Raw genomic sequence first — 72,089 nt, 5'->3', positions numbered from 1 at the left:
AGGAATTCGTTAAAATACGTTAAGAAAAGGTAAAAGTAATAACCAGTATGACAAAAATAACATCATAAAGAAAAAAATGTAGGCTGATCAGTAACATTTTAATTGGCATGTAGGAATTTGGACTTATGGCATGTAATCAAATCCATTTTTGACCCTGCCCTTATTATGAACACTTTCCTTTTAATACCACTTTTCTATTGGCCTGCTGTCTTGGTAATCACTGAATTTATCATTATGTAACAGCTATCTACTCTGTTTCAGGCATATAGTTCCAGAATATAAATATGTCTCTTGGGATATCCTAATTAAAATGCTAATTTCATGAACAATGTGAAAGTACACAATTAGCTGTGAATTAAATCACACGAAGCTGCTTCAAATGAAAGGCAAGCATGAACTGGTTAATCCTTTTTACTCTGTCTAAAATGAATCCTGACCTCTTTAACTGCATTTCTGAGGATATTAAGGGAAGTAATGGTAAAACAATGAATATGTAAGAAAGTCATAATCCACAGAAAAAGACACCTTTTTAATCCCCTAGCCACTTAAATATGGTATGATAACCAGCCGAGGCAGTGACTTTTAAATCTGGGACTTAAAAGAGGAGGGGGAGAGGATCAAACAATGAACAGGAAGTGGAGATGAAAAGGGAGGCTGCATTAATTAGATGACGGCGATGGGCTACAGCAGTGAAGACAAGGCAGGGAGAAAAGGGATTGGAACTGTTTGTAGGGTCTGCCAAACAAATGGTGCAGGTCCCTGCGGGAAAGAGATTATTATAGGCTCTGTGTCTGTCAAACATGTGAACACAATACAAAAAAGGAAGGGAGGTGGTGAGGCAGAGGGGGGCCCGGGGCACTGCTGCAGCCTCTGAGGGCCCACGAGGACCCGGGCTCTCCGCAGCAACACTGGCCCTGCCAAAGAATGTCTGTAATCCGCAGGCTGACTGAGGTGATCCCGTGGCTCTCCCCGGCAATGCAGCAGGCTTCCCTATTGTCAGCCACGCTCAAAGAGCAGGGAGGAAGCCAGAGAGGGGAGAGGGGGAGGCGGAGAGGCACAGGGGAGGTGGTGTCCCTTTTTCAGCCCGGCCTTATGAGAGCTCCCTGCCATTGTCCGAAAATTACAATTGCACTTTTCTGATCTTTTGTGCACTCCTGTTGACAGTGGTTATTGACTAAGCGGTTGGACATGGAAAGGATATGACCCCCACCCTTACACTCCCTCCCTCCTTTTTTCGTCGTCTTTGGGGGGCCTCCATGAACAAGAGAGGAAGCAGGTCCATGGTTTACATGTAGCATTAGACTTAAAAAGGGTTTGAGGAGGCTTATGCGAAAAAGGAAGACAAAAAGGGGCGGAGGGTTCGGCTCTGACAAAGACGGCGGGAGACACAATGAGCGAGAGAGAAAGTTCGAAGAGGAAGAAAGAAGAAGAGACTTTTTCCTCGAGATTTTTCCCCCCTGTTTCTCCCTTCAAACAGATGCTAAGGCAGATGGCGGTGAATTAGCAGAAAATGGGCAAAGAAGAAATGAGACAGTATATTAGAGGTCGGGGAGGACGGACATGACGAAATAAAGATTAAAGTGCCACTGCAGAGGGGAGGAAATCTCACCCAGGGGTTGTGGGAGGTCTGAGGTGTCATCTTGGAAACATAATGTACAGCAGCTTTGGTGATGAGCGATGTGCTCTGGGCCTCGTGTAGCTAAAGACTCATCACACAGCAGCAGGGCCCCGAGTTTCTCAGTGTGGGACTCACAGGGTGAAAAACATCTTATTAATGTGATAATGGGGTTGAATTAGATTAGGTTAACAGTGGAGAGGCAAGTTTAACAAACAGATGTTTATGCTTAAGTGAGAAAATTACTTTATTTAGTTCTTTTACTTTACAGTGTTATAAACTTTTGTGGCTGTAAAATACGTTTGTTTTTTTAAACTGTCAAAAGAGCAGAACATGTTTTTTTGTTAATGGATGAGTGTACATGCGTTCAATATAGACACTTTAGTAGCAATAAACCCACATTATTCAAAATAAATCACAAGGTAAAATGTCATATTCATAGTCATTATGTCGTCTTACCCCTTTTTGGCCCTGTACTACATTCAATACATCTATAAATAGAAAGCAGTCCCCAGGCTATTACCACAGAGTATTCATTACTTTGAGAGATTGACAGAAATAAAAATAGTGAAAGTGCAGACTGGGTTAAGACTACCCAACATTACAACCAGTAATTCTGGATGCCTTTTAGATTTATCTGTTGCAGGTGGAGGTAAAGCATGCACTTTGTCTTCAGACATGAAAACAGCATCTCAAGTGTTACAATTCCAGAGGGGGTAAAGTGGAATTGCTGTTTTTACATTTCTGTATCATTTTTTTGCCCATAAGGAATATGGATAACAAATGAAATATTCAGCCCCATTGTCTGATTTATTTCTTTTATTATCTGCAAATATCACCCCGGCAATTTAAAGGATAGCTCGCTTCATTCTGGGCCTTTCCGCTGGGGGCTTGACAGCCTATCAACTTTATACCGCATAAACAGGTCAGGATTGTATGAACATTCCTATATGTTATACTTTAAGGTTTTTGAGCTCGCAGAATTTCTAAATAGAAATTGAAAAAAGGAAAAAAGAAAGGATCCTTGAGGGGATGCTACAGAGCCCCTTGCCCAAGAAATGATACATTTGCACTGCGTCAGTTTTTGAAACGGGGGAACAAAATGTTATTAATTTCAAACCAACTGGAGACCTCCGTATCACAATTTCTCAGACTGTAAGTAATATGGCTCTCATGGAGAGGATGATTGACTGACAGGCGCTCCTGCTCGGCTTTTTGTGCGGGCTGAGTGTTTTGGAGCATCCCTACGCTCCAGTTTGTCTTGAAGCAGCCAAACGATATAATAAGCCCCAGTTCTTGTCCTGTGCTGGCGCTCTAACTTTACTTAAACTATTAGTGTTTCCTAAATGACTGCAGATACACAATTAAGAGACTTCCTCCCAGGCTGGAGCAGTATAAGAAAGCAGGGATTCCATTTGGGCAAACCAGGCCATTTGTATTGGAATTGTATTTGATTGTGGCAGATAAACAGTTCTCATTCAAGAGGTAATACTAGGCTGGTTGCGTTCATGTATTCAATCTAGTTGGTATTGCATATTTCGGATATAAAATGTATAGAATAATAAGACCAAATTATTTATGATGAAAATGATTTGAAGATGTTTGTCAAAAATATATGTGAAAATGTATATTATCCTAAAAATATGATATTTAGGGATTGTAAACCTCATTGGCCTTTCCCATCTAAAATGCTGAAAGCACCATCAACAGAACATATATTATATTGTTTTATTACCTTGATGCGTCAGGACTTGTTCTACTATCGAGATAATTGGTTATAAACATATTTTGACCTGCTTTTTGGTAACCTCAGCCCATAAAACATATTTAAGATTTAATACATGTATAATTATTCTTTGTGTGATCATGTTCACGTCAACATGAAATGTGGACTCTCAGATTGTGGCAAAGGGAAGGGTTACCACCTAAATACTTTTTTAACATATTGTGTTTTAATAAGATGAATTAAGATGAAGAAAAATAATAGATATACGTATATTTAACAGGGTGGTAGATATTATGATGTATGTGTACTACATACAGTTGCAAGCATTATGTCAAGCAAACACAAGAGCTCATCCAGTGTTCTTCACTCAGAGAATATTTGATTTATAACAAAGTTGTGAAAATGAAATAAAACTTTGCCTCTAAAAAACAAATAAAAGCAGTTTCATTGTTGTTGACCAATAAATGAGACACATTTATTGGACTTTGCCCTGCCTCATATTAACCAGGGGGCATTCAGTAAAAACACTAGCCTATCATAAAGTTAGCTTAGAGGAAAAGGTTTGCCCTACGACCTTGAGAGACACACTGCTGCAGGTTCCTTCCAGGTACTCTCTCCTTCCTCTCGGCATTTCTAAACACGCCGCATGGCTAAAGATAGTTATTCCACCTTGAACCGATCTACATCACCTCCCCCGAGAGCACCAGTCCCTCCTGTGATACCTTACACAGGGTAGCATTTCTCACTTCCTAAAAGGGAAATCGAATGGCAGGGGGGAGAATATTCAGCAAGCCTCACTTTAAATCAAGATAAAAGACTGAAATGGAAAATAATAGAGGGAACAAACCCCTGGACGGCCCAGGGCCCCTGATGGAAACACATGGCTGAAGGCTGAGGTGTTGTCAGCAAGCAGCACTGTGACATTCCTTTTTGATAATCTGGCCTGCCATAAAATTAGAATAGCAAATACGTCCTGACAAAGATGCATGTTCCTCCTCTATTGTGCCATCATAAAAAAAGAGCAAAGAAAAAAAAAACTGCACCGGTGACTCTGAATGCCACAAACTTCAATTTAAATTTACAGCGCTGCGAAAAGAGAAGTGATATGCACTCAACATTTTTAATAACCTATTAAGTTACGACTTCAATTTCATTTTATGAATATTTTCCTTGGGGAGCACAGCCATCAGTAGAGAGAGATAGAAATTTAAAAAAGATAAATAGTGCCATTAATCTACAACATTTCTCTTCCATTATCCCTGAAAATGAGGAGTTATTTTTGCTCAGATCCTCACATAATTAGCTCCTTACACTTGATTCACTAGCCAGAAAATGACCATGTTCAGAGAATTAAAAATGTGCCATTAAGTGGAATTTAACATAATATCATTTATCTTTATATATTCCTCAGCTGACAAGCGGCAGCCTTGGATGTTGATCAGGCTTTTGTGTGAGAAGCAGTGGGCGAAGACTTAGCATTATGAGAGGAGCAGGACTCTTAATGTGTGCCGGGTTATCAGGTGAATATTGGTGGTATTAGCTGCTTTGACTCAGAATATTTATCCTACTAATGGTGCTGTCATTTCAAACAGGGACTTTCCATTTGTGTTGAAATGAGAATAGGACTGAAACACCATGTAATTTTATTGTACTCTATTATGAAGACGGATGTCCAGTCCATTTTGTTCTAAAGAGGCAAATTGTGCAATAAGGATGCTTAATATAGTATACTCAATTTATTCACACCTTCTTAAAGGTTATATTCTGAAAAATATCCAACGTCTTATTTTACAGCTTTGTTGGACACCCAATTCTGATTGATCAATTACAAGGTTCTACAATCTGTAATCTCTTTAGAGCAGTCTGTTGTTACGAATGGCCGAACATCCAGCAGACTATTTATTTTATCGGAAGAAATAAAAACATTGAAATCATTATTTTGTGTAACATTTCGTAAGTAATTAGCCGTGTACGTGCGATAAAGGACGGAGCTGGTTTTTATTGCAAAATGAACCCCTCCTCACAATGAAGGGTCTCATTGCTCAAATAGCTAGTTAGCCTAGCTTGCTAGTTTGTCCTTTTTAAATCAAGTAGAACATTTTCAAGGAAGATGTTCCCTCCAAAATGTAAAACATTATAAAGTAGCGGAAGTCTTAAACCCCTAACAGTACAAAAGCAGTTTACGTGGGCCAGTTTAAAAACTCAAAATGTGCAGACTGTACAGGATTAGGGAAGCAGGTAATAGTGCGCCTGCTAGCCAAACACTAGCCCTAAATATACCAAAAACAACTCCAAAGAGCAGCCCTGCACAAATATATTCAAAAACTTGTCTACCCCATTAGAAATGATAGTTATTCATTATTATAGTGTCCAAATTTCAGGTTGACTTCCAAGACAAGTCTCAGCAGACAGCGACACTAAGAGCCATAAAGGATTTAATGGTACATAAAACTTTCATTAAGGCTCAAGAAGTTAACATTCATTTTAAACACCAGAAGTGGAAATAAATGATCCCGAAATAACAAACAAATCCAATAACAAGAACATTTAAAACGATATAATCAATGACTGAAACATATAGAGACAGATTTGAATGGATGTTCAGTTCTGTGCTGCTGGCTGCTGTGTATGGCTTTCGTCATTTACTTAGTTCAATACAAAAACATGTTGGTCATCATCTCACAGCACAGCAGGCTATCCATTAAGATCTAATTGATCATCAGAAGAAATGGGAGAAAAGAAATGGGGTTGATAATGGTGAGAGAAACCATTTAGTCTCCCTCCCATTACAGAGTAACAACATTCTTGTTTAGTTATTATTCTCCTGTGACTATGAAACAAGAAGTGAGGAGCCACATGCTGCACTTTTCTATTGAAAAACTTTTATTTATTTTAATAGACCTGTGCAAACATTGTAAAACTCTAAATGCCTGTAGATAAAGAAAGGGAATTATGTGAAAACACTCGACATGACAGGAAACAATGCAAGATTCATTCCCTATTGCAACTCACACAACCATGTAGCACAGCTGAGTTGTTTTGCAATGTGCATGATGTCACGGTACTGAACCAAATTAGGGATACATGTAGTACAATGGAGCCTTCACGTCAAGTGGTTAATGCAGGCTCTCGTCACCCATGCCTGCTCCCCTAAAGCAAAAGCACATTACTGCTAGCTTTAAAACTAATAAACTCATTTCATAATAATATGTGCAGCTGGGCTGGTAATAAATCATTACGGGACTCCTTGTTCCCCTGATACAGTATCGAGGCAATGACCCCAATCAAGTGCTTGCAACAAATATTTGAAATTACAAGGTGGAGATGAATAATTTCACCAGATTGTGAGTTTATTTCAGGAGATAAACTATCATTTCGTCACAAGGAGAAAGTTTAGAATATGTTACCACAAGAAATAGTAAAGTCAATGTATAGTTATCAGAGAAAATATTTTCCTTTATCCGACTACATTTATCTGGAAGATCAAAATACTCATTGCTTTGCAAACTCAGATTCTGCATTCAACATACAGTAAGAGGAAATCATTAGATATTACAGTCTTTTAGTAGGTCTAAAATGTTGTATTTTTTAGACACAATGTAGAGTTTTAGGTCATTTTTGTGGATTATCTTTTGAAAGAATGTGCTCATGTTAACTTTAAGTTTTAAGTTAAAGTTTATTTGCGCAAAATACACCAACAAACAAAATAACAAATAATATACAGTGCAGGAAGAGGCAGAAACTGCACAGGGCTTATTTAAAGTCTTGACCTAAATAATATTACAATCCTGATAAAATATGAAATAAGCCTTAATCTTCCCACATTCACACATATAACTCAATTTGAACTCCAGGTCTAAACTTTCTGAAATGAATGCCTTCAATTCCTCTTAATTTGCAAGATTAAGCTGCAGGGTTGTTAAATGAACCTCTGATCATTTTATTAAAACTGTTTTATTGAATGCATGAGCAGATTGAGACGCATAAGGGCTTTACTTTATTCTTTTAAGGATCAGATTCAGTAGTTTTGCCGCCATAAATCTCTCATGAAAACTTCAACAGGTTTTGTTCCCTAGGAAATGTAAAAATGCGAACTCAATGGAGTTAAAAAGCCGGATATTAAAGATGACATCTTAAGTATGGAAGCAGGGAGTCTGGTTGACACACTTTGGGGAAGCGTGAACATGGTAGTCAATCACTTGTAATAGCAAAGGAACAAAAGTGCATCCTGAGGACACGCCAAACTCCACCACACATATCTTTCACCAGCCCCTCCCTCGGAAACAAAACCAAGCAACCTTACATGCAACTCACATCCATCCAGCTCCCTGGGGTTCAAACCAATCTCTCTTGTCTCCCGCCAGTCTCTCTGCTTCAACCTGCAACAGCCATCAAAGCCATTAATCCATACGCCGAAGATGACTATGACTGATTTGGCCGCCAAACAATCAATTTGTATCTTTCTCTCTCTCTCTCTCTCTAGATGTAGAAAATATCATGAAAAAGTGTCAGTGGTAATAGTTCCACCAGAGTGAAATAATAGAGTAATAAGGCAATCAGCGTTTGACCTTGGAGGACAGCTAATTCATCGGCCCATCTGTCTTAATTATTTCCTCTGAAATGGATACAAAAGACAAACTGAACATTTCATTTGTTCTCAGATGACAATTTCATTTTTTATCTGCTGGTAAATGCCTCAATTTTTGACATGATGCAGCATTTATCTGCAATCAATTTTGTACTGACGGGAGAATTCACGAAAGAATGGATTCAGGCGGCTGATAGCTCCATGAACTTTGGTTCACTTGCAACCCCAACCTTTCCCAGTCTGAAGGTGTGATTGATAAAAGATAACGTGTTAGTTATGTTTCCGTTAACTTTAAACAGATCTTAAAGGTCTGCAGCTGAAGAACACAGTGGACAGAGAGAAAAAGAAAAAAAAACTTTAGATTACAAGCTAGGGGGTACGGAAGAATTGTAAAAGATATCTTCAAAACGTATTTTTTCGCCCCTGAGTTATTTAGTGCAGCCACATTTCAAGGCCAAGATCTGTAGGAATACATAGAGAATGGGTTCTGAACAAACTTTTATAATTCCATATAAAGTCAAAGGGATACTACCTTGTAAAATTGAAAGGTAAGAAGCACAAACCAGCCCTTAAAGACAAAAAAGTGCATTCACTTTCTTGCTATATATGGCACAGGTTAGCATATACCAAATGAAATGCTAAACAGGACTTTTCCACAACTAGTTTAACCCTTACTGGATCTAATTACAATACATGTTGTATTATTATGAAACCACAGCATTTCTAACAGCATTTATCATAAAACAACTTAAAAATAACATTTTGCTGCAGGTTGTTTGAAATAAAACTACAAATCCGGACATTCTTGGCCAAAATCACCATTAATGAGAGACTAATATATAGTAAGGAGAAAATAAAAGGGCATGTTTGTTCTCATTTGGATTAATGTTTGAGTTTTTGAGAATGTATAAACATACCTTCTAGTGTATACATACAAATAATATGAAAGCAGAGCTACCACACAATATTATAAACAACAAATGGGAATAAACACATTCCATCTTTTCCATCAACCTGCTTTGTCTATTTGATCATTTTAATTCATGTAAAGACTTGAGAGACTGAGGTGTCCCGATTCTAACTCAAATAGAAAACTTTGATATCAACTGTGGCTCTGCCTGTCCTTCAACACTGAACCACTCCAGCTGAAATCTGTCTGCTGTCAGCTTCAAAGTGCTGTGAGCTGCAGTTGGAAGCACTTGTAGCTTGTCAGTCTCAGTCGGTCTCCATCAGCGGGAGTTTTGTGAGAGTCTGACAGATGATTCAACATGTAGGCTCAGAGAGACTGTCGGCCAGCTGAGGGCAGTCGGTGTTTGACAGCTCTAAATGATGCTGGACGGAGACAGAACAAAGCTTTTGTAGTCTATGACTGATTTGTCTTTATATGTTCCTTTCACATCCTTCTATTTATCTCTTGACATACAGGATTTTCTTATTAACTGCAGGGTTTTCCTCTATGTGCTGACATTTGAGTTGTCAGATTTTGGTTTTTCTCCAAACTGTGATCCAGTAACTTGTGATCTAGCCTTTTCACTACACTTTTTACAATGTTTTTTTTTATGAAGGACTGCATTTACTAAAATATGGTTCTTTTAAATTGCAAATTAGCCAGAATGCACCTAATTTATCAAACTGCGGATTAAAGCTCAATGGATGTTTTTTCAGTTTTTATTGTTATACAAAATTGACTAAAATTAAAATCTGACTAATGTGATAGTTCAGCTACATATTCATATCATAATTATCATAGGATACATTTAAATCCCATCAATATAACTTAAACCTGTGAAATCAACCTGATTGGGAACAGAGCTGATGTTTTTGTTTTTCAGAGATAAACCTTTTAACCTGAATTCATTTTTGTGAAATCAGCTGTCTTATTTGTGTTGTTGTTGAAGTGTGGTTTGCTTTTTTCTTCATCATTAAGATGTTCAGTTATTGAATAATTAATTTATGTTTCAATTAGAACCAGCACAGGAACACCAGCAAACACTTTAATGGGGACTCAAATATAGAACAAGAAACTCTCACAAAAAAGTCCCATACATCTATTGAATACAAACTGATTTGAATGATTTGAAAAGACTTCAAAAAACATCAAATGAACAATGCCTGATCCACTTGATCTGCAATGAGATAACACATTTTAAAACCCCTAAAAATCCCAGTTCACCAACATTTATATTTGTATAATCCTTACTTTAAACTTTCTAGTTGTTTGATTTATAATAGACCTTATTGCAAATGTAAAGGCAGATTCCATTGATCGGATGCATATTGGCTAAATAGAGAAAACACTACACAGCTTTTGCATAATACTCCCAGTTAAAAGGCAGGGAAACAGTTTAGCAGGCTGGAAAAAGAGCATCACAGTGAGTGTGATATAACCCTCTCTGATGCTGTGGAGTTAAAGCAGCTCACAGTGAGCCATGCGATAATGCAAAGCAGGCCATCTGATAGCACGGAGCAGAAGGTAGGAAGGAGGCATGTGTCTGGGAGAGGCAGCCGAGGAGCATTTGTCAGGAGACAGTGACAAAAGGGGGTTGAAGGGGCCTTGCTCGACGCTATTCAGAGACAATTTGTAAGCCCGGCTGTTGAAGCCAGGCCAAAGACTCGCGAACAGCTGGAGCCCTGCCGTGATTGATAAATGTGGGCCTCCAAGAACTTCATTTTGATATGAATGAAGACAAAAGCACGACAACATTCTGTGAGTGTTTAATATTACCGTCATTAAGTGGCGACAGTGGACAAACGCCCTGTCCTCAGCTGGGGATACACAGCGCCAAAAGGGAGGTCAGCACCCCCTGGTAATTAACATTTTTATGACAAAACACACTTTTTGTAGCAGATTTGTAATTAATTCAGGTTTCAAGCCGAGTGATTAAAAGAACATTTAATCAGGATTTGAAGGTTTTGAATTACACCAAGGGAATAATTACCAAAAACTCAATTTCATCTCTTTGAGGATAAGACATTATTATAGGCTGAGACAGTTAGCTTTCTTTTATGTACAAAAAGCAATACAATTAGTAAAGAAGTCATTCATTTGTCATATTTTATAATCCACCATAAAAATGTGTTTTCCTTCTACATATTCAGAAAGTGAAGCATTCTGGATGCGTTTAAAACCCTATAAAATAGAGAAAGGCCTCTCTTTTTCTCACATTGATATGCATATACACTAATCGAATTACACTGCAGGCAGTTTGTCATGCTAATCATGCAATAACCAAATTTCAACACGTATTGACAGCGCCATGAAAAGAGTTTCACCGCTTCTCTGTCACAGGCTTTTGCAGATGTTGTGACCCATGCTGACACGGGTCATTAGGAGCGAGGCTGACCAGCTATGATCCGTTCACTTACTGGGTTCACTGACTTTAAAACCTGCTGGAAACATCTTTATCAACAGCTGATTCTTATCTCACAACATTAAGACTTTTTATTTAAAGTTTTAAACCTGAAGAGACGAACCAGGCAGGTGAACTCAATGAGGTTATCCTTTTTCCTTATTGATTATGCTTTTTCAAATAAGCAGTTTTATCAACATAACCCAGGATTTCCCATCTGTTTTTTAGAATTGAGAGTAAACTATGCACATTCATCCCTGACCTATTTAATGGCTGGATTGTGCCAAGAACCTACACAGGGAAATTGAAAAGTTTTCCATCATTAAGTGATATATATGGCTGTGACCGGGGTCCATAAAAATTGGGAATTGTTCTATTCTAATTTAAAATTCCATTTTAGACACTCCTCACTGTGACAAAGGAGAACATCCATCCAGTAATACAGTCGAGAATTTGCTGCCAGGATTCACGATGAATGAGTGAATATTGATGAAGTTGAAAACTCCGCCGGGTCCCTTTTTCTACATCACTCCAGTGGAGGATGGGATGGGGGGGAAGGGCGGGCTTACACTGGGTTTCCATGGAGAGAGCCACCTTTCTCAATATTCAGAATCCCAGTGTTCTGTGCCGAGTCTCAAAAGGAGATCAATCTCACTTTGAAGCACTGGGGGCTTCATTTGTTTGTGAAGGATGTGAGGTGCTGCCTAAATGACTATGCCAATTCTTCAAAACCCACTTGCAGTTGACACTCGGTGCCTCTGCATTCATGGTTTTTTGGGGGCTCAAGTTCACACACACACGAGAGAAAAAGCCCCACTTTAGATAAGCTTGTTCAGGATAAAAGTCTGAGCATTTGAAAGTCACATGTGTTACTCGACCGAACCCTCATTGCATAGATCAGAAAAAAGGAAGTGAAGAAAGAATAGATGTGGAAAAGAATACTGCCGAAGACACCATCATTGTGACCTATGTGAGTCTTATTGGAGTGGAACAAAGAAGAAATAGGAATTAAAATGGACAATGTAACAAGTATATTGACTATATGGCATTTTAGACAGACAGGGACGACAGTATATTCCATACACTGATGGTTCGGCAACATCATCTGCAGTATTCTTTACTTAGATACAACATTATATAGTGCAATATACCCTCCTGCAATTTCACCTCAGTTTATTTACAATTGGCATACAGTGCCAGCTACCTCTTTAATTCAATATGGTCACTTCTTTTCTTGAAAACAAATATACTGCTCCTTTTTTACCATAGTCTATCTGCTATTTTGTTTTTTTGTTAATTGTGTTATTAATGACGTTTGCATTCTTTTCATTTTAATTTGTGTAATAGGTAAGTCTATTTTCCTCACTTTATGCACTATCTGCTGGTAAAACATGTACATTTCCCTGTTTCGGGAATAAATAAAGGATTTGTGATTCTGATATCTTATGAAGTCTATAGTGGAGCATCTGGATTGTATACAATTACCCCAAAAGAAAATAAGGGTTAAAAATACAATAATGAACGTGCTAAACAAAATGTGCAATAAACCCCAAACTTGAATGATTATCACCCGTTCACCAGTGGAAATAATGGCTGACTTGAGTTTAATTCTAAAGAATAGTTTAAATACCTTGGAAATGTTCGCAAAGAAGTGATATTAATTCCACCATGTACATGTTGCTCTCCAGTCACGTAGGAACATGTGATATATTGCCTCCTGTGTGCTTATACAGTTGTTTTGTCCAAATCTGCCTGCAAAAGAAAATCATATTTTGGAAATGAATGTAATGAATAAACAGTTCAAAGGAAACTTCAAGACAGTATGCAAAAGAGCCTAGAACAAAACATATTATAAAAGAATGATACTAAAAGATATCAGAAACTAAAGGTAAGTCTACTTTACGCAACATGTTGTGAGGAATAGACAAAGCACTTTTTTTTATCATTCTGAATGCAGAGTCTACTGCATTTAAAGAAAATCCTTGGATATGAATGAATAGAAGACATGGACCGTGACCTTCAAGTGACATTTATAAAAGGAAAATTATTTAATCATATCATTTTAAAGTCTAGTCTAAATCTATTTTTACTGAGAGAGCACATTTCCTGCAGCCCAGATCTGGGTGAAATGGTACAACAATGTGACAGTGCCAGAGCAGCCCCACTAGAACAAGTCCTGCCCCAGTCGCCGGTGCTTAAGTATCAGCACGTCAGGCCATTCTTCTCACAGTTTTAGCGGTGCAATGGCCCATGCGGCTCCCTCTCAGTGTGTTTAGAAGAGGACCCTCCTTGTCTGCTCAGTTGTGCCTGGTTTACCAACACTATTGATTGCAGGTGATGTTCTGGACAGAGTCCATCTGACCTCTGGAGGGGCTTAAATACATCATTGTCCAGAGAGGGACCTCCTGAGACTCTGCTTACACTGTGTGTGCAGCCCTGCGCCTCATTCCCAGACACACTGATAAAGTGGCAACAAAAAAAGTCAACAGGACACATGGATAAGCACTTCTTTACAGTACGCTGCAGAATCTAAAAATACAGCTGCAGGACAGAATGACTATGTTTGTCGGCGCAGTTAACATGTCTTACATTTGTCTTCTTTCAACCTTTGGACACTAGAGATGTGATGGAGCTGGTTTATGCATGCTGCGTTTTTTCAGTCACACTTCAGATAATCTTCCTCGCCCCTGTCATCCTCGCGCTCTTCTCTTCGCCTTGCCTTGAACTCTAATTGGCGTTATTAATCAGCACTCATGTTAACACTCTCCCTAATCTGTGTGGCAAGCTTTTGTTCCATACACACCTCAGAGCCATTGATGGAAATCCAATGAGACATAGGTTTACCTGCCATGAAAGTACCTGAGCAGCAGTCATCAACACATTGTGGGGAGTGAGGGGGGAAGTACACTTTAAATTAATTAACATCAGACCTCTTGTAGCACTTCATTTCTGTAAACAAACATTGTAATATGGGGTAATTAATTAGATATGCCAAGCTTCCTTTCTGTTCCTCTGCCCTTTCTTCCCTTAGTTGCTATATATTTGTCAAATTCTAGGGTTTTTCTCTTAATAGGAAACTGAACGTCAGTCCTCACAAAGGAGATGATCCTTGTTTTCATTTTTAGCTCAAATAATAAATGCTATTACCAGAGGAAAGCAGACCCCCCACAGATCTCAATGTTGCCAAGTTATATTATGAAGCACATTGTATTTCTCAATTATCTTAATATTATAGCTATATTAATGGGGAATATTAGAAAAATACAGGTGAACAGTAGAACATTAAGAAATGTAACATTATTATTCTGTATTAGTGAAATTAAATATATTCAATTAAATAGCTATTAAAGGCCTAATGTTGTTTCTTATTTCCTTTTATATCAGACAGATACTTTTAAGTTCAGTTCACACAGTCATTCAAAAGGTTTTCCAATTATTGAAATCTCAGTGTTTTTTGTTGGTGTGATCATAATTTGAATTAAATTGAAAAAAGCATTTAGGCCCTGCATTAGAATATTATTCTTATATTTCACATTGTGGTGGTTTTGGTGGGTCGACCACTTTCGTTAACTGTAATGTTAAAGACGTCATCACAGATTCAACTGTTTATTTAACAAAAAAATAACTAATTTGTGAGTTTATATATATATATAATATCATGTATATTATGTGGCACTGTTTCCAAAAAATGGGGGGCCCACTTTCTGTTTTCCATTTCATATCTGCAACACTCACGCGCCCTGCTCTGCATGAGAGCGGCTCATGGCTGATGATTTTTGAATCGATTTGCCATTCTCACAAACGAAGGGCACAAAAGGCTGAGCAATCAGTCCAAGGCTGGCTGCTTTTGGCCCAGAGAGAGGAGAGATACTCTGTGAGTGGAGGGCAAGCATGGCTGATCTGAATCATGAAGAATAATGTTTAGCCTGGCAGATGATTAGGGATGTTAATTTTTTCCGAGGGGGGTGGGGGCAAAAGGGGCTGGCACTTGGTGATGTCACTTTGGCTATCTGAACAATCTGGCATGGCCGATCCTGGCGAAACGCTGCTCAATTTGCTGGGGCTCCTGCTCCATTTGCCTGTTAATGAGCACTGTTGTTGGAGGTACCCATGTGTACCATGTCAGGAGGCTAGCAGGCAGCACCTTCACCTGACGCTCTGACCACACAGGAAAATGGCAGCCGTGGTGACAGATGTTTTCAAAATCCTGGGGAGGGAGCCATGAGAGACCTGTACAGTCAGAGGGCCCGGATATATCGGCGGGAACAACTGCTACAACATGTGTCTGCTCAGAGTAAAGCATGCAGTGAAACAAGGAGTCAGCTCTTTTCTCTAAAACAACATCAAAATGACACAAATGGCTCCCTAAGTGGAACCAACTGATGACAACAGTTTATAAAAACTTTAAAGCAGCTATAGAGGCTCCTACATACAAGAGTTAATTGGCAATGTTGGCAGAAATATTTAAATATAGTATACGTATCTGTTTAGATAGATCTTTTGAAGCTTCCTGGTGTGTGATTCAGTGGGTGGAGCCCTCAGTGTCACAGGATGGATGGCCGGGGTAAACCCTTTACGTCACAGCATGACAACAGCACTTAATTACTAATGAAAGGGTGAGCTCTCCACAGTCCACTCCTGCTGAATGAATCCTGGATTGAAGGAGCATACCAGTGATGTTGTTGGTTTTTTGTCATTTTACTTCAAATCTAAAATAGTTTGATTGTTTAGAAACCACACTGCAGCATTTTTGTTCTCTTTTCCGTTGGATTTGTTGGTGCTTTAACATATATTAAGAGCAGACAGTGGAGAAAGACAAGAAAACAAGATGACAGGCAACAACTGTCCTTGACTGAATGTTGCAATTAAACATCTTAAACAACATTAATTTCGAATAAAGAGGGCTAGAAAAAAATATATACAGTAAATCACTGGACTGATGTAAGTATTAATATTTCATAGAGCAGAAATATGTTTTTCTGCTTTTAATTCTAAGCCAATCTAGTGACCCCTCCTACTCATGTTGCGACCCCTTCCAGGGTCTTGACCCTCAGGTTGGAACTGCTCTTGACAGCCATTGGATTCCATTTATTTCCATATGGTATGAAAATCAATTTGAGACTCTTGAAACTAGCTTGAGTCGTGTAATTCATCACTGTGAATGCTGTCCAATCAAATATAACACAGTGAATGATCCAAAACGCCTTCCAAATGGATGATTTTATATAAATTGGAAATCAATGGAAATCAATGGCTTACTTAGAAATAGGACAACATTTTTAAAAAGACCCATTTCTCAAGTATAAAAAGTACTATATCCATGTTATGCTACTATGCAGATCTACTCCTTCACATGTATCTTTTTACACAAAAAACAATACATTGTGAAACTTTCAGATAATGTGAAGAACGTTAGTTGGATTTTGCTCATATTTTAATTCTAATAGCATGTTATTAAAAGATCTGTTATAATAAAAAAATGGTTTGTATCATTCTGCATAATAAGCACTTTTGTATCTTTATTTGAAGTTTTTACAAAATTGTATTGGACTTCTTTTACTCGAGTAGGCTTCATTTTCCACGTTTGACTTATAAATAAAAGATCAGAGTACTTCTTAGGTCGTAAATAAAGTGCACAATTTGTCAATGGGGAGCTAAAACTTGCAAACACACTGGTGTGATGAAGGCAAACAGACTCGACGAGGATTGTGGGATACAAGAAGCCTCTCGTTTAAGATGAACGTTGAAGGTTGCTGTGGTTATTTATTGACGCCGCTGAGTGAAATGTGCCAAAAGCTGGGCTATACATTGTAACACTATTACACAGTGCATCATTAAACAGATCCATAAAACAGACAGGCAACCAGACCACATTTTAATGACAAACGCGCTGATCTGAGATAAGTATAAATACTGTGTAATTCAGCAAGGTTTCATGCCTGGTTAAGCATGTACATCTTTTGGCGGCCCACTAACTGGTATTACTTCAGTGCAATATTTCAGAGCACATCAGCATCCCGGTGAAATTAACTCTGATGTGTGAGCAGACCCGGGTCCGGCACTCCAAACTGTCTGGTGGTTATATCGAGATAGATAGAGCAAGTCGTGCACAAAACTCCCCACAATCTACAAGCTGTCCTTGCACATTTAAATACGCCTCTGCACAAAAAGGGAGAATTATTCTCTAATGTTTGCAGAAAACAGGTCATAGATGCAGCTGTGAGAGTGTTGTTGGAGGCAGTTGGTTTTTCCTGTCTGATTACTAAATCCAGGGTTGATATACAGATGTAAATATGCTGCTTAGAAGCTCCCTCCTCCTCCTCCTCTTCTCCACAACCCATCCCTCCCTCTTCTCTTCCATCTGCCAGACAATAGTTTAAAATTCTTAATCCATGAGCAACCATTGAACATTAGTGAATTGCAAATTACAGATGTTTTACTGTCTCTCCCTCTTCTTTTTTTTCTGTTTTGATCTGTGCATCCCACTGTCACTCAGTGTCGCGTACGCATGCCTCGCTCCTCTGCATTCATTAGACACCCTGTGCCATCATGGCACCATATGACACTGTCATCATTTGGTAATTAAACCTTTGCTCGTTTAAATATGAAAAGCTGGCAAGGGTGTGATCATAAACAACGTTGCTCAAACCAGATTTTCCAGACTAAATGAGAATTTGAGCAACATCATGCCAGGGAAGGTTTTTTTTCCCTTCTCTATCTCCACTGAGCAAAACAGAAATGAAAAACAAACATTTGGGAGAAAAGTTGCTCTTGTGCCAAACATATCAGACCGTCACAAATTCATATGAACAAATACTTTATTTAAACCAAAAAACAATGCACTTTAGAAAACAAACTGCAGCTTTGCAACACCATATAAGTATATTTTTGTATGGCCATAGTCACAGATTACAGCTCTGTTCTTTGAGTCCAGAGGTAAACAATGATACTAAACCAGTAGCAACTTCCAACACCAATATGTGCACAATAGCATCATAAACGCAGAGGGAATTTTAAATTCTACACTTACACGAGGACATAACATGAATGTTGCACTCTTCTCTCCCCTAAACACACTTATGTGCTTGGTCATGTTGGACCAGCAGACAATAAAATCTCCTCAGTGCCTGAGGAAAAGCGTCAACATCCTCCAGATTCTCATCTAAATTCACACGGGCCTTCATCACTGGAGATTTAGCCAAATGGCTGTGGAGAGGAGGAATGCCCGCTCCATTACAAGCCAAACTACTGGCTTTTTATTACCACTAAACAATCTTCCTTGGAGCCGTCCTTTAGCATACCTCAGAGCTCGGAGTGGGTGAGAAAGTGCGTGGGAGGAGGCCATTCAGTCACATTATGGCTTTCCATAGATCAAGGTCACAATTTTCATGATCATTACACCACTGAAGGTGACAGGAAGCATTTACAGAAGTGATCAGGAGCTTATGTGGGAGCTGCTCATCCGTAGATTTCTGGGGAGAGGAATATATGTGTACACACACACACACACACACACACACACACACACACACACACACACACACACACACACCACACACACACACACACACACACACACACACACACACACCCACAAACTAATCAGCAAATGTGCAGCTGACATTCCTTAAATGATCATATCATCATTACAATGGACTAAGCAGGAGAAACAAAGAGGGAGAATTAAAGAAATCAACTTGTGTGTGATGGGTGAAAAAAAAACATTTGTGAGTTCAAAGCCTGCCACCAGGAGGGGACTGCTACATTATGCATTCACATGCCATAGGCTAACACATGTCAGCGGCCCACTGGACAGAAGCTCTGTTTCCCATATTGCTGACATGTGATTGGAAGCTGTTGGCTGTCTGGTTGGGACAGAGGCAGCTGGCGGGACACCTCCGAGCTGCCTCAGGCTGCGCGCACACACACACACACACACACACACACACACACCACACACACACACACAACACACACACACACACACACACACACACACACACACACACACACACACACACACACACACACACACACACACACACACACACACACACACACACACACACACACACACACACACACACCAACACACACACACACCACACACACCACACAGAGTGACTCACACACATCCAGACGTGGGATCAGCTTCTCCCACCCAGTGATGAACCCAGGGCTGCCTTCATCCCCAGGAAGAGAAGCTTATCTGCTGGTTTTATAGGTGGAGATGTATTTTAGTGTACAATGATAACATTGAAAAATTAAGGAAATGTCTTTGTTGCATGTCAGGGTGAACTTGTGTGTAAAAAGTAGGAATAAATCTCTGAAAGATATTCCTGACTTTAGTTTCTGACGCCCTTAACATTTTTGACTAACGCCTCCCCGGCCTTTGATGAGTTCCAACCAGAGGGGCACACATTTAACTATTCATGTGGAAACTTAGATCGGGAAGGGAAGGGATTTAGTCCTTGTTCCCAGTACGATAAAAATGCAACATGGAGAATTCTTTTGAAAATGACAAGATACAGTCCTATTTTTAATCCAGCACTGCAGGGCAAATGTAACAATTACTTCCAAATCTGCATAATGAATGAGGAACGAGTATGTATTTTAAGCCTTTATTCCCCGACTAAGTGTGTCAATGCATGGGAGATGGAAAGAAAACATGTGGGAAATATTCAGAATATTTGAGGTAATTTTGATTTTTTTTGTAGATGGAAAAAGGCAAATAAACTGCTGATTTTAGATTTTGTAAATTCAAAATCTTGTAATAATAATAATATTAATAATAATATGTAATGTTATTTCTTTGTAATTTGGCCCTTCTTCCATGTTTAAATGCAAATGAGATGTTAATTTTTCTTAATGATTTGCTGTACCTGAGGCATGGAAAAGCTCAGAAACTCAACTGTCTGACTGCGTTTGTGCTCAGGGTATGAAAAGTAATTTAACAAAGTGTTTTCTAATCAAAGTAATGTAACCTGATCTCCCTTGCATTTGGATCTTTAATACAATACAGCATCACTGGAACCACTCCAGTACACGTGTCTGTGTGTGGTGTGCGTGTGTGTGTGTGTGTGTGTGTGTGTGTGTGTGTGTGTGTGTGTGTGTGTGTGTGTGTGTGTGTGTGTGTGTGTGTGTGTGTGTGTGTGTGTGTGTGTGTGTGTGTGTGTGTGTGTGTGTGTGTGTGACTAATGACGGGACAGACCATCAGCTGAACAGTCGACCTGCCAACATGAAGATATTATAAGAGTTTTAAGAGAAAATGCAGCTCAAAGTCTTTCCTGTGTAATTTATCTTCTGAAATACGAGCCTGACTGCTGTAAACTTCCGCATTGACTTTTACGTCTATTCTTCATTTTTGAGGATTCCCCATCAGAGACAGTAAACGGTTAAATTGGCTGCATTAAACTGACACATTTATTACCAGGGTAAATAAAGGTGGCAGTAAATTGGAAATCGAACAATAGAAACATAAATGCGACTTTTTTTTGTATTATAGTGTGAAATTTCAACCTTTGAAATTGATTACAGATTTCTAAACGTATAGAAACAATAACAACCTTTAAAATGAATGGGTTTACTCACCAGCACATCCCTGAACTCAAGGAAGACGACTGAAATTAAATAAATCATGTATTACTGATGTGTGAGACACTGGTCAATCTCAAGTCACGTGACGTGAACCAAGTTGAAGTTGAAAACGTAAATGTTGACTTACGTGTCTGAGAAGTGTGTTATTCTATTTATCAGAATATTTATTTTTTTAAATGTCAAATATGTAGGTAGAGAGATTGAGACTAATTAACGAATTATTACAAAACTGGTTATTAATTATAATCCAATTATAAAATCTGAATTTGTAGGCTACCAAGGCTAAAACAGGACAATTACAGGGACATTATATCACATACAGCTATCCAAAAATACAGAAAACAATAAGAATCTCGTTCTCTTAAGAAATTCGTTAATAGATGCTGAAGAGGACCAGTGTGTGTGTGTTTGAATCAATAGCCCACTTTCAAAGGTTATATACTAAGTGTATAACTCGTTATAAAATATACATGTTGGTTAAAATCTATTGCAAACGCAAGTAACACTAACATAACTGATTATTTTAAAATGTACAATAAGTGTTTTTATTTTTTATTTTAGCATGTTCCTACACAGGACACATACACAAATAAAATAAATAGAAAATAAACATAGATCACATTGTAATTTCACATTTAAACGAGGGGATCCATGGAAAACAGTTGTAATGATCCAATTAATTATGGGCAAAATTAAAAGCAAGTGCAAAATCAATCTTTCACGGTGTCGAGGATGGAATCAAATTGATGCTCCATCTGTTCACGCCAGCAGAGATTTGTAGCCCGGGAGTGTTTGTGGCTGCTCGCTGCTGGAGCACAGGGACACAGTGAACAAATCCAATATACAGTAACAGTGTCAGGAGATATGTGTGTTAGTGTTACAGGATTATGGGCTGCAGCTTCGGAAATCTCCTCCTGTATCATCAAATATAAAAACCTAAACAAATATCACAATTATCACTCATTTGCATGCATTAAAAGAGCAAATTGCTGCCATTTAAATAGCATGAAAAATACTATTTTATGATTTATTTAAGCATGCAAAACTCATACATGTTTTACATTATTTTTAAGATTTTATAAATAGTCCAAAATCAGCATAAATGTCGCCACAGATTCCTCCGAAGCCTCTCTTCTTCAATCGAAAAGGATTAATATTCAACTTACAACCAGAGGTGTCAGCTCCCCTTTGCAGGGATCGATTGGTGACGTGTTGGAATAACGCGAGACAACCAGCAGTCTACACGGGAGGTGGAGAGGAGAGAAAGAAAAAAACAATAAATGACACCTCTCCCAAAAGTTCTTTACCACGGAGCCTCCATCATCCTCCCCACAGTTTCCTAAAGAGTGTGAGCTGATGTTCGGCGGGTGGAGCTGCATGCTGGACCCTCGGTGGTGCTATCCTCCCCCCCCCCCCCCCCCTGCATGCCACCTCTCCTCTCTCCTCTCTGCACAGGCCATTAGGAAGCGGGGCAAAAGATAAATTGCTCTCTGTCAATACATTACACCTCTCCTAATGGGAGCACCCGGGCTCCAAAAACATTTTCCAAACTCTTGACATGCAGTGGCACCGTCTTAAATACTGCAGTTGTGCGTCAGGGCGGAAATGAGTGCGTACTTGTATGCAAATTGTTTTAAATTTGTCTGAAAATTCAATAAATGCATGCTGTTTTCTGTCTCCAGTGGTCGGGTGTTTTGAAGTATTTATATATAAATTAAAAAGGTGCTTTTCTGCAACAACAAAAAAGTGATAATTGATTCAGCCTTTGTATTGTTTAAATGGCTTTTTGGGAGCTCTTTGACCCGGTGTTGTAGCAGCTGAATGGATGGGCCCCCTTCCTAAAAAGACAGGGGTTAGGGCCCGTCTGACCACATAGTCAAATAAGCCACACCACACGTGCTGTTCAAACAAAAACTAAACAAAGTAATCATGTCAACACGTCGTTTGATATGTGTTTTAAAAAAACAATATCAGCATTTTCTTTTACAACCTCCTCCCCCTTCCTTACTTCTGCTTAATTTTTGCATTGGGGAGATCAAATTGTGGGGAGCAGGAGGGTAAACTGAGGGAGGGGATGATGGTGGTGGTGGTGGGGGTCTTATATGGGGGGGAGAGGAAAAAAGAATGTAGCTTTAAGGGAAATGTGCAGCCGGGTGTGAAATTACAGCCTATAGTGCTACATATTGTACCAGAAGCTCACTCCAAAAACTGTAACAAAAAGAGAAATCATCCCCTAACCTGACCAGGAGGCAGAGCTGTGGCCGTCTGCCCCTAAGATATGCCCCCCCCCCCCCAATCCTAAAAAATATGGTCAAAATGTGGCAAGTGCGCGTGCAAGAAACAATAAAAGGGGCATTTAGACAGTCAAATCATGTATTTTATTTGGAGAAATATGATTATATATATGATGATGTGATTTTATTTTATTTGTGATATTGTCACTTCAGAATAACGAACACATTTATTGAATATTTGTTATATTATTTAATTTGTTAATAGTACAAAATATATATATTATTTTATTCGAGTTTCGTTTACTGCTGCCTTATTTGTTTCCCCCTGTGAAAAAACTTTAAGTGCTTCGAAAATGAAGTTAGTGATATAGGCTATGTATCTGTTGTATACTTGATCTAAAGGATCAGATAATAATATGATAAATACAAAAATAAAAATTGATATATTTTGGATTCATTATGTAGTAAATTATTATATTAATTTAATCCATAACGAAGCATCCTGACTCCACCATGACTCCATAAGGCATTGCTTAGTTAACCTGTATACTGCAGGTTCAGACATCTATCGTTTTCAACACATTCCATGGATCTATAGTTCATTGATAAATGTTCCAGGAGAACATTTGTGACCTGTCAGTTTGATCACAAGCACTCAGGTGCAGCCCAAGTTTGACTTTTTTGGACTACTTTGATATCGCCTTTACATTTTGAGAAACCATACAGCGCCATCTACAGAAGCTCAGCGGCACTGCGGCAGGTTCACCTCCAACCTCCACCTCTGCTCCCATGGACCACTGCAGTCATCACACCATCAGCGACACGGAAACAGGTTTATAGTCTACATTTAAAGACATTAACCAATGGCTTAAAAACAAATATATCAAATTTAAGCAGTAAATAATTATATAAACAAATTATTTAGGCCTACTTGAGTTCCAGAGCAGACATAAAGACTGAGGAGGAAAAACAAAACGAAATAAAAGTAAAAAATTCAAAACAGGATCAAGCTAAATCCGGGTTGTGGGGACACTTACAGAGATAATGTATATTCCCATGCAGAGACAGGCTGTTAGTCCGTGTAATAAAAAGAAAAAAAGAAACACAAATGTAAAAAATAATCTCTATTTCATTGATTCAAAACTTCCAGTAAGCGAGCATATATTTCACAGCTGTTATGATGTCTAATAAAGTCTGATATTTCTAACTCACAATCCATTCCTTATTTATCTCCCTCCCCTTCCTGCCGGTGTGTCAGACCCATAGACCTCCTCATTTGGACCCCAGCTTTTTTTCTCTTTTTTTTTTTTTTTTAACGTTGGCGAATCACAAAGTGTTGGCATCTATTGCCTTTGTCTGACAAGTCATCCATATAAGCAAAAGGGGGGTCTGCAGAGGGGAGGAGAGGGGGAAGAGGAGGGGAGGGTTGCAGCTTTTAGAACCACAGACACAGAGAGAGGCTTCATTCCCAGCCCAAAGATCCAGCCCTACGCATCCTGCGCTCAACACAAACCCGGTGTGTGTCAGTGTGTGTGTGTGCGCGTTTTCTCCGCCGTTTTCACGCGTGAATCAAGGCCACGAGGATTGAGGACATACCGGGCCCTGGACATCACCGTTTCATTTAAAAACAAACTGTGAGAATTACCTCTACTGCTCACTGAAGGCTTCTGAAGAAGAACAAATAGCGATAAACTAAAACACAGTCCTTCGGTCATGCTGCGCACCTGCCAGACCTCCGCGGCCGGACCGGACTGTTGAAGAAACACCGGGCAACTTTTGGGGGAAGAAGTTGCCGTCAGATCGGTTGTTGAAGCGAGGGGGTGGAGGGGGCAAACTAAGTCCCTCCATCGAGTAGAAGCACCTTTTTTTCTTCACATATTCATCCTTGATAGGAAGGCGAAACGGCGACTTCAGTTGATTATCTGTCTTTCCTTGGCTATCCAATGGATATTCACTGCAAAGCAGATCCCTTCACCGCGATGCACTGTAAGTAGCACAACCCGAGTTTCTCCGCAGCTTCATAATAATAGGAATATAATATTTCCGCATATTACAAAGGCCTGCAGCAAAGAGCATGTGCAGTGTTGTGTGCCAACAGCATTTTGGCGCATTAAAACTGGCTAATAAACTGACATGTAGTAGGCAAACATGAGGATGACAAGAGGAGAAAATAGTCCCTCTAATATCTTCTGTGTGCACATTTCAGAGAATATTCTGCTAAAAAAAATAATAACATGTTAAAATAATATAGATGGCATTACTTCCGGACACAAAGCAGAGGTGTGCAGAAATTAAAACTTGTCATAGTAAACAAAGAACATGCGCTGGCAGGTACTCTGTAATTTACACGTGTATCTGCCTGCAGCTTCCCGCGCTGTGTGTGTGTGTGTGTGTGTGTGTGTGTGTGTGTGTGTGTGTGTGTTCAGGCCTAATAAGTGAGACAGTTACACATCTATTATTCAAATTATTCAAATAACAGCAAGGTGTTCGAGTCCAACCTAAGCTCGCATGCTTGTAATTTGGTGAATGTGTGTAAATAATGGATGAGCTCTTCGTTTACTAAATAATATGTAATATGAGTTATCAAAGCTCGTTCAATTATTTAAAATTGCCGTGAAGGGAAAATGAGAGAGCATGTAACTTAATAGGCATAACATGAGCCGTGGAGCTGCGAGGAAAATATGAGGTCCTTGTTTTGAATGGGAGAAACTTTACTGCACACTCGAATTTGTATTTATTAATTATTATCGGGAATTTAAATAGCAGTTTTAACACTGACCCACTTACTTATGGGTCATTGCAGGTTGGACGTATTGTAGGAATTGTACAAGCTGCACACCAACAGTGTGACAGATGGAAAATAATGTGCAGCATGGGTTAGTGTCCAGCACTTGAATTTACACAATTGTTTATTTCAAAAAACATTAATGAAAATACATGATTGTAGGATAATTCGTCTTGATTCAAAAAGTTAAAGATACATAGTTTTGATCATAAGTGGAGGGAAAAATACACATCAATATGCAAGGACAAAAACAATAAATATTGTCTGCTGCAGTGTCCATTTTTTTTTTTTTTTAAATAAATACAAACATATATAGCATGTACATTCATTATAGACACTTGCAGTGTGGTCATCATGTATTTTTTTATTTCTAAATCATTGAAATCCTGTTGTACCCAATATTTATTTCGAATTACTGACGAAATAGTATTATTTGTTCTGCATGAAAGGTTTAAGAAAGAAAGAAAACCACTTTCTGATTCCAAAATATTTCAAAATACATGTATTTTTTGTATAAACGCATCATTTTCAAACAGGAATATGTATGTGCAGTATTTCATGCACCCTTAAGGCTTCTCCATAAATAGCCTGCATGTAAAATCTCCTGCTCCATAGAAACACATGAGGTAAACTGACCTTAAAAAAATGTTGGACGCTATTTCCCGTAATTTTTGTCTTGACTAATATTACAAAAAAACCTCACCTGTGCCATCCTCTCCATTACAACTTTATGTAATGTCATGGTTGTGTCTTTGCGGCTGTTGTATCCCACGTAGGGCACGGGGGTGTGAACCAGCTCGGCGGGGTGTTTGTGAACGGCAGACCCCTCCCGGACGTGGTGCGGCAGCGGATCGTGGAGCTGGCCCACCAGGGGGTTCGGCCCTGCGACATCTCCAGACAGCTGCGGGTCAGCCACGGCTGCGTCAGCAAGATCCTGGGCAGGTGGGTGAACACTCTCCGGACAAGCCCTGCAGCCAGGTACACTCTGCGGGGTGCGAGGTGGTGGATGATATGTGCACGATGTTCAGTGGTGGAGGTGGAGGAGAGCTCAACCTGCACAACTCAGAAGCGTTTCTAATTCTGAAATAGGGTTAATTAGATATAACTGGCCCTAAATTATTATATTAACGCTATTTGTGAAGGTCAGTAGAGTTCAGGTGGGCTTCTCCTCCATTTTATTATAAGTGTTTGTTGGAATTATTCAATTTGTATTTACAGAATGACATCCTTGCCGTGTATTTGTGCATGCGCTTATGAGTTATGTTTTGCATTTTTAAGAAAAAAATGTGTTTTATTTGAGACATCATGGGGAAACGAAAACGCATTTTCAAGTTTGATGTTTTGCTGGAGAAAGTTTGAAAATAAGTAGTTCTCAGTAAAACTCAACAGCATGTGCGTGTCATTGTGTTTAAAGTGGTTTAAAACGCCTATCTCATCGGTATGATTACATCAGAAAAATTGCAAGCTATCTCAATGGAACATATTTGTTATGACTGCAGGTATTACGAGACTGGCAGCATCAAACCCGGTGTGATTGGTGGGTCTAAACCTAAAGTGGCCACTCCAAAAGTGGTGGACAAAATCGCAGACTACAAGAGACAAAACCCCACCATGTTTGCTTGGGAGATCAGAGACAGACTGCTGGCGGAGGGCGTCTGCGACAACGACACAGTGCCCAGCGTCTCATCCATTAACAGGTAGGACAACAAATCTAATATAAAGAAACAAATGCAGAAAAGAGAAAAATCAGATTTTTAAAAATGTTATTATGTTTGGGTTAAATTCCGAGGTGCAGTGTGCAAACCTTTAATAAACAGGTTATTTATCAGATATGCTGAGCGCACCACCCACAGCAGAATATTGTTGGACCAACTTTGTGCTGGCCGCTGCGCCGAGGCTCTGCGGTCTCAGAGGTGCAATTCAATCTTTCAGTCCAAACTCCCTCAACAATCAGCAGTACATCCAGAACTGAGTGAATCTGTCGAGATGAAAACCGATCAATATTCGGTGACCAGATCCCGTGGCGCTATAAAGCAGGCCAATTTTCTTTAGCACATCTAATGTGCTGCTGCACACAGAAAGGCAGAGCAACATGGCTCTTCTGCTGCAGGGTTTTATGTTGAAGAATTAAAAGGGTAAACATTATAGGCTGCAATTTGTAAAAATCATGCATCGCGAGAAAATACGTAAATATGTTGTAGGCTTGTAGCAATAATAGAAAAAACATTTAAATCATTTATAAATTAGTCTCCTGATTTAAATCCTTGCATTACAATTCCAGGTTGCTGTAATTAATATTGATGTTACATTATGAGGATGCTTAAAATCGAGCATCAATTGTGTCTGGGCTGTAAAACGCTTAAATGATAAATGACTAATAACGATATTTAAGTCATTATTTATGCTACAAATCTACAATGTTCTTAAAGAAATTCCTAAAGCAGCACTCTAGTTATAGAGTGGCAGACATATGAGGACCCAGGACACCCCCACCCCCCCTCACCCCCCCAGCAGAGATCCCTGGTGATGAACTTTGGTTAAGAGGCACTGTTCCATAGAGCCAGCATCAGCATTACATTTTAATGAGCTGATGGGAGAGCATGGACAGCTCCACACAAGACATCTTTTAAATAGAGAAAAGGCTGAAGAAAATTCATTTCATGCTTCGTGGCTGCTTAAAAAGCCCCATTTAAGAGGGCTCAGACACATGTGATCAATTCAAAATGTACATTAATATCATTAAAAGAGCCCTATAAAGTTATTTTTTTCAATTCCAATTAAAGCTTTCTATTTTGGATGTGTGGGGTGGGGGTGGGGGGGCTTATGTGTCTTTGTTTATGTGGGAAATTAAATTGTGAATACAAAGAACTGTAATTCTATCAGCCAAATATGAGAGCTACTTTGAATTTCTATTACGGCTTAATGCTGAATATTTTCTCTTTTTTTCTGAAGATTTCAATGTGTTGCTCTGTGCCTCACACACACAATGGAACACACACACACACACACACACACACACACACACACACACACACACACACACACACACACACACACACACACACACACACACACACACACACACACACACACACACACACACACACACACACACACACACACACACACACACACACACACAGTCTGCAAAAAATATGATCAATGAAAACATCCTTTCTATCACTATAGCAGACTACTCAAGATCATTTTTAATGCTACTACATGTTAAAAAAAATAAAAAATAAAAAAGATAAGTGGCTTAAAATATATAACATGATCGTTTTTCATACAGGAGTTTCCCTTGTTTTTGGAGTGTTTTCCAGTTGGATGACTATGGGCCAGTGGTGTGTTTGTGTCACAGATAGTCTGACCTCAGGACTGTTGACAAAAGAGGATGCTCTATTTAAACACCTTTCGCCTGCATGCATTATTAAATGCGACAGAGATAGTGTTGTACTACGAGTCAAGGCCACCACAACCAACAAGTAACGCTACCCTGTTGGTAGCAATAAAATAAAAAAAAGTCCTCAATGGCGCTCGATAGTATTGATTCAGAAGGAAAGCAATTTTAATATTTCTTCAGGGGATTTTCAGCAACAACCGGGTCATTAATTCATTCTCCCAAATTGCTTATTCAATATCAAGAACATGGATACCAAATAAAGTCTTTGAATTTATGTAGCACACACAGAAGTCAAGGGGTCGAATAACTGTTATGGGCAGAAGTGAAAAAAATTAAAACGTCAATATGCGCTCTCTGGAATTGCTTGTTGTTAGGTAGCTTTGCCTCCAAGGGGATTTTCTTTCTTTTCTTATTTGTGACAGTGCTGGATGTATTCCTCTGAAGCCTTCTGGCACCTACAATAACATCAATATCCAAATCATCTGATACATTTTTGTATGTGGAGAAAATACAACAGTTATATGGCATTTTTAAATGTTAGCATTGGAGCGGATGATTATTTTCCTTCTGAAATAAAAACATGCAAAGGAACCACATGTGAATTGTGCAAAGAAATCAAGTACAAAAGGCTCCACAGGCCTCACCCAACCTCTTTGTGCTCTAAAATAGCTCTCGTGGCATACATGATGAATAGTTTTAAAGTTTACAAATTATTGTGACAGCTCCCTTTCTCCCCAAGTGCCATTCAGATTAAAGGAATCTAATGCTGGCGTAAGCTTGTGCGAGGCAATAAGGAACTATTGCTTTCCTGTCACATGTAATTTATAGCTTTCTATTTGCATCTGTTTGCCCGTGTGACTAATCCCCAACTTTTTCTCCCCAAGCCCCGATCAATACAACCTCATCCGCATTGGCACATGGGGGCCGCTGGTTCTACAGAGATGTTTGATCTGGGAAGCAAAGGGCTACTCTGGGAAAGCGATCGGTCCCAGAGAAACCCCCCCCCCCCCCCACAGTGGGGGAGAGGGGGAGAGCTGATTAGTGTGGGCCAGGTAGAGGCAGTGAAGCTGATCATTGAGGTGAATTGATGTGATTTCATGCTTTGTTTGCAAAATCACTCAGACCAAAAGTGCAATGAAGACTTTTCTCCACACCTCACATTTAAGGTAGAACCAGTGATCCCTTTTGCGTTACATTTGATAACTTAATCACACCGTATCTCCATAGCAGCTGATGTTAGGGCTAAGTTGGGAAATCTCCAGGAAGGGTTGAGGTTTTTAGGAAAGCAGCGGTGACATCTGCTCTTCTTTGTTCCCCAGGATCATCCGAACAAAAGTCCAGCAGCCTTTCCATCCGTCTCCTGATGGGTCGTCCCTGACGCCAGGCCATACTATAGGTAAGACTGTAGCACAGGCATTAGCATCACAGAACTTACTCAATGTTGATGTTTTTTTATTTTAAATGCAAGCTAATGTCTTACTGTCCTTCCCACAGTACCAAGCCAAGCCTCTCCGCCTGTAACCAGCGCCTCCAACGACCCAGCGGGATCATACTCCATCAACGGGATTCTGGGTATCCCCCGATCCAACGGCGAAAAGAGGAAAAGAGATGAAGGTAAGACCTTTTTTCTGTCTAGATGAGAAAAGATATAAAATCAGTTTAGGGTTAGAATGCATCAAATATCTCAGATCCTACAAAAAAAAAAAGCAACACATTTTTCTCTGTGCAGCTTTATGCTATAAAACCCACTTTGCTGAACTTGCAATTACAGCATTAAAACCTGCTTCAGTTCCATTAGATGACCCTTATAAAACACCTAAGTCTGAACTCTGTTACACCGCTGTGTCAATCTGCCAAGGAGTCTTTTGATTTGAAGACACGACCTCCGCTGTTGTCTCCTGCAATTAATCTTTATGGAAGTGATTAAAGGGCTTTAGATAATTACATGTCAAGATGATGTAGCCAACCACCCAGGTCAGTCAAGAAAGCCGCTGCAGCTCGGTGGAGGGCTTTTTTTCCCCTCTCCCTTTAACAAAAGTGGCTCCACTTCTGCTGCTGAAGTAGTAGGTTAGTGGATATAAGGGGGCCTGAGGCGATATAGATTATTGGTTCTGTAAGCAATAGGCTTCCTTAATGTCACTACATAAGTCTGATGAGAATAGCTAAACAGATGCACTCATGTTGCAAAGCGTGTTCGGGTACGGAGGGATGATGTGGCTGCTGAAAAGGGGCAGTTATCTCAAACAGGGTGGGGAATGAGTGCCTTATTTCTGCAGTGCTCCAGAATGAGAGCTAATCAGAGCACGGCAGCAGTTTACATAGCGTCTTCTTTGTTATGGCGTTTGTCGAGAAGCACGGGGGTTTGCGGGATATTGAGTGGAATTGATGTTTTATGTGCGTGCAGGGAGGGAGGGATGACTAATGACCTGTCAGAGGTAGATTTCCTGGCAAAGATATAAAAACCAGCATGACGTGGACATGGCAAATGACATAATCAAGTCCTCCCCTGTAAGAGATGCAATCGTGGAGGCATAATGCAAACGTCTGGTATTTTCAAGGGTTCATTCTCAGTCGTTCGAGGACCTCTCATATTAACCAGGGTGTAATGTCTAGTCCCTGAATGATAGAACGCACACATTTCTATGCAGATTGCTACTGAAGGGCAAAGAGGTATTAAAGGGCATGGAGGGGAATAAGGTGTGTGTGTGTGTGTGGGGAGGAGAGCCTGTTTTGTGGAGGTCTTCCAGGTGACAGCGCCATGTTTCTACGGCTATTCAGTCTCGAATGATTCCCCTGATGTGCTGCCATTTCTGTGATTTAGGTGCTCGGCCAGCATTACGATGAAAGAGAAGAAAGCTCTGCGTGCGTGTGCGTGTGCGCGATAATGTGCGTCAGGGTAGAACTTGTACTGAGGGTGACGGAGGGAGCTGTGGTTCTTATATACTCTCTCTATGGCCAGCTGCTGCCTACCTGCAACCATGGGGTCAGGGATACTTTATCTTTCCGAAACATAAACCCCAGGCCTTGGCCGCACACACACGGCTGCAGAAGCAATGTCTCGCCTGGAGCCACAGTTTGTGAGAATAGTATATTACATAGGATGTTACCCTGTAGACACTATTGTCCTGTTGTTGTTCTCTTAAAGTGCACATTGCCCCCCAAAAAGAAAAGAAAAACACCCTGAATCTGACAATTTTGCAGCAGTTAGGCTTCCTGTGAGAAAGGGTCGTAGCCGTTATTGTGTCCTATTTTGTGAGGTTTTTGCTAACATTAGTAACTTTACATTTGAGCAAAAATGTATCTGGAGTGTATATAGACTGTATTATTATATTCTGGGATGTATTTATGTAAGAAAATCATTACGGATGCCACATTTTGCGATAGATTGCGTCATCTTTTTTGTTTTCTCATTCACTCACAAGGCATTAACTCATGCATTATTTCTGTAACATTTACATTTTCAGAAACAAGACATTTAGTGAGGAGTAGTAAATTATAGCGCACTTGACTATTGCTATATTATGTTTTGTGATACCGTATCAATTCTCAAAAACACTACTGCTTTACAGTTACAAACTGTTAAAACTCAAGGATTTGTGGCGGACAGAGGCACAAAAAGTAAACGGACAGTGATTATTGCAAATGCACATCCCACTGTTCTGATTGTATGAGGAAGTTAACCGTTTCGTTAATACTGTAACATTTTGCATTGTTAATAGAATGGGGATATATTTAATTATAACCCCTATATCATGGTACAAATCATTTTTGCCAGATTCTTGCCACAAGAAAGCCCTAAAATGTCATGAGAAATGTCTGGAAATGATCAAATGCTATAGCCATAGGCCTACTGGTTAGTGTTTTTCTTAACCACAAAAAGGTAAACGATCCCGAGAATCTACAAATAACCCTTAGCATCTAGAAAATCCTGGCACTGAAATCAAACGCATAGAAGTAAAAAGCATGTCCTTGCAGCTTTCAGGGTGTTTCGTGCTCATTTTTGGGTTACAGCAGTTTTTTTCTAGCTGAGATCTGTGCTTCAATGTTGCCTTGTTTGCTATTCAGAAGTATTTTTGCTTCCCTCAGTAGGCAGTAGTCTATAGTCAGTTAATGCTTGGATTACATTTCCTCACAGCACAGTAGCTTGCCTGAGCCCTATTTAACTCGGTAAGCCTCATGATGATTGTGGCACAAGCAGTCATTATCAAGGGTTGAAAACATGAACAAAAATGAGGCGAAGGAAAAGGAGGGTAGGGGTTACGTAGGGGAGGGCTGTGTGCAACACACGCCCCGCTGAAATGGATTGGCTGTGTGGCTCGGAGTATTTGTTTCAGGCAGTAGCTGTGGCTCTCTGCCAAGCAGGCGGACAGCTCCTAAGTTTCCAAGTCAGCAGTGCCCTTAAAAAAAGGTCCCCCATTACAGGAGGGATGTAGCGATAATGTAGTGTGACACACGTTATGTACACTGGGTCTCGGCAAGAGGAGCTTCAGGGACACAGGTGTCATAAGAGCCATTAATCTGCTATTGTCACGTGTTATTGCAAATTAAAAGTAGCATGTTACACTTGGCAGCCATTGTTGCGGACGGACAGAGCGGGGGAGAGCGAGAGAGAGACCCCTGGAGATGGTGACCACGGCTGTCCGCACCTTTTACAAAGTGACATATATTAGAATTTGCAATTCTGCAGAGAAAAGCCATTACCTCGCAGATTAACATCCGAGCGTCCCAGCTCCTCCACCCCCACTGCTGCTGTAGGCTCCAGAAAAGACAAAAGGAGAAGCTGCTCCTCTCAGGGTCAAATACAAATCTGTCATACAGTATCTGATGTTTAAGTACAAATCTGCTTTCAAGCATGTTTTTGTTCACCTTTCTTGTTATTAGTGCACGTTTGAGTGAGCTGAATTGACCCGAGCAGACAGCTTGGAGGTCTGTTGAGAACACGCAGCGTCCATGAAGTGTGTCCGGTCTTTCAAAGTCATATCACACGTTCTTTCAGGGCGACCCACACAAATTGCACAATCAGGCCTGTAGATGATTCTTAATTTCAACCATTCTGGTCGCTTTCTTGCTTTGTGTGGGGCTTTCTTTCTTGATTTATGAGCGAAATAGCGAGAGAGAAATTTTATGATAAGATGATCATCATACATTTCAAAAGGCAACAACAATAGCCAGTGGCAGTGAGAATGGATGTGATTCCGTGCTTCAGTAGCTGTTGAATTAATTATTTCTCATCTCTGAGCGTCATGAGGACTGAACCGATGTGTGTGGATGGAGATGAGTGATGGAGCGGGCCTCCGTCACACCCTGCTCTGTGTATCAGCATCTGTTATGGGGGAGAGGGAGAATCAACACAGGAACTCAGAGCGCAGCAAAATGTCAGCACCTAAGAGTGCAACCTTCAAATTAGATTAATAAATCTTTAAAAAAATTAAATCGGGACATAAAAGGAAAATTGATGGTCGTAAGACATTAAACAATCTTTCCAAAATGTTCATCTCAGAATATTAAGAAGAATCAGACACAAGGCTGCATATGAGGAATATTTAAAATACTTTCATTTATTTTTTTGCTTATTAATTATCAGAAATACTTCTTCTAATTCCCTTGTTTTTGTTTGACCAACAGCCAAAAACCACATCGCTTTGAATTTTAAAATGATATAAACTGTGAAAAAGCAGCATTTTCACACATTTAATTAGATGCATACGGAGAATACTTGGCCTTTTTTCGGTTAATCGATTATCAAACTTTTATTTGATTAATTTTCCATCGATACAATATTCAATTCATCATCCCTTTGAAACACTCATCACAGATCTTTAGTGATGCAGAACAAACATATCACAGTGTTTTAATTTATGTTTACATAATCACAGCATTCAATTAGACAAAACAAAATGCAGCTGAGTTCATCACATTTGTTTTAATTTGATTTCATTTAGCTGTGAATTGAATCAGGCGGGAAATTATAGAGGTGTATTATTGCGAAATGCATAGCAATGCGTTAAGGGAACCAGAGCGTATGTATGTCGACATGTTATTTAAACAAGGAGCAGACAGAGGGGGGGGGTAAGCTCATTCATCTGAGGGGGGGGCTCATGACCTCAAGGTGCCAGCTCACCTCTCAGTGCCTCTAACAGGAACTTAAATAACTATTTAAATTGCGGAAAAAGTTGAAACTTTTATTCTGAAATCATAATTGTCTTCTATAAAAACGCACGCTATTATTGAGGTTACTATTTAAACTCATCCTGCACTTCATTCATGACATGTGCTTTGTTTTTGTTTGGCGGGCAGTCACTCAGACGCACTCTCAGTCTCAGAGTTGCGTTGGCTAAAGAGTCCTGCTAGGGGTCGCGACCTCTGGGTGCCAAACCCGCAGAGAGGAGTCTGCTTTATAGAGCCGGTTATCTGATCTGATAAAAGCGGCTCCCTCGTTACCAGAGTGTTAATACAGACTGATGTCAAGATGAATACACTCAACTCCTGCGATGATCAATAAACGACCGCAGAGCGGGACAAGCGTGTAACGCACCAACAAAGCCACTGTGGTCAAAGATTAGTATCACCGCCGCATAATGGGCTCATTTGGAAATGTCCAAATAGTGGATCTGACTTATTGTAGGGTGATTATGGACTCTTAACAGCAACTCAAAACATTTACAAATATTGTAGTTTGAAATTAATTATTTGTAATTGAATATGCATAAGTACAATTTGAAAGAAAACACTATTTTTAACGTATCAATAAGGAATTATTGCACAAAAACTGCTTTATTTGGTCTTTTCTTTTATTCAATTAAAAACTTTTTTATTTTTAATGGCTCATTTTTAGGGATGGTTTATGTTAAAAAAAATACTTTGTAACTTAAATGGTTATGGTTGCAACAATATCAACATGGTTAAGGTTAGGGAAAGTCGACAGTTTGAGGAAATAGACAGTTTTGTTATCACTTTGTGGCTATATAATAATAAAAAATATGTTGTAATTGATCATTATATACATTCATAAGGCACTTTAAAAAAACAGCGGCTTCACAATTAATGATAAAAAGGCATAATAGTAGTCTTACACAGCATGTAAACATTAACAATATATAACACTTTCTTCTTTTCTCCCGATTGAGTTTTAATTCCTACAAACGCTAGAGGGCTTTGTCACTTTGACGCATTTACATGGCCATTGATGATTTAGCTCTTCTTGGGAGGACAGTTTAGAAAAAAGATGAAAGATGCATAAACTTGATTTACTCTCCAGGAAGCTTAATTGCGCGGCTACATAAACGCTCTAAATGTCACGAGAATCATCTTCATCACCGAAACACAGTCATTGCTGATTTGTCAGAGGGGAGTCAGTGGCTGGGAGGGCAAATGGGACTGTCCCCGGTGTGAGTGGGAGGAAGAGCATGTAGGTTGACCCAGGATGGTTTGTCTTGTGTGTGGGAAGTGTATTCCACTGTGGTGAATGACAAATATGGTGGGAGGGGTATTGATCAGGTGTTGTGTCTCGAGCCGGCTGATGGAAAAGTAATTAATGACTCTATTTGCTTCGGTTGCAAAGAGAACAATTGAGTTTGATAAAGTGACAAGCAGCAGCTTAGGTGAGGGCCAGAAAACATGCTGAATATTCACCTGAATGGACCAAAGTCAGACCAGGGAAAATCCGATAGGTTGTTGTCTTCTTTCTGATGAGGCAGCTTCGTTAACCTCTTTAAAGGAACAGTTCAACCAATTGGTTTCCTCCCGAGAGTTGAATGCGTCATATGCAATAAATTAACAGTCAGGATTGTTTAGTTTAGCATAGAGACTAGAAAAAGGAGGGAAAGCTGAGATTTGTTTACCAACACTGACTAGCTGTTAACCTATTTCCACTCTCTATGCTAAGCTAAGCTAAACATCCCCTTCATGTAGCTTCATGCAAAAATGAGAGTGGTATTGATCTTCAAATCAAAACCTCACCAAGAAAGTAGGCTACTGTAGTGTAGGCCTTTTTCTAAAATGTCAAACTATTCTCTTGCATTGCATACGTCTAATCTAGACGACAAAGTGAGATATTTTTAAGTGTTTAAGAAACGCCAACTTAAAGTCAGCAAAATTTGGAGTTACATATTTTGTGCGGGAGAGTGACGTACTGTCTGGGAAATGTTATACCCCATGCATATAAGGAGATGTACAACATTTGGGGGGGAAATATTGCTTGTTTTGGAAGCTAAACAACAATTCAGATAACACTATGAGGTTTAAATGATTGTTATGCACCATCTAACTTTTTGGATCCAATACCGATACCCTTAGTCACGGAATTTGCCCACACATACAACCATTGATTTATTTTACCAATATTATAATCTATATATCTAACCTGTTTGGCTTACCCTTATGTAAGGTATAACAAATACAGGGATTGCTGTGCCGCTAAAAACTGATTTGATCCGTATAATGACGCCAACAAAACAACAAAACCTAGCGTGGATTGGTCATATCATTGCGAAAAAACTAACTAACAACAAAAGAATAGTAGATGTACTAACACTGATAACAATTCAACATGTCAGACATCACTTGTTAATAAAACCGGTATTCACCAGTGCAGTGAAAATAGAATAAATAGTTAACAAGGTACTGTTAGCAAACTCGTGATATTTATTGCTTGACATTTTCGCAGCCATCAGCACAATTTCAGGTCACACATGCTCACACCCCCTCTCACACACACTTTTATAGCTCCTGATAGTCGGGTTCATCCTCTGGCCTCAGCCGGTGAAAAAAGGTCAAGCAGCGGAATAGAATGGCAATAACCCTCCCAAATGGTACTATCACACAGACATGATTGATCAATTGAATTCCGTGGCAGAGAAAAATGTGGGATTAAGTAGAGTATTATACGCACAATGAGTTGAGGCATGATGTTCATTTCAAGTTCATTTCAGCTCCCTCTTGCCACCAGATCAGGCAATCAATAGGGGCCTTGCATATCATATATCACCACTCTCCCACTGAGGGGAGAACATAATCTGCTGCAAATTTAGAATGACAGATTTGTAAGGGAGCTGAAGCTATCTGGGATCCAGGGAGGAGACCTACAGACACTGCAGCCAGGAGAGGTGGGGGGGGGGGATGGAGGGAGGGAGAGAAAAAGGGGAGGGCGGTATGCTAGGATGCTCTGTAAAGGCTTTAAAGCGTCGCACAAAAGTGACAACAGGAAAAGCTAAGGCATCCTTCTCCCAACAGTCGGGTAATCAGGTCAGGAGTCAGGAGAACATTCCTGTGTTTGGAGAGCGGGATGATTGAACCAGACTGTACGGTTTTATTCAGCCTCTTGTCCCCGCCGCTGTTTATAAATGGAACCACCACACTCGCAGAGAATGAAAGCAGTATTGAATTGTGAAAGGGAAATTGTGCTTTAAAAAAAAAAAACTGCTCTTTATTTCAGTGAGCACCAAAAGGGTTCTGGGGAGGAATCATAGGGAGGGGGAAAAAAAGACACTATAATGGGCTGGCTGCTGCTGCTGCTTTCATTAGTATACATGCTTGCCACAACATGTATATATTTGAAAGTGATGGTAATCCATCAATTACCAGAGGGCTTTCAGATCATGGTGGTGTCACTCCCGTGGCAGGGGGTGCAGGGGAAAAACCTGTGTGATGTAGCCAGTGGCTCACTACAGCCATTAAGGAGTGGAAAAACCTGCACTCCATCCCTTTCTGTCCTCCTCAGATCCCCCACAGAGGTGGTACAGAAAATACATGAGGAGAATATAAAGTGCATAGCTTGAAGTAAAAGGCCAGCTTCCCGGGGTCAGTCTCTCGATTGTTGCTCTTTCTTCTTGTAGATGGTTCAGATGGTTCTGGCCCACACAGTGATTCTCAGGGTAGTGTGGAGAGTTTACGGAAACACCTTAGGGCAGATGCCTTCACCCAGCAGCAGCTGGAAGCGCTGGACCGGGTCTTTGAACGCCCCTCGTACCCTGACCACTTCCCTACATCGGAGCACATCAAACCCGAACAGGTTAGTAGCACTGCAACTCACCACTTCAAGTACACACACACACATTGTGCATGTGATGCTGATTCAAGCACAACAACAAAAAACCCACCTTTGTCACAAATATTCCCATACGCAGAAAGCTAATTAAACAAACGTCTGAGATGTCCAAGCATTGGATTAAAACCAAGCATGTATAATGCTGGAGGGATCACCTGGAAAACTCCCACACATTATTGATTTTGAGAGGAAAAACACATTCCTTGTATCCCCTATAATTGAGAATAACAGTAAGGCAACATGAAATTAATCAATACTGAGGTTTTTTCTCAATGTTATGCTGTGTTATTCAGCTGCTGCTTCTTGCCTTTGTTGTTTATTTTCCAACTCCGTGTCATATCTTGATGTTTAATGACTGACGCAGTCTCGAAGGCTGCTTTTATTGTTTTCATGAATTTGATGTATGAAAGCATGTATTCCCTCTCCTTCCTTCTGATATTATAACCACACTCGCCATCCATCCTCATTTCTAAAATTAAGAGGCATTTGGGGACCAGCCACCCCCCACGCCAAAACGACAGCCAGAAACCACCGCTTATTAAATGCTCTGGGCTTATTACAATGGATAACCTTTATTTACTTTCATTATACTATTAAACAACAAGAGACTATTAATTTCTCCCACCGTACTACAAGTCGGACCCATAAAGCAAAAGCAGTCGCCTAATTGAGTTCATTTTAATTTCTCTCCAATCGGGGCGAATTACGCAGGTGATAAATCAGTGGGACAGGCCTCACCTCCAGAAGAGGGCCTAATTTGCAGCTAATTACAAAACTGATTTCTACTGGAAGATCAATACCAAAACGAATTGGAAATGACTTGCAATCACAAAGAGCGTCAGGGAGAGTATTAAAAGGCAGAGGGAAAAAGGGTTAGACCAAAAAAAGAGGGCAAGTGAGAGAGAAAAAAAAGAAAAAAGGAGGCCAGGAACAGTCGAGAAAAATCAGGTTTAATTTAATGCAATATTAATCAGAGCACTTTCCCTTTCATGGGTGCCTCACGGTTTTTTTCGTGGCCCTATTAGCCAGTGTCTGGGTTCTGTAGCGGGGCATTAAAAACCCATTCTGGAGATGCAAAACTCAATGGATTCACCCCTCCCACACTTCTGCTAGCCATTTGGTCATCCCTTTCAGACCTGTCTTTTCAGTTTTCCCCCTTCTGCCCTTTATCTGCATGATAAAACGTCTGTTTGGCGTCTGAAGCCTCAGAGAATAGAGGAAAACATCCGACATTGTGCCAGTGAACAGTTGTAGCAGACAATTAGAGTTTATCGGTGATAGTGGCAGACAAGAGCGGGGTCACGGGCGTCCCCCTGTGGGAGCGCGGCCCACTGAGCCACTCAGGCTCACACTGGGCTCTGGACAAACATTGTCAACACTCAGGCTCCGGAAGTCTCATCTCATTAAAAAAAACTGCTAACATCTGCCACGAGTGTCTTTTAGTGGATTTACAAAAAGAAACAATGAGGGACAAGCCGACAGATTCATTTTTAGATTGAGGCAAATGTGTTTCATTGCAACACAATTACAAAAAGAGACATTTGGATTTATTTGCATTCAGACATTCTACTCAGGCTATTAAATGATAGTTGTCATTAAATGCCTGGTCAGATCCATAGGTTTGTTTACATTCACTTTTGAATAACTCACTATTAAGGCTTTCAGGCGAAATTGAGAAGTTCACTTTATTTGTTAAAAGGAAAGAAGGACCCATCAAAAAAAAAGAAATGTAAAAAAGTATATTTTGTAAGAATTGTTTTGGTATTCCTGTAACTTGGGTATCAAATTGGACTTTTGAATGATACAACGTTTTTTTTCCTCTAAAATGTCAAGGTTTTGTAAACTTAAAAAATTAAGCAGCACAAACGACACCCACCAACGTTAAAGGGGGTTCAGATCAAATGTTCAGAGGCCGAGATCTAAAGACAGACACATATTACTTGCATTGCTCGCATTACAAATACAGTGTTTTGTTTGTGATTTGGGTGAACTACTCCTTTATTCAACCTCTGAACGCACACAAGAGGCAAACACTCAAACAGCTAAATGGTCACAAAAAGTGCAAGTCTTACAAGTGATTCTATTCAGAGATAAGAGGTAATGAAATTTAAAAAAGGTGGTTTGGACTCCAAATTATAAGCAAAAAGCAGAAAAAAGGTGAATAGTGTCTCTGAAACAGGGCCACATGGTGAGCCTGTAACAAAGCAGAACTGCTTTCTCCCTTGGCTGATCAGGGGAAGGACTGCAGTCAAGCACAAAGGGCCAGCTGACGCCTTGGCTTTTCACTCATCTCAAAATCCCACTTCCTCTCAGACAATACCAAAATACATTCATGATATGCTTGAACTGCCACCCTGCAGCTTGAACACACACTCACACATACGCACACTCACACATGCGCACACACACACACACACACAATGCTCTCATACAAATGTATACTCGCACAGGCCTGTGTGGAGCGCTTAATGGAGGAGGAGAAGGGAGGATTTCCATCTTGGTATTGTTTGGTTGTGTAATGATTCAACTGTCCTTTTCCCAGGCTAATGAGTACTCGCTCCCTGGCCTGAATTCCAGGCTGGACGAAGTCAAGCCCAGTTTATCCTCTAGCGTCAACCCAGACCTGGGCCCCAGCGTGTCGCAAAGCTACCCCGTAGGTAAGATCAAGTGCCATACAGTACGCCTTTATGCTGCCGAGCCACTGCTTCAGCTGAGGGGGTTTGAAGTATGTAAAAGAATGAGAAAAACAACTAACACTGCCTGTGCAATTGACCAAAACATGTGTGAAAATAAAAAAAAAAAGCAAACCAAAAAGTTAAGTGTGAATACTTTTTTAATACCATTTCACTCTGAGCTGAATAGGTGGTACGATGGTGTGATAAAAGCTGAGCAGCTGTCCTCTGTCTGCGTCTTTGCTGAGCAAGCAGGGTGATAAGAGAGATTGTGGGGTGGGGCAGTGGGGGGGCTGTTCAGTCACCGCTGGACAAGGACCTTTGGGTGTCAGCACATCAGAACTATGACTGTGTATCAGAGCAAGGTCTCGCACCAAAAAAAGAAGAAAGGCCACCATGCAGGACTGACTGCTTGTTGGCTGCTGCTGTGTTGCTCCTGTGATTTGTTCGCCGGGAGACAGTTTGTGTGTCTCAAAGCACGAGTAATGTGCCTCGGTAAATACGCTCTGGCATTTCTGCCGCCTAACTCTAACACCATGATCATTTATTTCGCCCTCCTCTCTCTCTCCCTCCCCCCCCCACCCCCTTCTCGTCGTCTCCTCTCCTTGTCACAGTTAATGACTGCCTGGCTAATTGAAATATTGTTTCGTTGTTGCCGTGTTATTACCAAGAAGAAGGTTAAGTTTACTGAAAGTTTACGATGACTGTCGGGGGGCCTGAGATTAATATACAGAGCTTTTATTAAAATTCATATAATTATGCAGCAGCCATCAAAGGCGAGGAGTTCTGCGTGGGGGAGGACAGGGTGATTGAAAATTGCTTCAGCCCCCCCTTCTCAAATGATAGCCAAGCAGACTTATGAGAAGAGAAAGGGCCCTTTTCTCATTAATATGTGGGAGGTAGATTTCCCTGTAAGGCAGGCCTCCTGAGAAGAAAGGTGTGTGTTTGTCCTTTGTGCGCTGATGGCCCCGTAGAATGCAGGCGGCTTTGTTTGCACCTGGGATATTTCAGATGGTCTCTGCAGAGAGGGTCTCCTTACTGCTTTACAGGTGCAAAGAGACATGTAGAGGAAGAAAGATGGGATTGTATGCATACCGGTGTGTGTGTCTGCACATGAAACACATATCACTTGCTTTTGTGTTAGTAAATACCTTTTTCTGGTGGCAGGTCTCACTGCAGGCAGAGAAATAAGGAGGTCAAACTAATGGAACAAACATCACTGCGACTTCCTCTTGTAATTAGTATTTGTTTTGTGGCTCCTCTGCTTGGTTTTCCTTCAGTGGCTGCCTGTGTGGATATTAGGATATATTCAGGTGTGTGGTCTCACTAATGGCTGAGTATTACAGTTTACTTGCCAGCGATAAGCCCACCAGAGGAATTTTAAGCCATGCAAAAAGTAGTAAATTATCTGCAGTATTTAGGCCCAGATCCAATTTCAAATTAATTGTGTCTTTACGGGGGAAAGAACTGGAGATTATGTTCATCCTTAAAATGTTTTCCAACACCAATTAAAACGCCTGCAGTTATTGATCTTGTTGATTTTATGTCCTGGAATTTGCATAATCTATTAAAAATGAATGATTCATGAAGTGCTCATTGCCAGAGATCGGGATTCTCAGTGAGCTGAAAGACTTCCGAGATAGAAATCTTTTGTGTCCTCTGCTTATCCTATTAAGGCTCAAAAGTACCTGCAAAGCACACTCAAATAAGAAAGGGATTTAAGGGCATTGTGCACATCATCGAAATTCAGAGGCAAGAAGCCACTTCCATTAAAACCGTTTTTTTCTCTCTCCCTCTCCTCCACATTAATGCTGCATTACCTGCTAAATGGTCCCTCTTACCCCATAAAAACACCAAAGGGTTCCATGAATATGTGGATAGGACAATTGCATATTGTGAGGTAATTTCTATTGTTGATATGGGAAGTAATTTCTTTGATGAATTCCCTTCGAGAGATGGATTTCATCTCAAGTGCTTCTTATTCTTGTTCATTCGAACTGCTTAAAATTCAAATGGTGTGAGCCGTGGGTGAATTTATGAAAAGCACAAGGAGGAGCTCAAAACTTTTTTGTGTATTTTCAGAAATAAATGGAGAGATGGCCTCGATACGGCCAATTGTCCACTATTTCTATAGAGAGTTTCAGTATTTCCTGAAATTAGTCGGAGCCCACCTGTTTTCTCGATGGTGCTTCAGGCTGAAGAGCCATCTCCGAGCACTGAGCGGAGTCCCTAGAGCACTCAGTGGGAGTTTTACACATCTCCACTCAGTGACTGCATACTCAAGACTCTTTAAACATATTCCCTGCTGGGCCTGTTAATGAAGGCCTCCAAAGGCTTAAAGACCCCCGTGTCAATGACACTTCCCCTCCTCAAGCAGCTGCTCCTGTACACTCCTGTCAAGTCTCTAAACAAAACTTCACCCAGCAAATAAAACCATCCACACTTAGCATTCAATTAGGGTGAGTGAGTGCTCTCAGGGTGCTCTACACAGGAAGTACCAGGACCTGCGGTTGTCCAGTGAGCAGCGAGCAAAGATCAGAAGGCGAACCTGCCGTAAGTGACGCGTGGCCTCGTGACAAAGCGCTCGCCCGTCTTCCCACAGGGGGGAACTAAATTAATGCTTATTTCGTCTTCACAAAAGCAAACTAACCTTTGAGCACACATTTGATAATGAATGACTTTCAGCCGGTGTTCGGGGAATTAAAGCAATTTGGCTCTCCAAACATTCTTTACTTAGTTGTAATTAATTAGGGTGCTGAGATTTTTTGGCTTGTGATAAATTGCCCCGTTCTGCATATAGCCTAGAAAACTGGAGGTCAAAGATTTTTGGTTGTTGTTGTAGCAAAACATGAAGGTGTCCCTGTCATGCTAAATGTAATACTCTTGCAAGCAAAAGAGTCATTCACAAATGACTTTGTTTCTGTGCCAAATAAAAAGAAGGTCGTCTTGCTTTTCGTTTTGTGTTTTAAGAAACGGGCATGACAGCAATGCAAAAAAGCACATCGTAGTTTCCTATCACGTTACTGTGAGTCGAGATAAAACTCATCAATCTTCTCGCAGTATAATCAAGTGTTGACAAAATAGTTTGAACAGTTTGATGCTTTCAGCCACTCAGTGTAGTTCAAATAAATAAATATAGCCAGTAGTTATTTTCAAAAAGCATTCAAACAATCTTAAAAATCTTATATTTCCTGGCTCACTAAAAGCAGGAATTACTGTTTTTCAACGCTCAGCAGCAGCTATTACGAGTCACTTCTCAAAGGAAGACAGGAATCAACAGGGTTTTGTAACAGCAAACCAAAAAACTCTTTGAATTGATTCTCGCAGGGAAAGGAAAAGAGGGCACAGCCAAATAAATAGCTTGATTTGCTGGCGTTCAATCTAAGGGGACTGACAGGAAGCAGACAATATAAAGAAGCCCATCTTTTAATGAGAATCTGGACACATATCTCTGTTGTAAAAACAACAAAGGCTAGGAAGCAGCTAATGAGGCTATCATTGCTGTACAGAGAGTTCTCAGAACTGGCGCCTCACAGAAAGAGGGCTTTAAAGGGGACATAAAGCAACAGGCACAGAACTGCTGGCAGTCACTGCCAACGCTATCCTGGAAAACAACAAAACTGGATTCAACAGGGACGCTGATAATTATTATTATCGCAGTCAACAGGAGAAAAATAGACTGAAGTTAATGGCAATAGACTTATTTTCTATTGGGCCAAACTAACCTTCAAGAAAACATTTTCCACATGTTCAATCTTTTTGCTTTGGTATATTTGCACATTAAAGGGCTCCTACGTTAATCAAAATACATGGAGATTTTCACTACTACCAAAAATGAAACATAAAACGACTGTCTGAAATAATTGATTCTATTGATCTGATAGAAGTCACTGACCCACCCTAGTTCCCTAGCCCTTCACCTTTATTATGAATTTGACTAAAACTGGCTAAAAATATCATTAAAATCTGCACAAAAATGAATGGAACTAGGCATATGATAGTCTCCCTTTGAAAATTAAAAAGTTATTTGTGGTTACAAGCTCAACATTGTTCAGTTCCACCAGGGAAATAAATGTAGCAATGGTATCAGTGTCAGCCAATCGGAATCAGTATATGAAGAGGAAAACAGGTGATTGGTTCCTTATCGAAAATGATTTATTTTTGTTGGTAAAAACAACATTTATTGCATTTCAGTCATATTTGAAAGCGATCAAACCAGATGTTCCCTTTAAGACTGAAAGGCAGGGATCTGGTGCACATAATGTATTTCATCTCTTTGAAGAAAGGTAATAAAGAGATAAGCGTATTTACTTTTATTAAACATGTTCAACTGCTGTTGCTGCTGCAAAAAGAATGAAGAAAAGATTGGGTCAGTGTTTGCTGAGACAGTTAGACAATAGTTACCAATGTCTACACACACACACACAATGGCCTCACCCCCGCTGGACCCCCCACCTACAGTACTCCCACGGCTCCCTTTGACTTATGTGCACTGGCTTGTGGCTAACTAATTCTTATTATAAATGAAATGTCCGGCATGACCTCACTCTTCTCTGTAAAGCTCTTTAACTCCGCAGCCCTCCAGTCTCGGTGCTTTAACCAAAAGTCACATCTCAGCAGGCTTCATACAAAACAGCCATCAGTGCTGAGATTTGCAAATAATAGAGAACACACTGAGCGCTTTCTTTATTGTACAATCCATGATCACAAATGGAAAAGTACTTTTTTTGGCACTTGATTTAAGTAAGCATCCAATAACAACTCTTAGATCAGGACTAAAAGATAGTTTCGGTGTAGTATTTTCAGTAATGGAAGTACTATTCAGATCATTTACTTAAGTAATTACTGCAATGAATTGAAAAAAACATCATTACACACCCAGAATTAAAATATATGTCTACAGATCTGCTGAAGCTTTATGAGCAAAACGTACTTGAGTTTCAGGGACACCCATTATGCAGAATGACCCATTTAAGAGAGCATAATATTATATACAGCATATAGTAAATTATTGCATTTTTATGGTATGTGCTTTAAGATTTAAGCAGCTTTCTTATGAAGTAGCGAGTCAGGGTGGAGCTAATTTTAACGCTTCGAATATCGTTTAGTAGTTTAAACAGTTAATAGCAGTATGTCATATTATAGCAAATCTTACAATTATTTTGTACACAACATTTAAATATGCCAACAGATGTTGAAAAGATTAAATGGATTAAATATTGTATAAATGTGACACAGTAGAAGTAGTAAATTAAAGTACCTAACTACTAAACTTCATTGCCATCAATGGGATAATCTAAAATAAACGAAATACTATTACTAAAATAACAGCCTTGAAAGCAAGTCATGTTGTTGTTATTTAATATTGTGTTGGTGAATGTTTTTACCAAACAAAATTAGTGAAAGCCATACAAGGCTTATTTTGGCTCCTTTACCTCCTCCTACCCCACTTCCTTCCTCCCCCCTCCCCCAGGCCTGGGTCACCAGCCGTCCCTATAGCCCAGCCCCCCTCCCCCTCAGGCCCCCCACTGCAGCCAGTATGCCTGGCAGCCTGTAGGAGCAGGTACTTAAATACCCAGAGGGCCCATTCGCTCACCCTCAATTAAACAGATACGCTTCTCATGATATTGCACATGTATGAATTGGATTTTTCAGTCAATATCTATATTAGCCTGTGGTTTATGCTCTCATTAGTGATGTTGATTAGCAGCAAGGGCCAGTTTTCCATATTCAGAGAGATAAATATTATTTTTTGCAAGAGAGTTCAATATGTTGTATAACTTGTGGATCAAAATGGATCAAAATGTGGATTTTAAGAGATGATTGGTCAAGAGGGGAGCCGAAAAATACTGTTAAAACAATAAATACAAACAACATGAATAGAGTTAAACAACTGTCATACAATGTATTCATATTAATACAGGTATGATTTAGTAGAAATATAGAAGCAAAATCGTTGTTAAATGAAAAAAAAAACTCCCTTTAGACCGTGACTCAGTGACATACTTGTCATGAAGAACAAGAGACATATCATAATATTTATGTTAATATTGTGATAAAAAATCTTCCTTAAACAGTTTGTTAGTTAATGCAACAACATGGACAGTTTTCTTCCACTAGTCCCTCATTAAAGCTCCATTGGGAGATTATTTTCCCCTTGAGTCCAAGTGGCCCTCACAGCTGACAATATAACAGGGGCCTCTTCTACCCCGGCCCCTGTGCAGATTTGGGTTACGTGTCGTTTTGTCCCAACGTCCCCGTGGCCAGCGAGGACAGCCCAACCGTCACTCTCAATTACATAGCTGAATATCTGCAGCCGGACGGGTCCCGCTCCGCAGAGGGGCCAGTGTGCTCCCACTGTACAGAGAAAGAGAGGCCGCCATATTTAGAAAAAAAGTTTGAACGGAGTAATGAGGAGGGATGTTTATGTGACCAGTATTCAGCGGGCTCAAAGCAGCAGCTGTTGTTGTCCTGTTTTAAAGTTAGAGGAGCGGACTGATGCTTTCTGGTGTTCAGTAACGGTTTGGACGAAACTAGGCTCTTTGAAACCATCTCTTAAATGTAGGGAAAATAAGGTTCTTGTGCTGACTGACTTGAGGTGGTGGTGATGAGTCGTGATGTGGATAGTAATATCATCATTTCCTGGTTTTAAAAAACGGCAGGAGCTGGTTTGCATTTTGAAATCAAACACTAATTGCAGAGCTAGACAGTAACTAAGCACATTTACTCAAGTACTGTATTCAAGTAGTAGAAGTTTGGAGGTACCTCTCCACGACATTTCAGAGGCAGCTTTTATTTGGCAGCTATTACAAAACTATATCTACTTTACTGAATCAGAATAAATATGATATTAATAATATCAATCAAATATAACAAATGTGTATAGAAGTAGCTAAAAAACAGTTCATATGTGCAGTTATAGGTCCATCTCTGCAAAATAATATATCTAAAATCTGAAAGGGACCAATCTGCATGCTGAGAATTTGGGATATTCACAGCAGTTATAATAATGCAGGCCTTATCTTTTCAATTCTGTATTGCATCCTTTACTTAAAGATCCAAAGACCTTAAAGATGCTTCTAGTCACATATTTGTAAACTTGAAAGCACTGATGAAGTGGTTTTTGTTTTGTTTTTGTTTCTCTTTGTCTCTCCAGGTCGAGATATGTCCAACACAACCCTACCTGGGTACCCCCCCCCACGTTCCCCCCACGGGCCAGGGCAGCTATCCGACCTCCACGCTCGCCGGAATGGTTCCTGGTAAGTGAGAGACAACATCACATGGATTAATATTGTCATTAGTGGGGCTATTTAACAGTTGCCCCTCCAAATGAACAGGTGTAGAAGCTTGAGAAGCAGAGTGAGGAGAGTTTAGCGTCAGATTACGCAGAGAGGCGATATAAATTGACCTGCAGAACAAGAGGCGCACACATCCTTATATTAGTTTTTTGTGTATCATTGGATTAGACGGGCCGAATAAGTGATCAGAGACCGAGGAGAGGACAGTGGTTCTCCCTTCCTTCCTGCTTTTTCTCTTTCTTATTGGCTCATTATATTCCCGTTTGTACCGGTCGTCGATAAAACGCAATACCAGCCCTCCCCAGCGTCTGCGCTCCAGAGCACATCCCCTTCCTCTCCTCTACTTAACCTGCAGTTCAGTTTCACAGCAAACAGTTAAGGGTCAAAAGGCAGAGGCATGTGAGCCCGGTAAATATTCAAATCTCTGTCTCTCTGAGGAGGTCAGGCTTGTGTTTCACTGCCAGGGATTCAGATTTGGTGCTGGGCTTCTTCAGCTCCAGCGTCACCAAGCACACATTTTCCCCAAACCACAGCCGGCATTTTGCTTTGATGTGATTAAACCACTAGGATGAGGGAAACCAGTGGAGTGTGTCCGGTGTTTGCATATCATTTACCAATCACACAGCCCATCACTGGCTCTGGCTGTTACTCCTTTTCCTTCATGAAGGGCTGCGATGACGAGTTTTGTTATCTCCTCAGCCAAGGGGGTTACATTAACTGCGCCATTTGTTTTGGTCCACTGGTAGCAGATCATCCTTAAAAAAGAAAAAATTACAAAGATACATACATCTTTATACTTCATATAGATACTGATATTTTTCAGGATATCACATTTTTCTGCTACTTCAATACAACAAAGGTACATTTAGTTCAGTTTCTGATGTTCAAATAATTAAAAACAGTTAGATTTCTTTTTTATTCCCGTTCTCTAAATATTGTTAAGATATTTTTTCATTCATTAAAGTCAAAATAAATGGTGGGGACTCTTAGTATTCAAGTTTTTCTTTCTGCCCATGTTATGAAAAGCTATTTTGAAAATATAGAGACTCGACCATTTCTGTCAATTTAACACTAACCAGGAACAACAATGGAGGATGTGGTAGCACCCGGTGGCTGTCTGGATTTGCTTTGGGATGTTGACTCATAAAACTGTTAAATCAGTTGGTGGAAAAGCGTCAAGTCAAACATACTTTAACTTTCCATTTGTTCCTATGTGGCACAAGGCAGAAGATGAGGGCCTTAATCCTATGGCTTGTGGTTTTGTGTTACAAACCATTCATCCTATACACAACCACTAAGATTTAGTGACGGGCGCAAAACACTGTTAAAGCAAAGCCATTTCTCACCAGCTTAATATCAAATCTAGCCTTTATTATCTCGTAAAAGAAAGAAACGTGTTGAACCAGCAGCGCTCACTGACATGCCCCAAGTTAGTTTCCTCTGCAATGAAATTCTACCAAACACCACAGCTCAGACCAGAGGGGTTTGGATTGGAGATGTAAAAAATCCCTTTAAGAAAGGCTGCAGGATTTATTGCAGCATATCAAAAATGTATGCATGAAACTGTTTATTACCACTCTGTATTTATTAGACGGGTTTGGAATATAGTGGAGGAAGAAGAATGGGTAGATATCCATAAATGGGACAAGGAAAGCCGCCGTCAGTGTCACATCCTGTATTGTTCAGTGTTGCATAACTTAAGTGAAATGAAAAAGAAATAAATTACTTGCTTGACTGGTTGCACATCGATGACTATCATTTTGCCCCTCAAATTGCATCCTGTTTTGAATGACGAGAAATGACTGCAAGTGAACAGGGTAATGGTTTGATGCAATGAAATGCTAATTGATTTGTTGTTTTGTTTTGCAGGGAGTGAGTTTTCGGGGAACCCCTACAGTCACCCACAGTACACATCCTACAATGACGCCTGGCGATTCAGTAACCCAGCATTACTAAGTGAGTAGAGAAAGAGAGATACTGGACTAATTGACCCCTCCCCCAAAGAGCAAAATGTCCAATTGCTGGCTAGCAACTTAGCACCGCCTAAGGAATGCATTAAACACCATTAACTGATCTGGCCTGAGCAGCTTGTTAGCATGCCCTGCTAACAAGCTTAATAAATAAAGCAGCTGTGTAAGGGTAGTCCTGGATGCTATCAGAGTTGAAGCTCTGTCACTCTTCATTTGATTTTGGCGATGTCCATTTTCTCTTGCACTGCTGAAAGTTAAAACATTCTGTATATCATGTAGCTCTAAAGTGCATTATTATATTCACTCCTATAATATTCTCATCCTTAAACAAGTCACCTGAAAACATTAAAAGCTGGCCAGTTATCAGGCATCATGAGGCTAGCATTATTGGCAACTAGCTAGCAGCTAATAAAAATTGTCAGGAAAAGTTGTCATTTCAGGGTTAGGGTTAAAACTGAGGGGCGTTGGCTAGAAATTGGAAAACCTGCTTTAGTTTGACTCTAAATTAAAGACTAATTATTACACAAATGAAATGTTAAAGTGATAAATGGGCCTCATTGTAAACCGCTTTAAAGACGGTACAGCTTAGGAACAGCAAAAGTAACGAAGTAAGGGAGCGAGACAACAATTTTGAGTTTTCTAGCATGGAAAATTTGTAAAAATGCAGCTTATTTTCAATGTAAATACCAATACTGTTAATGCATTTGGTGAATGTATTTTTTGTTGTTGTTACAAATGGTTTGTTCTTCTGTTAATTTCAGGTTCCCCTTATTATTATAGTGCCGCATCCAGAGGCTCCGCCCCTCCCACTGCTGCCACTGCCTATGACCGTCACTAGTTACCATGGGAACCAAATCAACCTGCAGGACCATGGCCTTAGCCTCCATATTGCCCCGGTGTGAGCCGCATGGTCCACTGGACACTGAGCAACTGTGCATAAAATCTTCCCGGCTCACGATGAGAAACTTAATTTTTTTGGGGGGGGGGGGGGGGGGGGATTCCAGACGACTTCTCTCCTTGCAGCTTTTTTTTGGACACTTAAAGCCAAAAAAAAAAACCTACAAGAAGATCATCAGAGACACTAAAATAAAATCACCCGACACACATGCTGAAAACTGTGGCTAATTGCAGGAAAAAAAAGAAGAAAAAAAAGACTAAATACAAAGATCTCTGGTTTTGTTTCCCCGTGGCACAGGTTCATCCCATCACGGATCAATACTGAACATTCCTTTTCTTGACGGCTCTCAGCAGGGACGCTGTCCAGAGCTTAAAATGTAGCAGCAGCCTTTTTTTCTTTCCTGTTACCATTCGTCTCCCACTCCGATTCAGATGGCAGCGCAATGAGAGCAGAGGAGATCAGCAGCAGCACACGCAGGCTGTGGCAGGCTAACGTTGTTTTTATCCATCTAAGCAGTCACCGACCAAACATCCAGCATGAGTAAATCGATCCTTTTTGATGCCATGAGAAGATTAGGACATGTTCTCTGTGATACACAATCAAGATGTAAAAATGAAAATGAAGTAAATAAAGAAACATCCATTTGAAAATAGAGGGAGCCATGACAATATATCACCATGGCCCGCTATTTGCAAGATTTCAAGAAACTAGTAAATATATTCTTAAAATGATTTTTTTATTTCATTTTTATAATTCGTAAACGACTAAACTGCGGACTGCTTGGCTAGTGTTTTCCTATTTCTTATTTGTCAGGATACAAAATGTCATCAGGCAAAACATTTGTGTTTTTTGTTGATTTTGCACTATGTTGGAGGTTTGCAACACTGGAGCGTTATTATGCAGAAAAATGACGATGCATATTTGCTCTATTTCATGAAATTGGCTGTAAGTCTAATAAGTCTCAGTCTAAAAAGGCACTTCACACGTTTTCCTGTAATTCAAGGCCCATCATGTCACTGCCTTGACGTGCACTACTATGTTCTCACCGCTTACATTTCTATTTAAGTTGATTAAGTCTTTGGCATTCAACCACAGAAAAAGGATATAACAGCCATCCCAAGTCACACCAGTGTCATTAGTCAAGTTTGATTTCCCAAGCATTCATTCTGACGACTCTAATAACGTCAAAAAGCAGGGCGACAATTTCAGCTAAATGCCTTAAACATGTTCCCTCCTAACTTCATGTTTCAGGCCGAGGTACTTCTTTAAATCACGCTGGAATGATGGTTTCTTCATCTGTCAAGTGAATGTATTTGCATTTGCCAAAGACTTAGTTCTTGTTAGTGTTTATTTACAGGCCGCCTATATGCATCATGAGAGCAGTATTATTATTATTATTATTATGAATATTATTATTATTATTATTAGGGAAACCCACGTTGTTCATGAGGAAAAGTATATGTATAAATTCTATGCAGTGCAGAGATGGTCATCATATGCATATTCAGCTGTAAACCTAAAGGTAGGTGGAGTTTATTTAATTGTTATGTTATTTACAAATTGTTCATTTTCGTAGAAGGATTGTGTGTGTGTGATGTGAAGACACTTCTCTGTAAATACAGTAAGAAAAATGGTCTTTCATGTTCATGGGTATTATCACTTTCATTATGCTGGTCTCACTTGTACAATAATAAAAGTGTCTGAAATCTTTTACGCAAAAGGAGTTGCATGGTGTTTCTGACTTTCTTGTTTAATGCTCAAATGATTAGTTGATAGAATAAAGACTGATCGATAATATCAATGAAAATATACCTTATTTGTGGCTCGAATGTGGACTTGAATACAAAAACGAAACCTAAACAAAACGTTCAAACGGGCCTTAAAAGTCCTCTGTCTTAAATTGAACCGCGTCTTATGAAATGCAAAAAGCGTCTAACATACAATTATTCTGTAATGGTTCTGACAGTACACATTATATTTAATCATGTACTGTTATAAGAGAGAAACAGTGTACTTTTTGTCGAACTACATTTATTTGACAGATAAAGTGACTTAGTTTAAAATCAATGGGTCATTTAATAAATATGAATCTGCTGTCCCACAGAATACAATGTAGCTGTAATAGGGTTCGCACAGGTTTAACATGCTACCCAAAAAGCTTCATATATTAAAAAAAAAATGATACAATGATAAAGCAGTTTTATATATTGAAGTATAGCATATAGCAGCATATAACTCTTCATACAACATTTCAGATGCTTGATAAGAGTTAAGTAATTGGAAGTTATGGCACAAGTAATAAGAGAACAGTTCAACATAACGGTGAAAAGGAAGTGTCACAGAATATCTTCATAGTGATCTTAAACAGAAAAGGTAAAAAGAATGTATTTGATATTTGACGAATAAGGTTCCCCAGTTAAATAAAACAGGTGCCAGAAACCACAATTGACCCCGAATGATCTCACTAATGTAAACTCCCATTTAAAAAACAACTACATAGTGTGTAAGAGTGTACCTGCTGCCCATAAATGCTCAAACAATCAAATAAAAGCAGTGCAAGTGGAGCCATGTTGAATATTTGACGTCAATAAAAAGGTCATGAGCCGACAAACAACTTGATGGGTAAAACAGAAGTTTAAGTAAACAATGGCAGAAGGAATTCAGGTGCCTAATGAGACTCTTTTTGGATAAATGTATTTATTTTTCAGGTTTCAGATCCCATGGTGCACAGAGGGGCTTCAGTGAGAATGCCTCTAAATGTTTTCTCCATGACTCGGATCACTGAGCAGCACATCAAGTGTTTAACCTCTCCTCGCTTTGTAAAGCTGAATTAATTTTTCTAGCAGTGTGCCTGAATTCAATTTGTGCCAAGTTGCAGGGAGAGATTTATGCATGAAATCCCTCTTAGAGCTTATTTCACTCTTTCTTGGCTCAGTAATCCCTCCGTCGCTGCCGCCTTGTATGACTTAGTTATATCATTATTGATTTACAACAAGTGGACACTGTCCTGATTAGCGCTGTGTGATTTGAAAAGGATTTGGGCTGCTGGAGCACACCATAACGCTGCGTGTACATTCGAAAGGATGTCAGACAGAATGGGAATATATAATACAGTTGTTGAGCTTTTCAGTTGTTGATTCAGACACTCATTTATTGGTCCGAACACTATTTTCAAACTTGTTTTAATGGAAAAAGGCGAGTTTGACCCTGTGGTCGTGCATGGATAAGAGGGGTATGATATAAACTGAGTTTCCATCATTCTATCACATTTCTTCAAATTTTCAAAGACATAAAAAGAGAAAAGCAAGCTCCTCTAAAACATACTGAGCTGAGCTGTTTTTTGGTGCACTCTGATGCCTCTGGGTCCACGAGGAGAGAGCCCCTTTTTGCTTTGTAATTCAATTTCTCTGCCTGTTGTTTATTTCATAGCTCCCCTGTGAAGCATCAGAAGCGGATGTTCTGTCAGCCCCTAACCGTGGTATATGTTTGTCATTCACAGCCCTTGTTAAAAGGAGGAGAAGGGGGAAAAAAGGGAGCTTGACTCTTTCCTCTCCCCAGCTGAGAATTCCCAGAAGCAGAATTATTCTATTTAGATGGAAACTTCTTTGTCACTTTCCTGTCTAAATTGGCATATCTGGCTCTCTCCTCCGAAACCAATAAACTGTGAACTTGGATGTATCTGTCAATCAAGCTCAAATTGACTGCAGCATGCCAGATGACAACAGCATCCTCTGGAATATAAATATATATTTTCTTACTCTATACACACCCACACACACACACACACACACACACACACACGAGCGGTGGGATGATCTGATTGGCTCTAATCGGCAGCTGTCACTATCTTTGCTCATCAAAAACTCAGTTTAAATCAAATATCAACAGTAAAAGAAGACATAACATTGAGTGTCTCTGACAAAAATGTAAGGCGTATTTGATCTTAAAAAAGTTCAAAAGCTTAGCAGAGTATTATATGAAGACATTTTTATTTAGATGAAAAACTAGCGATTTAAGTTAACACGGGAGTGGTGAAATATTGATTTATTGTACATGTTATTCATGAAACAGGCTGCGAAGCTATGATTTGTATTCTATTCCAAACTAAACTTGTTCTATATCAAACTGTGACATTAATGTTATTACTCATAGCTGGATGAGCAGTAATTATCTTAATGTGAAGACTTCATTCTGTAGATTGCTCATGAGGAAGCTGAATAACTACGTCTCAAAAGTTGCACAGCAAAATAAAAGTGTACATGCAGTATGGATCGATTTATCATCCGTTCAATACTGTTCATCATTAAATAAAGAGAAATCAGGGACATGCTGAAGCTCCACATGTGGTAGGAGCTGTGTTAAAATATAGTTCTGACAATACTAAGAAAGTGCTCTTTTTTTCCGGTAATACAGTAAAACGGTGAAGCTCATCATGCATAACTTCAAACCACAGTGTCGGAGCTAACTGTTGACCTTTGGATCCGCTCCGCACTAATACATGCTGACTGAACACTCTCTCTGTGCGATTTGTACAGTGGTTCTATGAATATGCCGCAGCAACTGAATTATAATTTGGTTACTGGTGTGTCAAATGTACAATAAATCCTCAGGATGTTATCATTTGCAGTGACACACCAAGCCGAGGGGAGGGGAGGGGGGTGAGGAGAAAATATGAAAATGCATTTCACGTCTTTATATCCGAGTGGTGGTTTGGACGTTGCGAAAAGAGGGAATGGATCTGCTGCTTTATGTGCTGTATCTAATTGGATATGGCAATATATAATACGATTCTCCAGTATCCATCAATTCCTGTGTAAGACCTGTTTGTATGGCCGTGTCACCGGGGCAGCCTAGCTTGTTATGATGCCTGAGCAGCAATTATGAGGTAATTTTTGACTCTTGCTGTGTGAGGCCATCCAGAGGATACTTGAGGGGAGGTTCCTAATGAGTGAGCATTGATTGATTGGACCTAATAAGTGCGCTGCTCAACTGAAAGAGTGTGAGAAAAAAGGGGAGAAAAAAGAGGGGGCTACATAGAGATTGGACAGGATATTTCCAAATGAAGCAAATGACCAGCGATTAGATTTGTTACCGTATAGGTGAGCGCCACACCACTGCCAAAACGAGGCTGACTGGCTCTGCCCGGCGCCAAAGCTCATTTACCCTTCACCAGTAAATAATTACCCTAATGGCTATTGTGTGATACATGATGCAATTAAAGCCTAATGCAATGCACGTCTCTTAGTGAACGTGTCAGGTCCCACATACACAGGCGCCGGTGGTCCCGGGCTAACGGGGCTTGCTACCTGACTGGCCAGTAATGAGGATATCCTCCAAAGCAGACAGAAGCGCTCCCTAATCAGCTGGATCTGTCAGCCAGGCGTGTTTGTTTGCAACCAGGGGGAGCTGGGAAATATTCAGAGAGAAGTGAGGAGGCAACGCAAAATTTGATGCAGGCTATTCCTGGTCGCAGAAGAGGGAATAATAGAAGCTGGTAGAAGAGAGGGCAGAATCATCAACCCCCATCCTTTCCACCCCCCCTATAACCCCAGCTCCTCCTGCAGCCCCCCTCACCCTCAACCTCCCCCACCACACTCCCAACACCCCAGTCACTGTCAGGCCAAACACATGATGAATTGCCCTGTCAACAGAATTCATTCAGGGACCAATTAATTCAGCAGAAATGAACTAGAGCCATCAGTCGCTGAAAAACTCAGAGCAAAGAGAGCAAAGTAGCTCTCGTTGGAAGACAGAGAGACAGTGTGTGTGTGAGGGAGAGAGAGAGGGAGAATGAGGGAGAGGGTGCCAAGGGAGTGCAGTGGAAGTTAGCCTGACAGGAATTGGTCATTTAATGCTTTAGCGCACTGGAGACAGCCCCTGTCATAGAGGAAGCCATGACAGGACTCCCCTGGTACTTTATTTATTAATTATCCAGAGCAGCAAGGGGCATTTAACTGTCTCACTCCAGGCCTGTCAACTCGACTTCTTGTCATTTCCTCTCCATAAACAGGTCCTTAAGAAACAAACCCCAATCAAAGCAGGAGAGTGTAAATGTAATTATTCACAGAGCAGACAAATATTTATGTTGTGACGGTTGTACTATTTGAAAAAAATAAAAAAAGTAATTGTTGTGCTCAGGTTTGTTTGGAAGTGTGATCCTGGTTGGACATTTTAAACACTGGATTGTAGTCGAGGAAACAATATCTGGTCTGTGCTGTCAGCTGATCAGCTGTCAGCAGTGAAAGGGGAGTGAGGTCACTCTCACGACCTCTTGACAAGAAAACAACACAAACATAATCACCCCTCCAAGAATACTATAGAAAAAATGCATCAAATACAGTTTTTTTTTTTTATGTGATTCAGTTGTAGGGTGTTCAATCAAACCTGATGTGTTGGGAACCACTGATCTAAAATGCCTTCTGTGATGTAGAACAACAGATACAAACTACTGTACTGAATTATTCCCAATTTTGTGAGCAATCAAATACTTTTTACAAGAATGTACCTTATATATAAATTTAAAAAAGGAGTACCACAATACTATGCTCAAGTAAAAGTATTATTACTTAAAATACCTTTACTTCATTACAATTACAGCTGCTTGTGTAAAAAATACCTATACCAAAGTTAAAAGTAGCTTAGTTAAATTTTAGTAAACACGTTACATTTTCAAAAAGGAGAGAGTAAAAAACACAACTTATACTTTATGATAATGTTACATGATACTGCAATTCAAGAAGATAGACAAATTTAGGCTACAAAATATAGTGAATGTACAGGTCGACGTATACAAAGCAGAGGCCATGTCTAAACAAACAGGTTACTACATTAGGGAAGGGATTTTGCAGTCTGTGCGTAGGCCTACAACTGATAATCAATTATACTGCCTTCTTTACTGTAGGCCTACCAGAATGAATAGGAAAATAACATAACTAAATATTGATGAGACAACACCACATGCTACATGTAACATCAATACACATTGCACAAGGCTGCAGCCACAACAACAAACAATAAAACAAAAACAGAGCTGCACAGACTTAGCACAACATGTAGCACAACATGTAGCACAACATGTAGCACAACATGTAGCACAACATGTAGCACAACATGTAGCACAACATTGACAGCTAGCTGGTACTCACCTGTGTGAAGGGCCTTGTGTCTGTCCCATAGGGTCTGTCCCATGGTCTGTCCACCGCGAAGTCCTGCGAAATTCCTCTGCACTCTTCAAAGTGTTCCAACAAGTTGAGCCGAATTAGGCTGTGCCGTCTCTAAAACAGCATAAAGTCTTCACACAAATCTTAGAAGTAAACATTTCCTCTGTGACCATGTAAAAGTCACCTGGAGGATCCACCCGGCGCCTATTCCACGGCATTTTCGCATGTTAGCTTGATAGCATGTTAGCATGTTAGCCACACCCAACATGCACCTGTTCACGCAACGTCAAGGGTGTGCTTGATTTGCGTCACTTTAGCATGCTCACTGGGTGGTGCATTTAATCGCTGCTTAATATTTAGGTCAACGTTTTATTTTGGTGTTTGTTTTCTAAACTATGCCAAGGTAAAATATTACAACAATTTGATTTGGAGTGCACAAAAAATATGTAATTACAGTAACTACAGTAGTAGGTCATTTTTTGTTAAATCCACCCCTATTAATCCCTAAATCATAACAACAAAACAATGCAGTGTGGGCTAATGCTTTTGTAAAGTTTAGTTTTAGTCATTATATTTTTTAACATATTCGAACAAAATGCATTTTCATGGTAAAACAAAGTGTTTGGGGGAAATATGTTTGTATTAGAGTTGTTTTGACCTATGATGTAAATATGGTTACATTGGAAGTCACATCATGTCTCCGCATGTATGCCTCCTTTATTTTCTTCATTACAGTATAAAGTATTTTCCTCCTAACAGAGAGACCTTACACCTCACTGTTAATTTTAGCCTAATAAACCATAAACAATTGACATTTTACAACAAGCTCATTCTATTCTATCTGTTAATTGTGACCTAAATTGTACTTTAAAACGTTTTAAAAGATAATCTGATAAATTATTCACTGGCACACAGTGCTTCCTTTCCTAATGTTGAGCATGGTCAACCAGAAAGAGAGCTCTGTATGAGAAAATAAACTTTTGCAAACCAATGAAACATTTGAACTCAGTGAGGATTTCCACAGAAGGTGACAGTGCAACTGTCCTCCTCCGGCTGTTACGGTTCTGTTTTCTCCGCTGGAAACTCAATGAGTCTGTGGTTGACCTATTCAGTCAAAGGTTTGATCTTTCCCTTTTGTGTCATGTCAATCAGGTGGTAAATATTTGATGAAACCTTTTCTTTAGCACATCATGCATCCTGGTGTAACAGGAGGATGAAGTGGCAGCTGCAAAGCCTCCAATGCCATCAGGTGTACCTTACTAAGACGACACAGCAATCCACAACATAACTTTGCCTGGCATAGCAGCATTACAAAGCACTTTTATAAAACGGATAGAAACCTCCTCTTAAAGTTAAATGTTTTCTCAACCAATCCTCCCCTTGTCTCGGGAGTCACAATACTTTAAATAAACACCTTGTTGGGAGTTGATCATCCATGGTAAATCCACACTCTAACTGACCACAAAATGAGCATCAGCACCTTTCTGAGACCTGATCTCTGATAGTTTGAAACAAAGGAGATGAAATCCAGAGGAAGCCAGAAATAAGGAGATGTGCTGCAGTATATAATTAATTAAATGAGACTAATTAGGAACATGAGAGCAGGTGCCAGGCTATGGGCTGACAGCACAGACAGCCAGACAACAGGAAGGGGAAAAAAACTATGGGTAAGGGGTGTAACGTGACAAGAGGAGGGACAAAGCAACTTTCTGTGTTTTGTCACATGAAACCTCCAAGGAATATGTGACAGAAACTGTAGACCCAGACGCCATGGGGGTCTTTCCCTTTGTTTAAGACAGATTTTCATTTCGCCAATTTGAGGTTGATGTAAGCAAGAGATTTTCCTCCTCATTATTTCCGTGTGTGGATTGAAAAAAAAAAATGTACGACTGAGGGACTAGTACATTAACATGTGCAGAATCTCACCAGAGACAGAGATGTCATGCATATAGAAATACTATGCATATAAATGGCAATGCAGGGCTCAGATCAGAGACTGAACAGCCTCTGGTGTAATAGGGAATTCAAGCATTGTACATCCAACTGAATTCTGTTTTATTTTTTCATCCTTTTGGGGTTATAAAAGTAACTTCAGCTCACTATTTCCTGTTCCAGAGTTATTTTAGGCCCCATGACATGCCAGCAGTCTGTTAAGTAATCATGTAAGACTGAAGAAATCCTGTATTTCTGCCACAAAAAGCACCTCTCGCCCTCTTTTTCTTCCACACTGAGAACATTAGAGAAAGTCCAGCTTGTGCAGCCAGAGACGCTCCAAAGGGGCATCAGCCTATTTTATCACAATTTGCTCGCTAACCAGTTACAAATGTGGCATGTGATGACAATAATGAGGCTTGATGTCACTTAGCCTTTGGGCCGTGTGTGTGGAATAGCAAAGCAGGATGTCAGGGTGCTGCAGGTCCTCCACTCTGGCACTGAGAGGCCTCCTGCACGCGAGGTGACAGACACCGCGGTTAGAGAGAGAGCCGCCTCTCTAACAGCATTATAAATTACTGTAGATCCTATTTGTGTCAGTGGAGGCAAGTGAGGGGAAAATTCAACATCAGCCTATTTATTCATTTACTTATTCCCTGGCTCGGTCAGGCTCAGTGCTGCCGGAGAGGAGCTCTGCAGAGCCACTCTGCCTCAGAACAAATGCTGTGTGTTTACAGGGACACATGGGCATTTTATTTAAGAGGCACTGGTGATATCAGAGTCAATCAGGCCGGAAAAGGGAAAGCATTACAGTAGAGAGGATTTTTCTTCCCCCTATCTGATGGAGCCTGCATTTCCAAACAACCATGAAGTAGATAAACCTGCAAGGGTCCTTCCTGAGATGACACAGATATGTTGAGAATAAATCACTTACAGATCTTTGGAAGGAAAATATGTATTTACAAGTCTGTATACCCAAATGACAAAATTAATCAAAGTCTGTTAGGAAAGTCTGTGGATACATGTTATAGGTGGCTTTACGGCAGAATGAAACGAAACCAGTAGGTCTTTTGTCGAAAATTACCAATAAGACCATTAAAACTATTCATATGGCAGTTTTCTGACCTGTCACATGCTGGGTCAAGTTTGGCTCAGTTTAGTCTGACAACTTAAAGCTGGTTAAGCTAAGTGAAATATCATAGCCATGATCCAGAGTAACTAGTTACTAATCATTTAAATACTTCACTGTTAGATGTATGGCGGTCTCTGTGAACACAGTGTATCAATGGGTAAATAATCACAAATGGAACCTTAAAATTATTCTAAGACCAATAACTACAGGAACAATGAATGTGAATGAGTTACTAATCACTGAAAGCAGACACCGGAAACAGTCTTGGTAAATGAGAAAGTCTTAAACTGATGCTGTGTGCTAATAAAAATGCTTACCTGGCAAAACAAACAAAAATGAGAATGTTAACAGTTCTTACTTTGCATAATCAATAACAAGTGACAGAGAATAGATTCAGAAAATGTCATTTCCCAGCTAACAATGCCACAAGTGATTTAAAGGAGCAAAGTGACCGCAGCTCGATATGTATTTGCATGCACCTGTTAATTCACCAAAAAAAGCGAATACAGAAAAAGAGATGGAGCTTTCGTTTAATTATCAAGAGATGGCTTGTGCTGTGCATCATCATTAGTTTGACTAAATAGCGTCGGTCAGTGACTCAAGTAGTGGTAAATGGCACAATTAGCAGGCTGAGCAGGGAGAGGTATATTCAATTTGAAAGCCTTCTTTCTTAATCCATCTCCTGTGATCATGAGAAATGCTGAGCTATGGGTTTTTACGCTCAATGACATTAACCAGGTTGATTCCAAGTAAAATGTCAACATTGTAATCAAGAACTAGCACACTCCAGCAAAACTTAAATGTCTATGGATGCTAAATGTAAACGTCTAACAGCTTGTATCTTCCCAATCACATTCCTAATGTCTCCTGCAGAGATTCCTCTGTTGGCACATCTCCTCTTCAGCTGTGTATATTTGATTAACAGCTAAAAAAAATAAGTGGCACAGATTAGTTTGAAACCTGCATAGCAACCAGCAACAAAAGTAAAGGCACGAGGAAGGTGTTGACATGCTTCCTTAACATGAATATGTTGTTCCTTGTTCTCTTCCCAGAGCCCCAGTGCTTAATCCCTCAGTGCACTTGCTCCGTAACCCCAGCAGGTGCAGGGGGAATCTATAAACACAGCTGGTGCGTCTCAGCGTCGAAACCCTCAGATCTACCCTCACCTCACACCTCACCCCACCGAAAAACCCACAGTTTAGCCTGAATACCATGCATAACCCAGATTCATGATGCTGGCTGGTTCTTTTATTGGGGCTTCAGCCAAGACAAGAGTTCATGTCAACTAATTACAAGTACTCAGTGTTTCCGTCAGGGCTTTTAGAAATCTGTCAGGGTGGAAAAGCCTCTGCAACAGCTTATAGATCATTATGGGATACTACAACTCAGAATGAATGAAATAGTTCTCTGCAAGCACCTTTTTAAATTATACCAAATATGAATTTCCTATCTTTAATATGACAAACGATAGGTCAAAATAAGTCTACAAACTCAAATCTGGTTGTTTTGGACTGAGTTAGGTTTCAAAGGACAACTTTTAACTCAAGAAAAACTTTTTGAGTCAAATTTATTGGAAAAGTTGGGACTGAATGAAAAATAGAACTTTATTAGTATATCAATGTACAACTTTGAACTACAAACTTCATCTGCTTTCCTGTGTTGTATTTATGTACAGACATGTCACCCACTGTCTCTTGTTTTTTCCATAGGCTGTTGGTTGTCTCATTCACTCTGATTTAATGTTCTACTTGGCTTTGCATTTTAACTCGTTAAAGTGTCGTAGTCTATACCTGCCCAGGAACGTTGGTCCTGATTGCTTAGGAAATTCACCACTGCCTGTCTGTAATGAGAGTGGACAGAGGTTAGAACAGCTCAATATAAGAGATAACCAGTCTTTGATCCAAACAGCCATGCAGAACACACAGGCAATACCATCAGAAAATGTACTGTCAGGAATTTTGGATTTCAAATTACACCTGATTAACCTGAAGGGAAGTGGAGGAAGACTTGGGTGGACTTGAACATGAGGAAAAGAAACATGTGGACACAAGACCAGTGAACTTTCTTGAAAACTAAAAGCGTTGAAGTCTTGTTAGAATATATAGATGCCACGTTTTAAAAAAAAATACAGGCTCTCTGTGATGAGGGATTTTATTTCATGCACCTGTCATTCACTTCCATCTCCAGCGCTGCAGAAGTGAGAGAACAGCCCTTGCTGATCAAGATCAGTGAACAGTCTCATGTCTGCAGATGTCTGCTGTGTTATTATAATAAACAAAAAACCTTTAGAAAAAACCTCAGACTGCTGCCAGGAAACAGGTATTTTGAATTTGTTTCATTTGACTACATTGATACTGCAGCAACTGTGCATAATTCTCTTTTTTTGTAGCTGTTTTAGCAGCGGTTGACTGACATCTGAGTGCTAGTGCTGCTTTGAATGTTTTTAGGAGGCCTTCCTCAGTCTTTTTAAACCATTAACCATAACACCAGCTTTAAACAAACAGAGATTTAAGATCCATTTACAGAAAAGGAACTACTGATCAAGCTGTAAAATCTAAATCCCTCTCAGTCCAACCAGTTATCAGTGGGAGAGTGGAAGCTAGTTAGGTTAGCATGCTAATGTTAACTTCCGTAGCAGCGATTGCACTTGCCATTACTATTATTTGCCACTATGAATGTAGAATTAATTCATTATAAGTCATCTCTCTATTTATAAATATTTTCAATATTTTTTAAGCCATTCTGTTAGTCTTTGTCTGTAAAACTATAACTTGTATTAAAGGGCACCACAGGAAAAGCTCTTGTCACATATTGCTTTTGTGCAATTTGCTGTAGAGTAATTATACCAGACAGAACACAATGTCAACAACTTTGCAACTTTGATTTTAATGTTGTTAGCTCAATAGTTTTAGTGTTTTCTGTGCATTGTTTCCATGAACTTGGCCGTGGGAGACCTAATATCAATATGTTTTGTCTAGGTTCATGTAGTGCCATTTTGTTTTTCTTGTTACATGTAAAGGGAATTTGCAGTCTGTATATCCTATCGGTGATTTTCTTTTGTCATTAAGTCTGTTTGTTCATTTAAAATTTAAATGTCTCATTTACCTGGAGTAATAAGGTTAATAATAAAAAGCGGAAAATGAATTTTATAGGTAAAATTATCCCTGGGTAAAAAGTATTTCCCTGTAGACTTGCATGATAACCATATCTGTTAATGAGATACCTCCTTTAATTAATATGTTTTCTTTAATTAGAATTATGTTTTGACAAAACTGTAAATTGATACTCAAACACGGTCTGAATCCCTTGGCTCTTGACTATTCACGAGGGTCAACTAAAATAAGATTTGGATCATCCATAGTTGTCATCATAGCCGCAGTCTGACGGTTCCATACAAAACACCTGAGGGGGGAAATCATTTCCTCATCGCCAGGCTAATAGTGTTCATTTCTGTTAATCTATGGTCCAGTGTTTTCCAATTTGGAGGGTGTATCCTCACTCTCCACTGTCTATTATGCTCCAGGGCCAGGGAGAGGCCACTTTCTCCCCATCTTGGTGGCACTTGAATTAAATGGAAGCCACTTGATTGCTGGGAAGCACACGGCTAAGCTATAAAGCAATTAAGACAGTCCAATTCTTAGCCAAAGGACGGGCCAGCTCCATCCCAGGAGAGAATTCATTTGTATATAATGATATCCTCTAGTCTTCTACTCACATATTTGTTTCATGGCTCTTTTGGGCTCTTTTGTGTGGTAAGCACACTCCTCTCTAAGCTTGTCAGAGAGATGAAAACAAATCTGTGGTTAATAGCTCCTCGGTGGACAGAAGAGGTCTATTAGAGAGTTGTTTAGGAATGAATGGGAGGACTGGCTGAAGAGACCAGAAGAAAGGATCTAGACACTGTTAACGCAGTGGACATACTGTTGCTCCTCTGCTGGTTAAATCCTATTAAACTCCTTCAAATCACAATATTTAACTGTTGTATTAGCATATCTTAAAGGGGACCTATCATGCAAAATGCACTTTTGTACGTCTTTTATACATGAATATGTGTCCCTGGTGTGTCAGGGAACTCACAAAGTGTCAGAAAACACAACCCTCTCTCTTTTCCTCCATACCCAAATCTCTAAAAACGGGGCTGCAACGGAGCTGACACAGATTTGAATTGTTCTGACGTCAGGAACGAGGAGCTCCGCCTATATGCGCAACTCTTCACCTATCAGGGGAATGGGGGGTTGGGCCACGGCCACGGCCATTGCAGCTCGAAAGCGCTGGAGACGCTGTAGTACATATGCCAGGCCTGTAAGTGGCGCTGTAGTCTGCCACAAAAGCAGCGAAGAAGACTTCTCACAGAATCAGCCCTTGCAAAAACAGGGCTGGAAAAGAGCAAATAGAGCGAAATGAGGCATGGCTAAAATGCATGATCTGTTTGGTATTTTGAAAAAAAAACTTCACAGACATGTTTTATATAGGTATGGCCCTACAATATATTATTCAAATGTAGCATGATAGGTCCACTTTAAAGGAGATAGTGTTGTTTACCTATTCTGAGTGTGACAAAGGAAATCATATTCATCTCCTTTGCAGGGTTGAGGATATCTAAAGCCACTGAACAAAAAGTAGGAATGGTTACAATCAGGATTTATTACCTGGACAAATGACTCACTATTGTGACGGTATTTATCGGGTCCAGCTCGATTGGCAGTGATGGAAACATGACAACCCAGTGGATATGCTTGTTTCTCTGCCTTCTTTTGGGTGATGCTAGGTGAGCCATGTTTTGGTGATTAAATAATAAATATAATCAACAGGAATTTAGACAATAATCATGCTTTATTACATACAAATAGGAATTAATATCCTCTACTCAAAGCGAGACTAAGTATGAATGTAAAGGAAGTATCCACTGTTTTTTAACATATTACCTTCTGCACGTCTGTGTAATCAAACGTGATGCACCGTGAAAAAAACTGAGAGGCATAGTCGTGTACTGCATGGCAATGGAATTAAAAAAGTTTATAAGAAAAGACATCTATATCTTTGGCTAATAAAAAGCAAGAGCAAATGAGACAATGTGTTTTTTGTAATTCTGTGTTAATTGAACTTAATTCAGTTGGTTGTGACTAATTAACTAAGCACAAGGATGTAAACTTAAAAGAATAAAGGAGATCAAAGTGTGATAATCATTTTCTAATCACGAGTGTGATGGCTTATAGACACTAAATGTTTGAGAGCAAACAATTTTCTCTCCAGCTGGCCTCTTTATAGATCATGAAAATATACTACTTAAATCAATGGGAGGCATCCCACACACAATGGCAGCCCTGCTGTTCAATGATGGCTTTTGTATTGGGGATAATCTACTAAGGTCATCAATCATGTCACGCATCCTCCCTCTGAAAAAGAAATCAGTGGCTGATGTAACAGATTGAAACATACGCAATCTAAAACAACTCTTTTTCTTTAAACAAAAAGAAGAAGTGAAATATCTGTAAAGAATATATATTGTATATTTAGCTCCATTCAAGGGGAATACCAAACACCAAGGGAGTCAATAAGGCAAATTGTTCCAAATTCGCTGTCAGGCATGTGGCGAGACAAGCATTTTCACAGCAAAAGACTCCCTAGTTGAGCTGGAAATGTACAATTGACCCTGTCTGCCTTTTCAAAATGGTGCAACATTATAACCTGGGGGAATGTGTTGTCATCCAAATGAGATACGTTTATTTTCTGCGATGTAGCATTTGTTCCATCAGGCAGGGAGGCTATAAAGCTAGAAGGATCAGCAGGGAGTCGAGCTCGGCACATGTGGTGCGAACGAGAAGCCCGACGAAAAGGCTTGGCCACCGCCCAAATCCCTGCCTCTGCCGTCTGTGCGGGCCCAGCCTTGGAAAGCAGGAGGCCACAATATTGTGGAACAAATTTCCTCTAATCTGAGCGTGCTGGTCCTGGGCTCCGGTGGGAAGGCTGCTCTCTGGTGCCCTCCCCGCCTGTCCCACAGATCAGCCCAGTTTACCCTTCACAGTGCCAACACACTGCAAGAGCAATGAGATGTTGGTGGGGGGGTTTGGAGCTGTCGGGATCCCGGCCCTTCCTCCGTGGACCGCTCATGTGTGCTCTCAGCAGGCCAGCGTTTTGCCCTGGAGAAAGGAGCTGAGTGGAGAAGAGCTGGCACAGGATTGGTTAGCTCCCACCTGCATACTCACAGCCAACACAACTTCCACAACTCAAAAAAGATGAGCGAGTAAATCAATGAACACTAAAACCTGAACTGAACTTTTTTTGATGATCAAATCAAACCATTTTTGACCTTCATAACGGGAAAACAATTGTTGTAAAGTGGCCATTTACAGAATAACAAACACATATGTAAGAACATAATAATAGCCTAAATTTCCAACTGCAAAGGTCCCACACAGCCAAGCGAGGATCCTCCTGTTGTCAAGGACTACATTTAGATTAAATGTGGTGCCATAAGCGCCGATGGAGACAGGTCACATGCTCTGCTGGGGACTGTATCCATCAGCTTCTAGTCATTTTACAACAGCATGCAAGGCTCCTCGGTTCAGGATTGATCGAGACAGGAAAGGAGTGGGAGTGATGAAATGTATAGAAGATAATTATTTATGGTGGCGATGCTATGGAGCTCCTCCAGCACTTCTTGTAAGGCAGCTACTCAGGTTATAAACAGTGATCACACCACACGTTTGAATCTTTAAATGGGTAACTGATTATTTTCTTAAAAGCTTTCTTCTGTATAAAGCCTTACTCTTGATTTTGTGTGGTGACAGGATCATCGTAACATTACAACAATTCAAATGGTTTAAACTTTCTAAATTAAAGCCTTCGCATAAAATATTTCAAATGGCAGGATTGGAAATGTCATCTTGTTGGTACTGTATAGTCTCATAAACTTCTTATAACTTATTTAGTTTCTTTATAGGAAAATGTCCTGACACCATGCAGGTGGAAGATATCAGAATTATACACATCCCTCAGTTATGATACAGTTATCAACAGGAGTGGTTTAAATAAATACATACAATATACAATGTGTGTCCTATATTCAGTTGAAAACAGCAATACAAAATTCAACAAAATAAAAGGTGTTCATCCAGTACAGGTTCTTGTCTTCAGTATTAAATGAAATCAGCTTTTGTTGACCCTTACTCATCATCCTGTTCAAAATGTGCACATTGGGGATTTGAATCCTGCTCTTGAATGACAGACACCGACAGTGGCAATGCAACACCACATAGGCAATTAAATACACTGTTGTACTTAAATAGAATCATAAAAAGGCTGCTGATGAAAATCACCAGGATTATGCCTTTTCATATACCAACAATAACCTGATGAAAAATGCATCACATTAAAGATATTTCCAATTAGAAGTATGTGCTTGAAATATATTCCTATCATGGTTATTTAAAAATGAGGACGACTGTTAAGCAAGCAATTTCTCAGTCTCAGTCTCTAGCCAGTATACTGGAGCCCATTCTAGGACATTTTCCAGCTGCAAAGCCGAGCTGAGCACCGTTAAGCACCCGATTGCACCCCAAGCCATTTTCCATTTGCAATAAACCCCGTTTGAAACAGGGCAGAACAACAGAAAAGTTGACTTGTTAACACGGGGAGATGGAGGAGGACTTGTATGGTCTCAAATGAGCAGTCTGGGGCATTTTCATGCTCTCGGGTGGGGGGAGGACAAGGGGTGAGGAGGGGGAGGAGGGGGGTTGATTTCCATAGCAACAGTCAAGTCCCCAGCTGTCATGTTTGGGCTGAGATAGGTGCTGTGAGCAAAGGGACCACTTAACCCCAGCCACACTTCAACTTAGGAAGTTAAGATGCTGCTGAGTGTCTGTGCTGTGCCTCACTTAAAATGCAAACTCTATACCCCAGGGAAGAGAGGGGAATGCTTCTGAATTAACCCGGGGAAACAGGAGCTATGCAAAAAATCCTCCTCAGAAATAATTAACCATCAATGTTTTTAAATGTCATTGAATGAAGTTTAAAGAAAGACAGTGAGAGCATTGATCCAGGCACAAAAACACAATGAATTCCCAGTTCGTCACCATGTGTCACTGGAATCACATTTCCAGAATTATAGTAGCTATTGAGTCCATTGTTAGTAACCCAACCAAAATGTAACACCATGAAAATACTTTTTAAGACATTATATTTCTTTCATATCTTCCAAAATAAATGATTTGTCAATGTTGATTTTATTTCATTTCATTTCCAACCATTTAAATGGCAGCTTTAACATTGTGTAATAACAATTCTCAATCAGCTAACCTGCACTATTCTCTCTCTCTATAAAAAAAAGGGTTTATACTCACCTTACTCATTATTCTCTGCCGTTGTCCAAATCACGGGGTTCATCTTTCCAATTACAGGAAGCTGAGAACCCTTGATGCTCAAATGAGCCAAAATGAATTCATATTATGTATGAAGCTTAGACAGAGAACATGGTATTATTACAGTGAATTGAGGCCCTTAGCTGCTGAAATACACTGCAGACCAGTGTTAGCATGAGAAGCAGTGGGAAGCAGGGTCACATGTAGAGAAGGAGTAGAATGCATGAATGTCAACTAGGGCATTTTCTTTTTTTTAAAACAGCATTTGCTGACAGGACATTTTCACTTTCTCAACCAATAAATCAATTAATATTTGAATGCTTCATATATTAAATGTGTATTTCATTTAATGACTGCAAGGTTGAATGCATGCGATCTGGCTGGGAATCAGATATTAGGTCTTATGGATATTGAATACATTAGCTAATTGTGTTTCTAATTAGTTTCCAAAATATCATTTCTGCTTTAATCCAAAGGGAATCATACTTCCAGAAGTCTTTGAACCCCTTCAAATCCTAGAATAGTTAGAAGATTGAAAGCAGTGTCAGTACAACTGAAGCTACTTGCAGCTGGCAAACTTAGCTTAGCACAAAGACTGAAGACCTCGCTCGGTATCGGGAACACAACTTGACTACCAGACCATCTGAAGCTTTATCATGAACATATTATATCTTGTTTCTTTAATCCATCCAAAAACAGTACAAAAAAAGTATTACAAAAACACTTTACTGCCAAACTATTTATTTACATTTTGTCAGGCAACTAGCAGAGACTGGAGAGTTGCTGGTTGCAAACACGAAAGAATAAGAGATTTTTTTTTACAGATTGTACAAACAAAATATATTGTGGTTATTAGTGATCTTTAGATATTATGCTGACAGGGCCATAGCTTTATTAATCTAAATGTAATTAAGAAAGCAGTTTAGCTGTATGAGAATTTCAGGAACGGTGGTTGTTTCTGGCTATCTTTGACGTATTCTTCACAGATACATAGCACCAGTTGTCTTTCCATTCATGATCCCTCGGTGCGTGTGAGCTTTTCCAACAGTCGTCCACAACACAACAGATATTTCTCACGACAAGCCAGACAAAATGTCCCTGTTGTTTTGCAAGGAAAATGTTGCATTGTCCCTCCACTGCGGTCCCCTTCTGGGTGTGAATGGCCATCTAATCAAGCTCTCCCTTTCACTGCAGCTGGTTTACAGCGAGCAGCGGGGCTGACCTCTGAGGGGCCCGCCTCCCCCCTCCCCGTCCTCTGGGACCCTTCAACAAGCTTTAGAGGCCAAATGAGGTGTAAGTCTATTAAAAGGGAGTTTGTGTGTAG

At 39.9% G+C, this 72,089-nt stretch overlaps 1 protein-coding gene across 1 annotated transcript; it reads left to right on the top strand.

The window, feature by feature from the left end:
* The first annotated feature begins 25,053 nt into the window (after nt 1-25,053).
* pax2b (paired box 2b) lies at nt 25,054-52,185 on the top strand. Its single transcript, XM_034119714.1, is given in 11 exon segments — nt 25,054-25,096; nt 26,672-26,837; nt 27,395-27,592; nt 30,618-30,694; nt 30,793-30,912; nt 39,132-39,307; nt 41,886-42,000; nt 49,172-49,206; nt 49,208-49,274; nt 51,183-51,269; nt 52,064-52,185. Coding segments are annotated over 11 exon segments (1,206 nt in total).
* The last annotated feature ends 19,904 nt before the right edge of the window (nt 52,186-72,089 follow it).

Source organism: Trematomus bernacchii, unplaced genomic scaffold (genome assembly GCF_902827165.1).
Source record: "Trematomus bernacchii unplaced genomic scaffold, fTreBer1.1, whole genome shotgun sequence".
NCBI classification, from domain to species: domain Eukaryota; kingdom Metazoa; phylum Chordata; class Actinopteri; order Perciformes; family Nototheniidae; genus Trematomus; species Trematomus bernacchii.
Note: the sequence above shows the minus strand (reverse complement) of the source record. Positions and strands in the feature narration are given on the sequence as shown.